The sequence below is a fragment of the Humulus lupulus genome, chromosome 4 (genome assembly GCF_963169125.1).
Source record: "Humulus lupulus chromosome 4, drHumLupu1.1, whole genome shotgun sequence".
Lineage (NCBI taxonomy): Eukaryota > Viridiplantae > Streptophyta > Magnoliopsida > Rosales > Cannabaceae > Humulus > Humulus lupulus.
Window position 1 is genome coordinate 213,096,782 of NC_084796.1, and position 72,089 is coordinate 213,168,870.

Consider the following 72,089-nt stretch of genomic DNA (forward strand, 5'->3'; position numbering starts at 1 on the left):
AGAATAAACTTGAGGAGAAGGTGGGTGGTAAGGGAGTGCAAGCTCGGGCCTCCACCAATTCTCCGATGACAACATCATCTAACAAGAAAGAAAATGGTGAGGGTCCATTGTTTAGAAAAAATAGGAAGAAAAAAATCTTGACAACTCAAGTTTGCAAGCTCGAGATAATAAGATAGAATAAATCGAGCCGAAAGACTCGAAATAGCGAGAGTGCTCAAATTCCACGAGCGAGATGTTATAAGCTCAGGGCACTAAGAGTAGGTTCACGTGAGAGTGGGATGGTTACTTCCAACTCGAGGTATCCCAGATTTCTAGGGAGAAATAGGAAGTTACCCAAAAAGGAGATGTCATTAATTTATGTGCATTAAAACCCTAATTCAAAACCCCATTCCTTGAAATATACAAAACCTATAACCCATTACCCCATAACCTAAAAAGAATGTTATTCTTGCCATATTTTTACCAAATTTTTTTGCCTAAACAGATCTTTATTCACAAAAAATGCTCACTCATACATATGAAAAACTCCCTTTTACAAAGAACATTTCAAGAACATAGCAATAACCAAAAGAGTTTTCTCATGCATAAAAACTAAGAAAAAATGTGATGTATAGGGAAAGTAAAGTTTATAGAACTTACATAGAGTCGATCTTGGGAATGAAGATACCGTAGATTGGAAAATCGGAAGCAGTAACGATTTTAGAAGTGAGGATGGAGAAGATGAATGGGAGTTTAAATGGGCCAAAAGGTGGCATTAGGGGATTAATCTAAGCCCTTGAAACAGATTAAAACGTGATCCAATGGACCACGTTTGATTTCAAAAATTGGCGGAAAAAAGGGGAATATGAAAGGACATGTGTAGAGAAAAGAGTACTTGAGTACTCTCAATATCTAATCTCTTATTGACACATGTCCACACTCGAGTGTGGTAGGTGGGCACATTTCCCGAAAGTAAAGTTCAAAAGTTTCATTCTCATAGGATTGGAACCAAAACTTTTGAGGGGGCAAAATGTTACATCCAAATTTTGAGAATGAATAAATAGCATTGAAATGTAGTATCGTAAAGAGTAAGCTCAGGACTAACAAGTGTTAGCATTATACATGTACAAATTGTCACGAAGTTCCAGAGCTCCAACATCAGCACTTGAGCATGAGTGCTAGGCTCGAAGGAATCTTTCTCCTCCAAGAGATGAGTTTGATAGACTGATCAAGCAAGGAGGTGGTGACAATTGGAATGGTGAGCTCGAGGATATGAGTGATCTTGAAAGTGCATTGAAGCAGTGTTCAAGCTCGAGGGCACATTAAACATACACACGAAAAAGCTGTTAGGAAATTCCTATCTCTTTGGGATTAGTTAAAACCGCGTATTAAATCCCTATTTTTATGGGATATTTATTTAAATATGGCATTTTACTTGCATTAATATTCAAATATTCATTTGAATTTAAAAATTGAATACATGTTGTAACTTCCCTAAACTTGTGAGAAGATATTCTTGTAACCAGGTCTATAATTAGCCTGGATCTAGTCATTTGTACTCACGCACAACTTTGTACTGAGAAACGCTCTTTGAAATTGCTCCAACCTGAAGCTTTAACGCATACAAGTTAATAAAAGTGACTTGTAGATGTAGGTAGATTTTAACTGCTGAACCACGTAAAAAATCTCTTTCTTTTCTTTTCTTCCTGATTAATTGTTTAATTGCTCTACATTATTAAGTTGACGAAAAATGGCGTCAATACTAGGATTTGTATTAGTGAATTTATTCATATTATTTATTTTTGATTTAGAAAGTATAATCAATAAATTGCCAATAGTGTTTAGTGGCTAGAGTTCTCAAAACTAAATATTTTAAGTTTGGTAAGTTCCTAGATGTGAAGGAGAACAACGAGATGTTGCATTTATGGAGAAGTGTCGTTTACCGCCACGAGGCCTTTAGGTTGGGGGTTCATTGGTGGGTGGGAACAAGGCATGCATACACTCATTTGCTAATTTGTGGCTACCTTGTATCTCTACACTTCGACCCATTACTCCCCAAGTCAACCTTTCATCGAAGTGGCGAGTCTCGAATTTCATTCTTAAGGATCCCAAATGATGGAATGTTAATTTTTTTTTCCAATTCTTTTAGAGGATCAATAGTGAACTGATACTCAACATCCCTTTTAGTGTTTGAGAGGGAAAGACATGATGTTTTGGCATTTCGATTGAAAAGAGTGTTACTTCATCTATTCAAGGTACAAACCCATTTTGGGAAATCTAAATGTCGTTTCATCATCCTCTTTGGGAATGGTTTTAGAATGGTAGAATGGTCTGTGGCGGCTCAATATATTTTTGAAAGTGATGATTTTCATGTGACATGTTTACTGTAACGACCCCAAATTCGCTAATGAGGCTTAAGGGCCTTGATTAGTGTGCCAGGTGGGCATAATTAGGTTAAATATGGTTTGCATGAGTATATTGATTTAAATGCATAATTATATGATTAAAATGCATGTATGACTATATTGATGTTAATGTAATATATATATGGTATTTGTGAGAAACACATTATTATGTGGGTAGGCTTGCAGAGCACGACTTGAGGCGATCCTAAGGCTAGATAGCAGGAAAAGTCAAAACAAGGCTTAACAGTTGACTTTGGATAAGTCAGGGGTGTTTTAGGTATTGGGTAGTTATTTAGACTATTGGGTTATGAAAATAAATATATGGAGATATATTTGAGGTTAGGAATTCTAGGCAGGAATATTGGGGAAAATTACCGTTTTGGCCTCAGGGACGTTTCCGGCACCCCGAGCCTCGAGATTGACTTAACGGGATAAGGTTAGGCTAAAGTTTAAGGAAAATAGTAGACAGAAATTAGACCGACCCTTTATTCTCAGCCTTATCTCTCTATTCTCTCTCAAGGAAAACACAAGAAGTAAACAGAGGAATTTGGAGGATTTGAGCTGGAATTCAGTGGATTGAAGGAGTGATTTAGAGGTTTAGCTCAAGAATCAATCAGGAAACTTAATTAGGACTAAGGTAAGCATTTAATTTCCTTCTTTGTGGTTAGAAATTCTGAGTTTTGGCTGGGTATTGAGGTAACTGTGATTTTGATGTTTAAGGGCAGAATTAAGGTGGAAAGCTTGGGAATTAACTTGGATTTCGCTTCGAGAAGTGGTTCAGCAGAAGAGGTAAGCTTCAATTCGTGATTTAGAGGTTTCAATCTGAGTTTGTATGGCTGGTTTTAGTGTTTGAAGTTCTTGAGTTTCAGAAATTGAAAATGGGATTCTAGTAGGTTTTTGGGCTGGATTTTTGTTGGGATGTGTTGTTAGAATCATGATAAAAGTGTTGTGATTAAAGAGTTTTAAAATGGGGAGATTTGGGATGGCTTTGGATGAGGTTTAGATGTTGGAAATGGTGGGTTTTCTAGGCACGAAGGGAAGGGTCGCGGCTTTGTTCTAGAGCGCTACGGCCCTAGGATGAAGATGAGCTAGGAGGGCTCGCCAAGGGTGAGCGTCGCGGCGCCCAGAGCAAGGGCCGCGGCGCGTGTATTCTTTCAGGCATGCCCTTGGTTCTATTTTGAGGTCAGGGCCGCGACTAGGCTTCAAGGGCCGCAGCCCTTAGATGCATACTTGAACGTTTAGGGTTTTAAAGCATGAGAATTGAGCCTAGAGTGCTCGGGATCAATTTCACCACCGTGCTTGGTGGGATTCGATTTCCCAGAACTTAGTTTGTACTCGAAAACCTATATTTGAATATTAATGGAACCCAATACCTTGGTTGTGATTAGGTGCTAAAGTGAGGGCTCGGGAAAGGATCGTGCTCGAGGGACGTCGCTCATAGCTAATAAGCGAAGAAGTTAAAGGTAAGAAAACTGCACCTGGTTGAATATTTGTAATTGGACTAAGGGTTCCCTATTGTGTATGCTTGAAAGGGGTATTGTGCCATGCAAGCTAATTAGTGAACCAACGACCTAAGGGTGCCAAGGGTTACACTAGCGCACAGGGCGCGACTTGGCCACTGGTAGCCGAGGACAGCTTAATATGCACTGAGCTCGGTTTAAGCGGGCCGGAGTCAGTGGGGTAAACAGAGGGTGCGGCCTAAGTTGTCGGCCCTGATTATTATGTGATATGAATGTTATAAGTGATTGATTACATCCTTGATTCTGAATATATGTGTTGAATGGTTAATGTGGATTATTTGATGAGAGTTCATGCTTAGTGAATTTACTATCTGTTATTATTGTTTGTGTTGCACATCATGTTTTCTTGCTGGGCCTTGGCTCACGGGTGCTACGTGGTGTAGGTAAAGGCAAGGGCAAACTTGATCAGCCTTGATTTGGAGAGATCTGCGAGCGGAATGTACATGGCCAGCTGCTCAGCCGCCACGGTTGAGGTTTAGGCAGGGACGCGAGATCTAGAAATTATTCATTTTGCCTTAATATGGCCGACAGTTGTCTGTATTTTGGGGAGTCTATAATCCAACTTTTAAACTCTGTTTCTTTTGGGATCCCATGTATATAACTGCTTAATTATATAAAGTGAAACTTTTGAGACCAAAACCTTTTTAACCCTAGCTCATACATGTTTAGTGACACGTTTTTAAATTAATGACTTGATTAGCAAGTCTTGCACCTTTATAAGTACACAGTGTAGCAGTCTTGGCTATCCAGGGCGTTACATTTACTATGATGTTTTCATATGGTGCAAGCCTTAGGGGCTGGTGGAATTTGCCTGCTAGTAGGGTACTTTCGATGTCATTGCAGAGTGGAAGTGGTGAACCATGCCTTATTTGACTCTCCTTTTTCAAAGGAGTGCTAGGTGCTTACTCCATGGAATGAGCAAGTATTTTCTTGGGTTTGTTTCTTGCCTGCTAAGGTGCTCTTTGATCTGTTTCTCAAACTGCCCAAGGAAGATATGGAGGCGTACATTTATATCATGTGGTTGCTTTGGTTCGAAAAAAATAAGGTAAGGATGGGTGAGCTTTCTTGTGACCTCAGGTTGGTGCGTGATTTAGCTGTGTAGCACCTGTATGAATTTCATGCCAGTTCCCCATGTTTTAAGGAGAAGAACACGGTGAGATGCTTAGGTGGTGCATAGGTTAATGTCAGTGAAGAGGTGTCCATGTGTGAGGTGCATGAGCCTGTTTGATGCATTAATGAGGAAAATATGGGCTCAAAAAAGATTGAGCTAGTTTGGTTGGAATGGCCCATCTTAGGTGTTTGTGCAACTCATGTGGGTGGGGTCTCAAGTGGTGGTAGGGATATCAAAGTTCAGAAACCTCCTGATATGGGTAAATTTAAACTAAATGTTAATGTTGCCTTCTGCCCAAAGCGAGGTTTGCTAGGTTTTGGGGTGGTGGTCTGAGATGATAGTGGTAAGTTCACTCAATTCCACTCAAGTGATGTCTCGTTGACCCTGTCCCCTATGACTACAGATGTTATGGCTTGTGTGGAAAGGTTAAAGTGGTGCTATATAAGGAAGGCATAAGGGTTCACTTGTTGGAAAGTGATTGTCAAAATGCTATTTGTGCCATTCAGGATCGGGGTAGCCTCTCTGTGAATGATCTGATTGTTAGTGATATCCAACATTTTATGTCTCTTTGCTTTGTTGGCTCTTGTCACGTTATTTTTTGTGAGAGGAATCAAGTGGCCCATATATTGTCAAAATTTAGTCTTTGGAAGGATTTTCAATGTTTATCTTTATATGATATTGCTAGTTTTATTACCCATTATGTTGATTATGATTTAAGGCTCTAATATATTGAAGTTAATTTAAGAAAAAAAGTAAAAATCTTGCTTTGATTTTACAATTTTTAAAATTAAGAAACATTATCGCCAAATTTCATTTAACATAGTTGTTACATCCAAATTTTGAAATCGTCATAAATGAGCCTCGAAATGTAGGCTCGAAAATGTTAAGTAAGGGCTAAACACTTGTGTAAATTAACATGTTTCCTGATTTGTTCCTATTGGCGACCGAGCACTAGTTACGAAGGTTCAAACTTAAGCATCAAACTCGAAAGGATGGTTCTTCTCCGAGGTATATGAGTGCAATTCGAACCTTCATTGCAAGGTCAAAGAGTTTGATCTCCGAAGGTTAAGCTCGATGAAATCGCTGGCTAAGGATTAGGCTAACTAGAATGACGAGCTCGTGATGTTGGTCGATCTCGAAAGTGTGTAAACTATGTGTGTAACATCCCAAAATTACCTAATAAGGCTTAGGACCTTGAATAGGGGGTCGAGATGGCAATATATGGAGTTATATATTTATTTGATATATTTGATTGTGATTATGTGAGTTATATGATAGTATAACTAGTTGTGCATGGTTAGGGGTATGAAATATGCATGTGGGCTCGTTTCTTATTAGAAGGGAAACTTTCGCAATTTGGACTGTTATGGGTATAATTGTATATATATGTGCATATATGTGATATATGGGTGAGACCACATTATTATGTGGGTTTATTTGAGTTACTCAGCACGAGACGATCCTAGGGGGCAAGTTAGCAGGAAGTGACAACGGGACCCAATACCCGACTCGGGGTGAGTTAAGGAGTATTTTGGGTATTTGGCATTTAATTAGGTTATCGGGTAATGGGAAGGAATAATTGGGGATATATTTGGAGTTAGTGAGTTTAGGAGGGAATAGCGTGATATTTGACCATTTTTCCCTCGGGGACATTTTTCGTACCCCGAACCTCGAATTTAGCTTAAGCCTTAAGGAAAACAAAAAACAGAACACACAAACACTTCTCTGGACCGACTCTTTATCTCTCTTTCTCTCTAAAGCTTCTCTAAGCTAGTCTTTGAAGAATCAAGAATGATTTTGGCTAGAAACCAAAGAATTGAAGGCTTGGGATTGAGATTTGGATAGCTTGTGGCTAGGGGAACATCATTCACAGCTAAGGTAAAAATTTAATCTCCAAGTTTAACTGATTTATGTAGGAAATTGCAGCTTTTTTGAGGTTTTCTTGAACCTTATAGCTCAAGAATTGAAATTGGTATTTTGATGAGTTTTATAACTAGATTCTTGTTGGGTTTTGCTGTTGGAAAGATGTTAGAACTGTTGTGGTGATTGAATTATGGTTTTGGGGTGAAATTGGGATAGTTTGGGTTAGATTTGGCTATTAGAAAATGAGGAAAATATGGGTTCATAGGGCCAAGTCGCGGCTCTGTTCTTGAGGGGCCACAACTCAGCTGAACCCAAGGCCCTGGGAGGCCTCTGTTTGGGAGGTGCGTTGCGACCCTCTTGGGCAGGTCGTGACCCACATCCCTTTGGCAGAGGGAGAGGGCCTTGAGTTAGAGGGGCGTGCTGCGACCTTCAAGGGCAGGTCGCGCTCGCCTGGGCAGTTTTGGCCTTGGTGGGTTTTTAATGACGGGAACCTTTTCCTTAGGGCTCGAGATTGATTCTACTACTCGGTTTAGTGGAACTCGAGGCCCCAGAGACTAGGACTCGGTCTAGAAGCTTTTATTTTGCTCGTTATTGATGGAATCCTATATTATGGTTGTGACTAGGTTATCGCTAGGAGCTCAGAACCGTGATCGTGCTCGAGGGTCATCCTTATTTTACTCTATACTTGGACCCGAGGTAAGAAAACTGCACCCAATACGTGTTATATGTGATCAGGGCTTGGCTAGACTGTTATCAATAGTTATGATTAGGGCTTGGGCCCCTAAGAACATTTATGTTTACGCTATTGTTTCACATGTTGATTGATCCTACGTGAATATTCTATACCTACTTAAGTGTTTCATGTCTGTTGCATGGATTCCGTGGTTAGGGCCTAAGGCCCCGTTAAATAGGTATGATTAGTATTATGAGTACAGTTACTCGATGGTGTTATGTGATTAATATACATGTGTGCTCGTTTTGTTGGGATATGCCTATTCATATCTATTTTTGTATTGAAGTTTTAATACCTGGATCAGGGCTTGACTTATTAGTCAAGGACGACAAAAGCACATTGCGCGCTGGTCGAAAGGCTTAGGCCTAAATCAGCACTTACTATTAAGTTGGCCGACCCTATGGCCGTTGGAAAACCAAAGGTGTTGGGCTAGCTCTATGGTTAGTTACTTAGAGCTAAAGGTGAGGGCCTCAGGTGACTCTATGGTCACATAGCTAGGGTATAGGCCTAGGATTAGCTCTATGGTCAATTGTTCAAGGCAGCGGCCCCAAATTGGTCCAATGACCATTTGTTTGTAACTGAATGATTGTATGTGTAGGTTATTACTACTAGACATGCTAGATAACCATCTGGGAAATTATATTGCTCTGTTTATGCACATGTATAGTTTTCTTGCTGAGCCTTGGCTCACAGATGTTTTGTAGTGCAGGTAAGGGGAAAGGAAAGCTTGACCAACCATGAGTTGGAGAGCTTCAGTGGCAGCATGTACATATGCGGCTACTCGACCACCATGGCTAAGGATATCTTAGAGGAACTAAAGTTGTTGCCCTATTTTTTCCGCTTAGGTTGGCAGGATGTAATTTTGATATACATACATCTTTTTAAGAATTCAGTTGTAATATTTTGGGATCCCACAAATGTATGAAAATTTTTAAATATAAGTCAACGGTTTCCTTGACCAAAAATTTTAACCCTAATCCTTGACATTAACCATAGTTACATGTTTTAAACCAAATGACTTGATTAGCAAGTCTGACACAATTTAAAGTACACAGTGTAGCAGTCCTGGATTAGGAGGACGTTACAGTATGTTCGAGGTCGGTCACTTCGTGGTTGCTGTTAGGAAATCCCTATTCCTTGGGGATTTGTTATTATTTGACATTAAATCTCAATTATCATGAGATATTATATGATTGATGTATTTAATTATTTGTATTACAAATTTGAATTGTAACTTTCTGAAATAAAGGGAAGATATTTTTTTAACTAGTCTATAAATATACTAGAGAATTTCATTTGTGTATACGCACAATTTGGTACTGAGAATATTTTACCACCACTCTATAATATTGACTCGTGGACTATGCAGATTTTAACTACTGAACCACTTAAAATCCTGATTGGTTTGATTTATTTTCTTAATTTTGTGTTTAGTGCTCTTAAGATTTAAGTTGATGAAAAATAGCGTCAATAGTTTGGTGCTTTCATTGAGAGCATTAAGCAAGTCGTTAGATTGTTTAATCAGAAACCTCCTAAATTACCAATGGCCGCCATAAACAACCCCAGCACTGGTGGGAGACCATTGTCCCAAATATCATAAGAGCAAACTCCTCGCACTGAAGATTACCTACGCCGACCTGGGAAGTAGCCCATGACTGACCACGACCCAAAGGAAGGGAGTGCATCCTCTGATTCCCAAGGACTGCCTGCTCCCACGCATGACGATGACTTTTACTATAATCTAGAGAGGTATATCCCTATTGTTGAATTGGAAAATCGCCAGCTGTGCCAACAATTGGCTGAGGCTACAAGGCGCAATGAAGAATTGGCCAGACAGGCCACTGAGGTCTAGGCACCACCCAGGAGGCCAAGAAGACGTCCCCGAGGGAGCATGGTTGCAAGGAGAGCTGAGCAAGGGGCCCAGCAAGCTCAGCCGAGGCCCAGGGAAAACCTTGAAAATGAACGCCTTGGGAGAAATACTCGAACTGATGCTATTGATAATCCGACTATGGAAGTGTCTACAGGAACATGGAATAACTGAGCTCCTCCAGTAGCTTGGAGTTCTAAGCCCGAAGTAGTCAGGAAAACCTCGGAACCTGTCCGGGCCAACTTTGGACCATCTAGGCCCAACAATGGGAGGCCACCACCATCATCTATAAGACATCCACTGTAACACCCTGGATAACCAAGACCATTACAATGTGTGTTAATAAAGGTGCAAGATTTGCTAACCAAGTCATTTAGTTGAAAATGTGTCGCTAAACCACTATTGTGTTAGGGTTAAAATATTTAGGTCATAAAAGATGAATTTTCATTTAAATAAGCATTTGATACACGGGATCCCAAAAACAGGGTTAAATAACAGTTTACAAAATTTTCAGAGGTTATAAACAACTGCAAGCCAATCTAATGACAAAATTGATACTTTAGGGTCTCCTGTCCCTGTATCATCCCTCGGCCATGGCGGCTGAACAACCGGCTATGTACATTCTACCCCCAGAGCTCTCCAAATCAAGGTTGGTCCAGCTTACCCTTGCCTTTACCTGCACCACGTAGCACCCGTGAGCCAAGGTCCATCAAGAAAACCATATAACAGAGCATAATTAATAATCAATAGCCAAATATTTCACAAACCATCAATCAAATACTTAGTAGACCACATAGTTCACATAATCAATGATATCAATCTGCAAACCAATAATCAATCATTTAGGTAATAAACATGCCATGATCATCATATTAATAACAGTAAAACATATCATTCAATATCCAGGTCGACGCCCTTAGGCCCCACCCTCTGTTTACCCCACTGACTCCGGCTCGCTTAGGCCGAGCTCAGTGATTATATAATTAACCTCAGCTACCAGTGGTCGAGCCACATCCTTGTGCGCCAATATTAATTTTGGCACTCTTAGGTCGTTTATCTCATGTCCCCATGGCATAATACCATCATATGACATTACATTCAAGTATAGGGAACTCTTAGTCCCAACATAACCACATAACCACATAACCAGGTGCAGTTTTCTTACCTTTGTTTCTGAGCGGAGAAGGTGAACTGAGTCCGAGCATGATCCCTAGCCTCGAGCCTTGGTAATAAACCTAGTCACAAGAGTTATCGATATCTATCAGCTCCCAATCAGAAATAAAATACTTAGATAGCAAAACTAGCCTCCGGGACCTCAATTTCCACTAAATCGGGCAGTAGAAATTGTCTCGAGCCCTAACAACACTAAGAACACTTCCAAGCTCAGAACCCCCAGGCGTGCCGCGACTTGGCTCAGCAAGTCGCAACTTGCCCCAAGTCAGAGAGCAAGCTCTAATGCCAAAGGGGAGGCGGGTTGCGACTTGGCCAAGCAAGTCGCAGCGCGCCCCCAAGTCAGAGAGCTCCCATGGCTAGGAGGACCACATGCGCCGCGACGCCCCCAGCCTGGGTTGCACCGCGCCCTATGAACCTAGGGAAAACCTAGTTTTCCTCCTTCTTCTTCCAATCAAGAATTCACCAATTTACCCAGAATTTTCCCCCAACTCCACACTAAACCAATTACGAACTTAGACCTCTAATCACACATATTTTCATCCTATAATTCCCAGCAACAAAAACAGGAAGCAATACCTTAATTTAGCCACAAGAATCATAGTACTAACTATTGGAATTTTCCTACTCAAAGCAACAGTCGAAATTCATCATTCAGTCCATGCTTAAAAGCTCAAGTTCAACCTAACCTACTCAGCAACAAAATCCATAAATAATCAGAGACTAAGGTCAAATTTTTACCTCAAATTATAGTCCAATTCTCAGCTGAGTTCCCTGCCTAATCAGCTTCAATTCCTTAAGTCTTCTTTTCAATTAGGCTCCCAAATACTCAGCCAAACACCCAAGTTCACAGCCCCTTTTTCCCTTAGCTTCAAGGTACCCAAATGAGAGAGAGAAAAGGGGAAATCGTGAAAGTGAGGAAGATAGGGTTTTCTATGAGTTTCTTTCTTCAGTCATTCCACAACCTTCTGCTTTAATCTTAAGATGAGCTAAATATATCCTTAGTTTAGGAAATGACCTTTTTACCCTCCCACAATAAGACTAATATATAACTTAATCTAGGGGTAAAATGGTCATTTGTTCCCGATTTCCTCTAATTCCTCAAGTGTTCTTAATATTTACTACTTAAATCCCATCATCAAATTAATCACCAATTATTTACCCAATGTCTAATAATCTCCAATATATCTCCTAAATTCCCGAAAATACCCCCAGGCTCCCCCGAGCTGGGTATAAATCCCCGCCGTGACTATTTTGCCAAACCGCTCACTAGGACCGTATCGAGCCATATGCTACAAATATATCCACATAATAATGTGGTATCAACAATTTATCACATATAATCACATTTATGTCCTCAACGGGCCAAAATTACATATATGCCCCTATAATCTAAACAGGGCCTACATGCACACTAATATTCATAATCATGCATCTCACATATCCATAAAATCATGTAAACATGCTTATCACATAATCATGCATTAAATAATTTAAATCACACATAAACCAATTTTTCCCTCCCAACACACTAATAAAGGCCCTTAAGCCTTATTAGCAATTTTGGGTCGTTACATCCACCCTTTCCAATAAGACACCCCTCACCAGTTCGAGAGGCAACATGACCAGCTCCTCAAAGGAACCAGATAGGAGAGCATGCGCCACAAAGGCCCTCTCGCAGTGGCAGTCGAGATGGGAACCATCGGGCCAGACTTGGACATGGGGGCGAGAGGGAAGCGACTCGAGAACATAGGGCTGCCCAACCGTCAGGAAGCCAAGTGTCGAGATCACAAATGACTGGGGCGAGGAGGCCAGTGAAAGATCCACTTCTTAACCACCGAGCCCCTCAGCCAGAGAGAAACGTTAGCTTCATAAGTGGGAGCTCAGACCATACTCAGTTTATAAGCATATATAATATCGAGCCTAGGAATACTAGGAATCAGGGCAATCATCCTGACCTTCGAGATCACCTGAACCATAACTGTGGGCAAGCCAATTCTAGAAACCCTGATTTGTGTGACCATTTGAATAGTCGAAAACAACCGGCATATGGTAATTAGTATAACCCTATATCGGGACAAGGAGCTGGGGTTCTTATAAACAATAACCAACTCCCCCAAGCACAAGCTCAGCCTCTAGTGGACTTGGTCCAGGAGAGAATTAACCAACTCGAAAGGACGTTCAGGCTCCTTCAGGATGAAAGGAACAAGGATAAGGCTGAAGACTTCGATGAGGAGCTTGAGCCTTTTGCCCCACATATCTCCAACATGCCATTTCCTCAGAGGTTTAGGATACCTCACATAACTCCATTTGATGGGAACTCATACCCATATAGTCATCTGAGCACATTCAATACCATCATGGGAGCCAACAATGTTGGTTATGAGCTCCGATGTATGCTGTTCCCAGCTACTCTGACAAGACCAGCAAAAAACTAGTTCAAAAAGTTTAGAAGACATTCGATCTCATCTTGGGATCAGTTAGCAAAGGTGTTTAAGAAGCATTTCAAAGCCATGGTAGGCGTTAGGCCCGAAGCCTCGACTTTGACCAATGTTAGACAACAGTAGGGAGAGTCATTGAAGAGTTACCTTGCAAGGTTTAATATAGAAGTGGATCAAGCCCATAACATCGACAATAGTGGCCACCTTATGGCTGCAAGAGCTGGTATATTACCAGGGAGTCCCCTTTGGGAGGATATGTAAAGAAAACTTATAAGGTCATTAACTGAGTTCAACAGGAGGGCCCAGAGATTTGTCAATGTAGAGGAGGCGAGGTCAGCAATAAAGCTGATCTCTCAGCCCATAACTACAACGACAAATGTTAACTCAGCCTCGGCCTCGGCTGCCCCATCGACGTTAAAACCCTCCGGAGATAACCCTTCAAAAAGAAAGAAAAATGAAGGGAATAACTCAGAGGTAGACAGGGGAAAAAAATATGAAGGGAGACAAGTGTTTCTCCATTTACACAATATATATCGAGCTAAATGAGACTTGGGAAAATATCTTCCTTGCCAATGAGAATCATGTCCCGTTTAGACAACCTGACCCAATGCGGAATCAAAAGGAGAAGAGGGACTTCAGAAGATTTCGCAGGGACGTCGGACATACAATTAATGAGTGCCGACAACTAAAGGAAGAGATCGAAGGCTTGATCTCGAGGGGATATTTCAAACAATATGTGAGACACCGGAATCCCAATCAAGCCTTGACAGGACAAAGGATAGCGTCTGTGCATGGGAGGATGATCGGCCTCCCCCGATAGATGGGGAGGAAGTGGTAACCATCTATGGGGGACCGCATCTTGCAGGATTGGGCAAAAATGCCCATAAAATACATAAACGAGTGAAAAACTGGGGGCGGTTCTGTAATGCCCCGGATTCTCTATTATGGTTAACGGCCGGGTTAGTGGGCCGGGAGGGCCATAATTGTTTAATTACGCCATTAAATGTGTGTATGCATGTTTATGAAAATTATATTATAATATAATGTTAATTGTATGCATGTCAATGACATATGTTGAGACCACATTATGATGTGGGTTTGTTCGAGCTATTCGACATGAGACGATCGTAGATTATTGATTAGCGGTTTAGTCACAACGGGATTAAGTGTCGGGACTTGGGTTGAGTCTCGGGGTGATTTTGGTGATTAGAGCGTTACTGGGAGATAAAGGGTAACGGGATGTGAATTATTGGTGTTTGAGATTATTGAGAATAGCGGGAATTGGAGAGCATTAATTATGATTAACGAGATAGGAGGGAAGTACCAAAAATGCCCTTAGGAGCCTTTAGAAAGTATTAAATGACCTAGGGGTAAAATGGACATTTCACCCCTAGGATAGATATAACCCTTGTTGGCTGAGAAAATGAAGGAAAAACAGAGTACACTTTAGAGTTCTCCCGTACCTTCTTCTCCTCACTGTTCTTTGTGGTTTTTGAACCAATTTTGAGGATTCAAGCTTAGGAAGCAAGCCTTGGGAGTTTGGGAGTGTGTTCCATCATTGAAGGCCATCATAAGCCAAGCTTTGGGTAAGTTTCTAACCATGGTTTCTCTGGTTTGCTCTGTTTTGGTTTTGTTTTGCAGCTGAGTTTCCTAGGATGAATTCATGGTATTGTTGGGAGTTTTGGCTAGGGTTCCCATGCTTGTGATGTTTGGGGTGTGTTAGGATGGTTTTTGGGTTTATTTGGCATCAAGAATAGGCTTTGGAAGCTTGGAAATCGAGTTAGAATCGAATGAGATGAAGAAGGTCGGTTCAGGGGTGTTTGGGCCTGGAGGTAGCGCTACAGCGCCCACCCTAGGGCGCTATAGTGCTCCTCAGGAGGCTTTCTAGCGCTTGGGAGGTTCTATGTAGAGTGCTGTGGTGCTACGGGTTGAGCGCTGTAGCGCTACCCTGTTCCTTCCAAACCCCGTTTTGAGTGTTTTTAAGGGTTTTTGACTTGGGGTTTCAATCCTTAAGGCCCGGGATCGAATCTACTCACCGTGTGGGCATGATTCGGGGTCCCGAGGGTGGTGCTTAGGTTAAGACCCTATTATTGTGGATTCTCATTAATGAAGGTTATAATTGGTTGTGATTAGGTAACCGCTAAGGAACTAAAAGATCGATCGTTCTCAGGGGTCGTCTTTATCATATTTCTCGCTCGAACTTGAGGTAAGAAAACAGTGTATGAATACAGTTGCACCCTGTACAGGTATATGACATGCATGGTTTGATATTGGGGCACGTTGGTTGATATATGTGAACGTGGATTGCATATTAAATGCTAATGAATGCTGATTACCTGTCTAAGACACTGACTAGTCAGGGACCGACTCTAAAGTCGATGATCACGCATTGAATGGCTCTATGGCATTAATGCGGGACCGGCCCTAAGGTCAATGAACTTATAAGCGCTTGCCTGGTCTACGACCAGAAGACTATAGCCAAGGTATATGACCCCGGTGACCGTTTGTCGAGTGGCTAAGGGACGTTGTCCATAGCTACGACTCTAGAGTCGTGAGGAAGGTTATGTTGGTGACTATTCACCTTGCACCTGTCCTAAACAAGCTTATGAAAGAAATCGCCTGTCAGTTAAGCCCTGGTGACTCTATCGTCACATGGCTAGAGGGAGCGATGCTCATTATTGTGACTTTTGGCTTATGTCACCTATTTGTCGGACTGATAGTCCTGAATGGTTATTATGATCGTTGTTGATATTATATCATGTTTTATTATGTTTTCTTGCTGGGCCTTGGCTCATGGGTGCTATGTGGTGCAGGTAAAGGAAAGGAAAAGGTTGGCCAGCCTTGAGCGGAGAGCTTGGGCGATGTGATGTACATACAGGGCCGCTTGACCGCCACGGTCAAGGAGTTCTCAGAGGGACTAGGGGTTTACCCTATTTTTGCCGCTTAGGCCGGCGGGGATTGTAAATTTGGAACTGTAGCGACTCTTTTGTATTACGAACCACTTGTAAATATTTTGAAAGGCTCATGAGCAGTTTGTTTACTTAATAAAATGCACCCTTTCCTTTTTGCTGGTTTTTCACCTTAACCTGATAATAACACTTAGATCACGTTTTTAACCAAAGGACTCGGGTAGCGGGTCAAATTTCCGGTTCACCGTTCACCGTAACTGTTCTGGGGTAACCAGGGCGTTACAGGTTCTCCCTACGAGCCTGAACCATGAGCTCCGAAGTAGCAGAGGGTTGAAACTCAACCCATCACTTTTACAGAAGAGGATGCGTCACACGTCCAGTTTCCACATAACGACCCCCTGGTCATCACACTTCAGCTCACAAACAGGAGGGTACGCAGTCCTGGTTGATAACGGAAGATCTGTTAATATCCTTTACAAAGCCACTCTAGAAAAGATGGGACTCATGCTTCGAGATTTGAATGCCTGTGCAACCATGTTGTACGAATTTTCTAGAGAAGGGATTGCTTGTACGGGATCCATTGAACTCCCTGTAACCTTGGGAGACTATCCAGTCTCGATAACCAGGATGATGGAGTTCGTGGTGGTGGATGCCCCATCGGCCTACAACGTATTCCTCGGGAGACCAGCCCTGATTGGGCTGGGGGTAGTATCGTCTATTAGGCATTTGGCCATCAAGTTCCCGACGTCTAGTGGCATCGGGACGTTGAAGGGAGACCAGCTCGCAGGAAGGGAATGCTACAACATTTTTGTGAAAGGAAAAAACCAAATAAGTGCACAGACGCTTGTGGTCATTCAAGAGATGGACGGATTCGTCTTCGAGATAGAAGAAGAAATCGACCCTAGAGTTGAAGAAATGGCCCATCTCAGCTTGAATAAGTAGAGCTCGATGAGAAAGATACCATGAGGGTGTTAAAAATAGGAAAAAATCTTTCTGAAAGTGCAAGATAGCAATTAACTTGCTTTTTGAAAGAAAACCAGGACGTATTTGCATGGTTGCACTCAGATATGGTGGGGATTATTCTGAATGTTATAAGTCATGCACTCAATATTGATAAGAGCTTCCCCCCGAAGCAACAAAAATGAAGGCTCTTGGACGACGACAGAAAGAAAGCCCTAAAAGAGGAGGTCGAGAGGTTAAAAGCAAATTGATTTATTCGGGATGCTTTTTATCCCGATTGGATAGCCAATCCTGTGCTGGTCCCGAAACCCAATGGCAAATGACGAACTTTCATCGACTATTCGGACCTCAACAAGGCATGCCCCAAGGGCTGCTTTCCCTTGCCTCGAATCAACCAGCTCGTAGATGCCACTGTAGGCCACGGCATCATGTCATTCATGGATGCTTATTATGGATATAACTGTTAGGAGTGTGTCCTAAAAGCATGTAAAAGACATTTGTTTTTCTGTGAATAAATAAATACAATGGTTTATTATTGTTGTTATATTTAGATTGTTAAATTATTGTTTGAATAATTTTGTAAATATCAGAAAAATTCCATATTCATTATTGAGGATGTGATCTTGTATTAGTACGAGAGAATTAAGATCACATGAATGAATAAAAATAGTCAACAACAACAAATTAAAGTTACGAAATTCTTTAATTGGGGTTGTAAGTGCGGTTTACTGAGTATCATAATGATACAAATAATCTAGATTCGGATTATTGATTTGGTAAGACATCTCGATAAAGGTGCTTTATATTATATGATTATATATGACATGGACATATATGAATTAAAGTCTTTATCCAAAAACCATTTAACAATAAAGACTTGTAATTCATATCATAACTGATGATCATTTATACATCAACCTAAATCCTGAATGTTCATGAACTCTTGTTCATGTTTATTAAATCTTTTGATTCATTCGTTAAGGTCTCTTCATAGAATGAGGCTAATGACTTTTGTTTTGGAGATTTAATATCATGGATGGCTGGGAACATGTATCAACAATAAGGAATCTAATCTTTCCTAACAGATCGTATATTAGTTCCCTTAAGGGTTAATTCTGGAACTAAATAATTTTGAGCTCAAATCTATAATTAGATTATAGATTAATTATTCACTAGTAAATTAATGGTACTTAAGGAATAAGAAGTAAATTAGAAAGGTAAAATGGTAATTCTTCCATTCTAATTTATGAACTAATTAATTAGAGGGTAGAACTATTGTAAGATGGTTATATCAATGGACGAGTTAAGATAAGATTTCTGTAAAAGTATATCTATAACATAAAGAGTGCAATTCTGAATTTATAGTGGAGAAATATCTGAATTAATAAATTAACTATTATAATTAAAGAGTTTAATTATTTAGTTTCAATTTATTGGAGCTTAATGTTATAAGTCCATGGTCACCGAAATGGCTCAAACAAACACTGACAAAGGTAAATACAAAAATGGAAAAATGACTTATTTGATAAGTAAAATATTTTTCTATGCATCAAACATAATTATTGTATAATTATGTGTAATTAATTAATTAATTGATTTAACAAAAATATAACTAATTTTGAATTAATTTATTTTTGGGATTTTTAGTATTTAAATAATAAGAAAAAAATTGGGAAAAATCACATGCCATCCCTGGCATGTGGTACACGTGTGGCACAGTGCACAGTCACTGTGCTACATGCATAAGAGACTCTGAGCAGTTTCTTGGTTCCACAATTTTAGTTATTTAAATATTAAATAAATAATGAGATATTGTAATATGATTAAAATATTATTATATAAACAAAATCTGATAACTGATTAGTTATTTTCAAATTGTTTAAAATAACTAATATTTTATTTTTAATATATTGTATATATTAAATATAGGATATCCATTTTTCAGAACGTAGCTATTCAGGGATAGAAAAATATCTTGAAATCTCTCTTAGAGAAAGAGAATAGTGATACATACAAAATTCACTGTTCTTCACAAAACCTAGGTCCAAACTTTATTAGATCTCATGTGTTGAGAACATCTAATAAATAGATTTTTCCTATTATTTGTATAGCGAGCCCACACTCGTTCTTTGTGTGCTGAGAACATTTTGGAAGATCTTGGTGTAAGATCTCAAGGATTTTGCCATACAAAAAGATAGCAGCAAGGAAGGACCTGAGGTATTTTTTTTCTATTCATGTATTTGATTCAATATATATATATATGCATGTGAAGAAGTAGATCTAGAAATCTTATGGGATTAAATTAACAATTTGATTGTTGTTCCGCTGCATATAATCTCTGATTTGATCAATAAAAACCAACAATAACCAGATTTCCATGCATGCACCTGACCAAGAACATATGAACTTTGTAATTGAAAAGTGACTGTACTGCTACAACGTCATGCCTTTCGAGCTCAAAAATGCTGAAGCCACATACCAAAGACTAGTAAATAGGATGTTTGCTGAGAAAATAGGGAATAACATGGAATTTTATGTGGATTATATGTTAGTCAAATCCAAACATAACAATAACCATGTAGATTATCTCGTTGAATGTTTTGTCGTACTTCGGAAATACAACACGAAACTTAACCCACAAAAATGCTCATTCAGAGTATCTTCGGGTAAGTTCCTTGGATTCATAGTAAATGCTCGGGGTATAGAGCCTAATCCCGACAAGATCAAAGCTTTAATAGACATGCCATCACCTCAAAAACATAAAGATCTCCAGAGTTTAACTGGACGAATGGCGGCCTTAAGTAGGTTTATCACAAAATCTACTAATTGATGCCTTCCATTCTTTAATCTTTTAAGAGGGGCAACAAGTTTGAGTGGTCGGATGAGTGTGAACTCGCATTTCAGAATCTTAAGAAACACCTTGCCGAACCACTGATCTTGTCTAAATCGATCACATGAGAAGTTTTGTACTTATACCTCGCCACAACCGAGCACGCTATTAGTGCAGTACTAGTACGGGAGGATAAGAACATACAAAAACCTGTATATTACGTCAGCAAAAGATTACTGGGGGCAGAATTAAGATACCCATTAATGGAGAAACTGGCTTTGTGCCTGATGCACGCATCTCGAAAGCTCCAACCCTATTTCCAAGCACATCCTATTCATGTGTTAATTGACTAGCCACTGAGGCAGGATTTATCTAAGCCTGAAGCATTTGGAAGACTATTGAATTGGGTTGTCGAGCTCGAACAGTCCAATATTACCTATCATCCTAGAACAACAGTCAAAGGACAAGCCCTGGCAGATTTCATTGTCAAATGCACAGAGCTCTCCAACGAGGAAGTCATAACCCCAGCTCGCGAGCTATGAAGACTTTATGTCGATGGATCTTCCAATGAAAATGGATCGGGGGTAGGGATCATTCTAATCACCCCAATAGGAAATCGCTTCCACTCGACACTAAGGTTTGGCTTTGAGGCATCAAACAACAAGGCTGAATACGAGGCGTTATTAGCAGGACTTCGAATAGTCATCGAGCTCAAAGCAAAGCCATACATTACTATAGCGTATCATAGCTAGTTTTTAACCAAGTCCTGGGGGAATATTAGGCTCATGGTATAAAAATGGTCGCTTACCTAGAGAAGGTAAAAGCAGCACTTGGAGGGTTTGAGTTCTACGCTATAGACAAGTCCCCCGAGAGCAAAATTCAAATGCAGACACATTGGCTAGGCTCGCCATGACTAACGAAGTCGATACACTTAACATGGTTTTGGTATAATTTCTACTGACCCCAAGTATAAATTGAAAAGATATAAATATGATCGACTCACAACCCACCTGGATGACCCCAATAGTTGACTACCTCGAAACCGAAAGTCTCCCAGCAGACCGGAACGATGCTAGAAAGCTTATGTACCAAATACCAAGATATACTATTTTGGAAGGAAAATTGTACAAAAGGGGATACTCTACGCCATTACTTCGGTGTGTAACTCCTCCTGAGGAAAAAAAATATTTTGGAAGAAATCCATGAAGGATTTTGTGGAGATCACACTGGGGGGCATAGCTTGTCAAAAAAGGTGATTAGGCAAGGGTACTCCTGGTCAACAGTTAAGGCAGACTCGTTCGAGTACGTAAAACATTGTGATAAATGTCAACGATTTTCCTCAAAACCACGAGCTCCACCCACCAAGCTTACCATGATGAGCTCCCCATGGCCATTCGCGATATGGGAAATTGACCTATTAGGCTCCTTGCCAACTGGAAAAGGTGGAATAAGGTATGCTATAGTCGCAGTGGATTATTTCAAAAAATGGACCGAAGTTAAACCCTTGGCCACCATTACCTCGAAGAAAGTCCTAGATTTCTTAGTAAAAAATATCATCTGCAGATATGGGACCCAGTTCGACAGTGATTTGTTTACACAATTCTGCGGAAAAAAAATGGGATAATAAAGAGTTTTTCCTCCATGGCCAATCCCCAGGAAAATGGCCAGGTCGAAGCAGTCAATAAAACCTTAAAGAGTTCCATGAAGAAAGGGGAGATGGCCAAAGGAACTGCCTTGAGTCTTGTGGGCTTATAGAACCATGGTAAGAACTTCAAACGGGCATACCCCCTTCTCCCTGGATAATGGATACGAGGCCATGTTGCCTATCAAGTTTGAAGTCCCAACTATGAGGCGCGATGCATATGATCAGGCCTCGAACCAATCCCAGCTTGAAGAAAGTATGGACTTCATTGAAGAAAGACGAGACGAAGCCTGGTTGAAAAATGCTACATACCAGCAACGAGCTACTAGATATTTCAACAAGAAGGTCCGACATAGGAAATTTGGATTGGGAGACTTGGTGCTAATGCGCGTGTTTTTAGCCACGTGAGACCTGTCTGCTGGGGTACTTGGTCCTAATTGGGAGGGACCCTATCAGATCGAGTCCATTATTCGACCTGGAGTATATAAGTTGGCGAGGCTAAACAGAGGATTGGTTCCGCGAGCTTGGAATGGTGAACATCTACAACGTTATTATCAGTATTGTAGGAATGATGTTTTCATTTTAACCAAGCATGTATTGGATTTTTTTCTTTTTATCAATAAAGTATTAAATTTCGTTCAAAAGTTGTATTTTTTATTGTTATACTTTTTTGCAAACCCTCAAAATTCAATAACCTAAGATCGCAATCATTGGATATTAAGGGGGCATAAGTGGTATATAATCATACCATAGGCTTGAAAAAACATAACATAAATAAAAAGTAACGCGAACTAAAAATGTCTAGATTATTAACCCGACATGAAGAAAGTAATAAGTGTATGGATCATTAACCAAACACGCGATCTAAAAATGTTTGGATTATTAACCAGATGTGAAGTAATAAGTGTATGGATCATGAACCAAACAAGTGAGCTAAACAAGTTTGGAACAAACCAGCAAAACCTAACCGACAGTAAAAAAGTTGGAATTCTAGATAAACCAACTGTAAACTGAGTCAAAAATAGGGTTGGATATTTTCGTAAACAAGTTTCGACCTCACAACCTTGAGGCCATACTCAAGGACAAGGAAAAGTAACTGGAAAAGCGAAATATAACTAGACTAATAAGACTACACACCAATTAAGTATTTTTCAAATACATGGTAAAAGTAAAGTTCGGCCTTGACAATAACGAAGTCAAATATGGATATTTTGAATAAACTGTGCATGAATGCATTGAAATTCGAGCTTAAATCCAATACATATTTGTACGAATAAACAAGTATAAAAGCAGGCCCTTAATGATAATGTGCTCGAAATATTCTGATCCAGAAATATAGTGCATAATATTAAGGCAAAAAGATAAAGGTTAAACAAAGTGCATAAAGATTTTCGAGCTAGAAAATTGAGAGCATAACAATTACTATTGATATAAAGTCGTAAGATAATTAAATAGCTCTAAATCAAGCTGTAAATTTTCACTGGCCCGAGAGCATAAAAAAACATATATAATTACAAAAATTATAATGGGTCGTAGCCCATGATATTGGCTTCAAGGGTTAGATGCCTCTCCAACTGCAGCCCCAGAAGTCTTTGCTGCCTTTTCAGCTTCGAGCATGGCCTCTTCCTCCTCGAGTCGAGCCTGCCATTTCACGAGGAATTCAGTCTCTAGATTGGCAAGGAAGCTGGTGTCGAGGTCGGGGTTGTTGACCCAAATTCGATACATCGCCATGTCAACGGTGCGATCCTTTTTGGTCTTAAACTCCTCAAGAAGACGAGCCTTCTCACCCTCAATAACTTTGAAGGTCATCTTCTTCTCCTCTTCCAGCTTGGCATTGAGTCCCCGAACCTCTTTGATTTCAGAGTTCCTGGCCTCGACCTCCTTCAAGGTCGCCTCTAGCTTTGATTCAATTTCGGGGATCTTCTAGACCTCTTTCAAAGTTGCTTCCAGGCTCGACTCGAGCTCGAAAATCCTCTTAATGGCCACATCACTTGCTGCAACCTCCAGATGAACTGCTTTGAGATCGTCCTTGAGCTTTAGCTTCCTAAGCCTCCTGCGCAAGTGCTCTGCTCACTGTAACCTCATTATTCAATAAGAAGTTATGTTGAACGAAGGATATGAATGCCTACACACAAAAATAAACATAGGTTAGCAAAGTACAACATAAGTTAGTACTAAATAAGAAGGTTAAAGAAAACTAACCGAGGAGAGAAGCTCGCCACCCTTGTCAAAAAGAGTGTTGGTATCTCGTCAGGAGGTCAGAAATTCCCATTGAGGGGCCCCGAGGTGGCTGATACTTTGACCCACGCGAGTCAAAGCATCAAAGCCTAGGTTGAATCCATGAGTTCCAGCTGCACTATCAATCAAAAACTTAGGTACATGAGTTGAGATCGATAGTACTAAGTTTGTGATCGATAGGAAGCGTTTATGCACAAGAGTCTGGACCGTTCTTGCTTGGGCTGCAGGGATTTTCTGGATCGGTTGGGCAGCAGGAGGAGGCAGAATTTTGGGAGGTGTTGCGAGCTCAGTAGCTTTATTCGGCCCGACCTTAGAAGATGCTATGAGTTCGGCAGCATGACTCAGATCCAAGGGAACCGAGGTCCGAGGGACCACCTCAGTCTTTTTAGACATTTTGTTGGGGCGACCTCCCTTCTGTGATGCTCTTTGGCGCTTGCTCGCCTTCGAGGCCATAGGCCTGTTGAGCACGTTAACCAAGTCTGAATCCATGTCACTTGAAAAACATAAAGATTGTACATGAGTAATTGAACAAGGGTTATTATAAGAAACAAGTCTCAAAGATAATAGAAACCTAACTTGTACTCTCAACCGAGCTTGAGCTCAGAGATCGAGAAATCCCCTTATCTTCAGACGACTCTAGTGGAGTCCCATCTCTATAGGGTGGATAGTCTCGAAAGATCCCTATAATCATTGGTGCCATACTTTACGGCTACCCCATTAAGACTTTGTTTAGGTTATACATAGTCTGGTATTGTCCTAACCAACTAGCGAACCTACGGACTCTAAGGTCCACATGGAGTGGTCCAACACAACTTTACCTCCATCAATCGAGCTCATTGAGGCTCGTCGTGGGCGTCGTTGCCCGAGATGGCTCGATCATGATGACGGGTGGCAGAGGCACGGAATTGCAAGCCTGAGGTCCTCCTCCTCGGGGGAAGCTTAGCCATGGGGATTGGTACATCTTCCCACCTCTGATATTTTTGAATCCCCCAGTCATCAGTGGATTAGCCTTCATCTAAAAGGCCACAAGCTTGGAGCTTGTCTTCATGGAGAAGGTAAGCCAGGGACCTTCGATCATAAGGAAGCTGGAGAATGGTTTCCTTGTGTTCCGTAATAACTTTTGTTAGAGTGGGCAGTGGTAGTTGGCTACAGGCAAGAATAGAGTGAATATTGCGAGCTTGATTACTCAATGAAAAATGGATAAAAGCATGTTGAAATACTTACGGATGCGTTGGAAGGAATAGAATTGGGAAGGAGCGAGCCCATCCGTCCAGTAGAATGCGGTCTTGAAGTTTGGAGGATGGTTTGGGATATCCTCGAATAGCCATTTCTCCTTCGGATAGCTTGATAAGTAGTGAATTCATCTCCTCTACGAGCTCGAGAAGGGTTGCTCTTGAGGCAGAAGAGATATAATATCTCTTATGCCGAAGGCCCTTTCCATTTCATCTCATGGTACAACGACTTGAGGGCTGACAAGACCCTAAAAGAGTTGGTCTGGAGCTGGAAGGGGGCGAGTCGGACGTAGTCCAAGAAATCCTTGAAGTAGGTCTTCAAGGGTAACAGAGCCCCAATCCTCATATGCTCGTGGCTCCAGGCGGCGAGTTTTATTTTACGGTTGGGATTGCCATCTCCTGAGGCATAGCAGCTCCTTTCATTTGAGGTCACTAGACGACACATCAGTGTACCAAAAATTTTAAGGCCATGGCATGCCAGTAACTCAGATATATGGCTGGTGGAATTGACCGAGCTTTAGTAGTGCTCAGCCTCAAAAAATTCCTCCTTCAAGGTGGGGACAGTGAGAATTTGGGAAGTGGATGGACGACATGATAAATGACAAGGCACTGGGTGGAAAGGGACTGTGACTTTAAGCTCGGGATCTAAGGGAATAGGTCTGATCTCGGGGTCTGGGATAGGACTAGCTGCCACTCAGAGTCTCTTCCTCTTTCTCTCTTCCACCTCGTCTATCTAACGTCGAAAATGGTCTCGTATGTCTTCTTGTTCACACCTCTCTTTGTGCTCATAGATCAGTTGCTGGTTTTGAGTGAGAGGTCACTCAGGACTAGGTGTTGATGGGTAATAAATGATAGTGAACTCGGGCCCCCACCGATTCTCAGAGTACTGCGAAATCTAACAAGGAAGAAAATGTGAGGTCCCATCATATAGAAAATCATAAGGAGATTATAATTTTGATAACTCGAGCTCAAAAGCTTGAGATAACAAGATTGCCTCAATCAAGACTGAAGGCTCAAAAGGGCGATGTCATTCTCAAACTATTGTAAAGTTCGGGCATCGAGGATGCACTCACGCGAGAGTGGGGATGTTAATACCAGTTTTAAAGACTCTCGGATTTTAAGGGGAAAAAGTTGGTAGTTACCCAAAAAGGTGATGTTTTCGGGATTCATGCGTTTAAACCCTAAACCAAAACCCTATTTCTTAAGCTACACAAAACCCCCCATTACCAGAAAAACTCCAATTTTACACATTTCTACCCTAAATTTTTCTGTCTAAACCATGGTTCTAAACATGCCAAAATTACTCAAATCAGAAAACTTGCTTAGTGCAAGAATAAGGCCTTAAAAAACTGGTAAAAACTAGTGAAGATATTCTCACGAACAGATGAAGTACACGTAAAAAGAAAAGTAAGATAATCAAGAACACAAACTTACACAAAGTTGTTCGTGGATATTAGGAGATCGTCGTATGAAGGAGCAATTGCAAGAACAATTTTATAGAACCAAAGGAGGAAAGGGAACTCTGTCTTTTGGGCTTAGAGAACATGCAAAGATAACCTTGAGTTTTTCTTTTCTCTATTTTTCTCTGGTTCGTGCTTTCTGAGGAGTAAAAATGGGAGTGATGAAGATGAAAAGGGTAATTATATACCTCAATGGGGATGTCAAGGGTCGAAATAATTGGGGCCCTTGATTTGAGTTAAATGAGGATCTGAAGGATCACATTTAAATGTATACAATGGCAGCAAAAAGGTCCTAGGAAAGGACATGTGCATAAATAGGGAGTACTTGGGTACTCTTGGTGTGCAATCCTCGAGTGACGAGTGTCCATACTCGAGTGTGGTAGGTGGCACGTTTTTTGAAAGGTGAAGTTCAAAAGTTTCCTTCGCATAGGATTCGAACCAACACTTTTGAGGGGGCAAAATGTTACACGCAAATTTCGAAATCGTCATAAATGAGCCTCGAAATGTAGGCTCGTAAAGTGTAAACTCGAAAATGTTAAGTAAGGGCTCAACACTTGTGTAAATTAACATGTTTCCTGTCTTGTTCCTATTGGCGATCGAGCATCAGTTAAGAAGGTTCGAGCTTAAGCATCAAGCTCGAAAGGATGGATCTTCTCTGAGGTATATGAGTGCAATTCGAACCTTCATTACAAGCTTGATGAGTTTAATCTCCGGATGTTAAGCTCGATGAAATCGCTGGCTAAGGATGAGGCTAACTAGAATGATGAGCTCTTGATGTTGGCCGATCTCGAAAGTGTGTAAACTGTATGTTCGAGTTCGGTAACTCAGTTTGAATGTGTTTGCTGTTAGGAAATTCCTATTCCTTGGGGATTTGTTATTATCTGATATTAAATCCCAATTATCATGGGATATTATATGATTAATGTATTTAATTATTTGTATTTGAAATTTGAATTGTAACTTCCCAAAATAAAGGGAAGATATTTTGTTAACCAGTCTATAAAAAGACTGGAGAATTTGATTTGTGGATACACACAATTTGGTACTAAGAATACTATGCTAAATTGCTTTGTAAAAGCTTTAAGAGAATACCACCACTCAATAATATTGACTCGTGGACTGGGCAGATTTTAACTACTGAACCACGTAAAATCCTGAATGTTTTTATTTATTTTCTTAATTATGTGTTTAGTGCTCTTCAGATTTAAGTTGACAAAAAACGACGTCAACAATAGTTAAAATTTATATGTATAAGAATATGTATATATATATATTTTAATTAGAGTTTTGAAAAGAAAAAAAAATTGTCCTAACAACTTTAAAAAATAAAATAAAAACCAAGTAAATAATTGATTAGAAAAGAAAAAAAGAAAATGATCTTATTTGTTAATTTTATGGGGTTTTTGCTGCAAAAATACTCAGTGTTTACCGATTGTAGCATTTAAATATGCAATTTTTTCTATGGAAAAAATACTCGAATTTTTTAAAATGTAGCATTTAGATACCTAAACTTTTTATTTTATGGAAAAATATCCAAAATTGCTAAAACATTGCACTTTTACTACATAAACAATAAAAATAATTAATATAATATATTTTAAGTTATAAAGAATCGTTAAAATTATATAATAATATAAAATAATAACCTAAATTAATTCTAAAATTAAAAATAGTTTTAATAGTTATTTACCTATTGTGTCGAATAATGGAACACAATTCGACAGTGATTTGTTCACACATTTCTGCGAAAAAAATGGGATAATTAAAAGTTTTTCTTTTGTGGCCCATCCACAGGGAAATGGCCAGGTCAAAGCAATAAACAAGACTCTAAAGAGTTCTATGAAGAAAAGGCTAGAAGAAGTTAAGGGAAGATGGTCGGAGGAACTACCTCAAGTCCTGTGGGCATACAAAACGATAGCAAAATCCTCAACGGGGCATTCCCCTTTCTCCCTGGCTTATGGATGCGAGGCCATGTTGCCTATCGAGGTCGAAATCCCAACTATAAGGCGCGATGCATACGATCAAACCTCGAACCAATCACAGCTCGAAGAAAGTTTGGATCTTATCGAAGAAAGAAGAGACGAAGCCTAGTTGAAAAATGTTGCATACCAGTAGAGGACTATGAGATATTTTAACAAAAGAGTCCAAGATTAGAAATTCGAACTATAAGGGGGAATTGGTATTGAGGCACGTGTTTCTGGCCACACGAGACCTGTGTTGGGAGGGACCCTACCAGATCGAGTCCACCATTCGACTTGGAGTTTATAAACTAGCAAGGTTAAATGGAGGATTAGTATCGCGAGCTTGGAATGGTGAACATCTACGACCTTATTATCAATAATGTAGGAATGATGTTTATTCATTTTAACCAAGCTTGTATTTAATTTTTGCTTTTTGTCAATAAAGCACTGAATTTCATTCAAATATTGTATTTGTATTATTATTTTTTTTTGCAAGCCCTCAAAATTCAATAACCTAAGATCACAATAATAGGATATTAAGGGGACATAAGTGGTATACAATTATACCATAAGCTCGAAAAAATATAACATAAATAAAAATATACTCTTATAGCAATGTATGGATTGTTAACCTAGCATGAAGAAAACAATAATTGTATGGACTATTAACCAAACACAAACTAAAGAAATCTGGAACAAACCAGCAAGACCTAATCAACACCGTCAAAAGTTGGAATTCTAGATAAACCAACAAAAAAGCATAAGTCGAGACTAGGGTTGGAAATTTTCGCAAACAAGTTTCGACCTCGTAATCTCTAGATCATACTAGAGGATTATGGAAAGTAACTAGAAAAAACAAAATATAACTAGACTAACGAGGTTACACACCATTAAGTATTTTTTAAAGATACATGGTAAAAGTAAAGTTCAATCTTGACAATAACGAAGTCGAACATGGGCATTTCAAATAAACTATGCATGAATGTATTGAAATTTGAACTTAAACCCAATGTATGTTTGTACAAATAAACAAGTATAAAAGTAGATCTTTAATAATAATATGCTCAAAATATTTCGATCCAAAAATATGATGTATAATATTAAGGCAAAAAGCTAAAGGTAGATAATGTGCAAAAAGGTTTTCAAGCTAGAAAGTTAAAAGCATAAAAACTACTATTAAAATATAGCATTCACGAGATAATCAAAATAGCTCAAACTCGAGCTGTAAATTTTCTTTGCCCCAAGGGCATAAAAGATATATAGTGTAATTACAAAAATTATAAGGGACGCAACCATATGCGAGACAACTCAGTGTTGGTCAACTGAACCAAACTCGTCCTCCTCGCCTTTGTCATCCTCGTTCCTGCCATCTTGGGTAGTGGTTGTGACCTCCTCCTAGGCAAACCGAGCCTTCCATTTGGAGATGAACTCCTCTTCTTTGTCCTGGAGGAACGAAGTTCTATGTCGGGGTTCAGATACCACATCATGTACATAGCTCGGTACGTAGCCCAATCCTTCTTAGTCTTGAACTCCTCGAGCATGCGCTTCTTCTCGTCCTCAAGAATTTCAAAGGTGGAATTCTTCTCCTCTTTCAAGCGTTCAACCTCGGCCTTGGCTTAGGCCTCCTTAGCTCTGACCTGGGTTCCCTTGCCACGTTCATAACATCTTTAACTCGGATGCGAGCCTGGTTTGTTTCATAACCCAGGGTTTCCGCCGTCGCCATCTTTGAGGAGAATACAGAACTCTGGCGAAGGAGACCAAGAAGAGCATGAAACAAATTTTTTTTAAAATTGTTAGAAAATAAACAAGTGACCAAAGAAAGTAAAAGTCATGGGGAACAGACTTAGGGTCCATTTGTTTGGACTTATTCTTGCCTCTTATCTGATTCGGTCAGATCTTTAACTATTAAGTGCATTTTTTTTAAAAATCACTTTTTATCACTTAATGGGTCTTACCGAAAAAGATCTATAATGGGCTCTTAATATTATTAATACATATACAACTCTCTCTCTCTCTCTTTCTTTTATTTCCTTTGACATATTAGGTATTCCACTTCTTCTTTAATCTCTCTGCCGCAATGAAATCAAGGTCAGATTTTTGCTTTTATATTTTTGTTTATTCTTATCTTTTTTCTTTTGTTTTTTTTTTTTTTTGCTTAATATTGGAGGAAACAAATGAACCCAGTTGGAGAGCAGAAGATGCACAGTTCATGAACAATTTGAGGAATGAACTTGCGCTAAAGCTATTGCAAAGAAGAGGAAACAATTAATACTTTAAATTCTTCAAATTGATTATGTTTTGTATTTGAATACTTGTATACTTTTTTTTTTAAATAAAATATAATATTATAAATTTATTAATAATATATAATTAAAAATTCTGATATGATATCTTATTATTCAAGTGTGCATTCAGATGTGAAAAAAACAAACAGTCTTAATATTTTTGTATTCAGATTCAAATATGATATCTTATTATTCAGATGTGCATTCAGATTCAGATGTCCGGATCTTAAAAAAAACAAATGCACCCTTACTGAAACCCTGAGCTCCATTGTTTGGTCGGTGAGGCGTGTGGAATTGTCCCCCCTCAAAAGTCGCCACACATTGGCATCGGGATTGCTGCAGGACTGGCCTGTTTAGGACAACAGGTCTGAGCAAAGGTTGGCTCTGCCACGTTCTTCAGAGGGTACTCCTGTGCGTATGATGACACCACAAACTTGCGGACCACGGTCAGGGCACCTGTAGGCTTGAGGGTCGATGGAGGCACGAATTGTTTGTCTTTGTCTCTAGTAGAGATAAGTTGGGGAGGTGGCATGGTCTCCGAAGGCTCAGTGGTGGCGACCGTTGAGGTAGTGAGAGCTGTGTCAGAAACCACGTTTGTAGAGTCCAGAGCCTAGGCCTTGGGCTTGGAAGAGGCAGGCTTCGAGGGAGAGGACTCAATGATCTTGGTCGACTTCGAGGTCGGCCCTTTCTTCGAGGTTGCATGACCTCGTTTGGTACCTCGAGGCTTGGGGGGCTGTCTCGAAAGGTTGTCTAGATCTGACTCCATGTCACCTGAAAAGCACAAGGAAGATTAATCAAGCCGAGAAAGAAAAAAGTCATACACATTTTAATAAGTGAAAAAGACTAAGTGTCAAGAACCTAACAGGAGGACTCACTGGAGCTCGAACTTGGGGACCAGGAAATTCCCCTGTCTTCTGACGAGGCCATGGGAGTCCCCTCCCTAATGGTGGGGGACATCCTCAAGAGGTCCCTATAGTCGTTTGTGCCATATTTCACTGCTACCCAATCCTAAACCTCATTTAAGCTATATATGATTTGGTATTTACCTAGCCAACTATCAAACCTATGGGCTCTAAGGTCTACTATCGACCATGCTAGGAAGTTATCCCTGGGGGTCCTCAAAGAGAATCATTACATCGGGTTCGTACTTAAATAACGACGGAGACCACATGGATGAGTCGAGCACGACTTTACCTCTTGACGATCTCGCTGAGGCCTTATCCTGTGCCTCATTTCCTGAGCCCGAGGGTTCGAATGAGTGAGGTCTATGGGCTCGAGAGTTTTGACCTGCGTGTTTTCCTCTCACGGGGAGGTTGGTGGTAGGCACGGGCACGTCCTCCCATCTCGCATATTTACGGTTGCTTGAGTCGTCAGTGGCCTCACCTTCTTCTAGAAGGATGCAAAGCAAAAGCTTGTCCTCATGGAGAAGGTAAGAGAGGGATCATCGACCATAGGGAAGCTTGACGATAGCTTCCCTATGTTCCCTCATGGTATTCGTAGGCTGGGGATGATGGCAGGTGGCTATATAAAAGGTTTGAGCAAGTCAGTTGGGCTCGCAAATTAAAGGGAAATTTAATCAGAAAACACAAGTAAGAAACTTATGAATTCTCCGAAAGGAGTATAATCGAGAGGGAGCGAGACCGTCTGTCCAGAAGAAGGCAGTCTTGAAGTTCAGAGGGTAGTTTAGAATATCCTCGAACAGTCGCTTCTCCTTGGGGTAGCTTGACAGATAATAGAACCCATCCCCCACCATGAGCTCGGGAGGGGTTGCTTTTGAGGCATAAGAGGTATATGATCCCATGTGCCATAGGCTCCTCCCATCCCATCTCTTTGTACATCGACTTTTATGCGGACAGAACCCTGTACGAGTCTGTTTGGAGTTGGAATGGAGCTATGCCTGGGTAGTCTAGAAAGCTCCAGAAGTAATCCTTCAGGGGCAGTAAAGCCCTAGTTTGTAAATACTCACGACTCTAGGCTGCGAGCTTGACTTTTCTATCTGGATCATCTTCGTCAAGAGCAAAACAACTCCTAACGTCGGAGCTGGTAGTGTGACAGACTAACTTGCCAAAGAGCTTTAACCTATGACAAGAGATGAGCTCAAAATTTTGTCGAGTCGAGGTTATGGAACTTTGGTAGTGTTCAGCCTCGAAGAAAGAACTCTCCGAGACCGAGATGGAAAGGGATTTGGGAGCTTTGGGTGGTTGGTTAGAAGGACCCTCCATAAGGCTGAATGCGAGCTCACTAGGTGGAAAGGCTATGGTAACTTTAAGTTTGGGGTCTAATGGAATAGGCTGGATCTCGGGATCTGGGTCAGGGTAGGCTGCAACTCAGAGTCTCTTCCTTTTTCTCTCTTCGACCTCATCGATCTGACGTCAAAAGTGGTCTCGTATATCCTCTTGCTCGCATTGTTATTTGTGCTCGCGGATCAGTCGCTGATTTTGGATAAAAGACGATCCAGGACTGGGAGTTTATGGGTGGTAAGGGATGGAAATCTTGGGCCCCCACCAATTCTTAGAGTACAGTGACATCTAGCAAGGAAGAAAAAGGTGAGGGCATATTATATAAAAAAAATAAAAGAAGAAGGGGTTAAAATCTTGATAACTCGAGCTCGAGGTAATGAGATCACTCTAATCGAGCCTGAATGCTGGAAAAGGCGAGATTGACTCGGATGTCTATCCCGAACTATTGTAAAGTTCGGGCATCGAGCGTGTACCCACGCGAGAGTCGAACAGTTATTACCGGTCTTAAAAGAATCCTGAATTTCTAGGGAAAAAGTTGGCAGTTACCCGAAAAGAAGATATTTTTGGGATTCGTGCATTAAAACCCTAATCCAAAACCCTATTTCTTAAGCTACACGAAACCTATGACCAAATACCCCATTACCTGAAAAACTCCGTTTTTACATGTTTCTACAATAGTTTTTTGGTCTAAACCGTGATCCTAATCATACCAAATCTACTCAAATAAAAAACTTTCCTAATGCAAGAGAGGCATCATAAAAATTTGGTAAAAACTAGAAAGGCATCCTCACGGATACAAGAAACTCGTAGAAAAGAAAAAAAAAATACATATATAACCAGGAAAGATCAGAATACTTACGTGAATTGTATCGAGGATACGATGAGATCATCGACTGAAGAAGCGGAAGCAAGAATGATTTCACGAAGTCGAATGTACTGGAATGGCTTTGCTTCTTTGGTTTTGTAAACATGCGAAGCAAAAGAAAAGCTTTGGCTCTGGTTTTCTCTGGTATGTAATTTTCTGATAGGAAAAATGCAAAAGTGAAGGAGAATGGGGAAGACGTACATATACGTTAAAAAGGAATGGCAAGGGTCGAGTGAATATGGGCCCTTGGTTTGGGTTGAAAGATGATCTGATGGATCGGGTTTAATTCTAAAAATTGGCTGCAAAAAAGGTCATATGAAAGGACATGTGCAGAAAAAAAGAGTACTTGAGTGCTCTTGGTGTGCAATCCCCAAGTGGCGCGTGTCCGCACTCGAGTGTGGTAGGTGGCACGTTTTTCTAAAAGTGGACTTCAAAAGGTTTCTTCTCAGAGGATTCAAATCAACACTTTTGAGGGGGCAAAATGTTACACCCAAATTTCAAGGATGAATAAATGAGCCGCAAAATGTAGGCTCGTAAAGCGTAAGCACGAAAATAACAAGTAGTGGCTGAACACTTGTATAAATATGCATGATTCCTAACCTGTTATTATTGGCGATCGAGCACAAGTTTAAAGGCTCGAGCTTATGTTTCAAGCTCGAAAGAAAGAATCTTCTCTAACGCATATGGGTGTTATTCGAGCATTAATTGCAGGCTCGAGAGCATTGGTCTCTGAAGATTGAGTTTGATGAAACCATTAGCTGAGGAGGAGGCTGACTGGAATAACAAGCTCGAAATTATGTTGATCTTGAAAGCGCATTAACCTTGCATTTGAGGTGAGCAACGCGTTTTGCACACAACAACCAACACGTTTTGCACACAACAACTGTTAGGAGATCCCTATTCCTTAGGGATTTGTTATTATCTAATATTAAATCCTAATTATCATGACATATTATGTATTTATTTTATATTTAAATAATTGGTTGTAATTTTCATGAATTAGAATAAGATATTCTCCTATCTAGGCTATTAAATAGCGTGGTAATTTTCAATTGTATTCACGCACAAAATGATACATTTTAACAAATTGTTTAGTGCTTTTCAAAATTAAGTTGACGAAAAACGACTTCAACAAAATGATACATTTTAACAATTTTAGTATTTTTCAGATAACGTTTTTAAAATATTTAATTACTACATTGGGTAAATATTATTTTTTTGTTTATAAATAAGAAATGTTTTTTTTTTTTGAATGAATAAAAAATGTTTTTTATTTATTGATAATTTGATATTACGGTTTTATTTTGGTATTAATTAAATAAGAAAGGACAGTCACAAAACTAAACGTGGTTGAAGTTCTGCTGTTTATCCAGGAGTACCTACCTGAAGAAGAAGAAGAAGAAGAAGAAGGCCATGTCCCGAAAAGGAGGCTCCGCCGCGTCATTGCAAAAGGACGTACCATGGAGGAACACATCAGTCAAACCCCTCCCCAAAATCCACCATTCTCCTATTCTCCGCGTCGCTAATACTCCTACTTCCAATTATGCCCTCTTCATCATGAAGGTTCCTACCTTCCCCTCTATTTTACTGCTTCATTTTTTTAGAAAATAATAGATATTGGTTTTTGTTTCATGGGTTCTGTTTGTTTATACGGAATTTTATCTGGGCAGGAATCTAATCCAGTAGGGAACGGCTTAGCTGCAGAAGCTATTGTAGAATCAGCTGGGCCTGATTGCATCGTCCCAGGACAGATTACTCCCGTCAGATTACTTGGTCTCAAGGTTATTTATTTTCTTTCACTTCTTTGCCTTCGTTATTGAATATAATTGTATTTGATGCATTTGGGGTTTTTCAAAGTTTTTTAGTTTAGTATATTTTGGCAAAATGTGTTTGTGGGAGCATTTTTATGGTTATTATGTTGAATTGAGTTGTTTTGTATATTTTTTCTATTTGTAATGTGGAAAGAACCTTGTGCCTTTAACCTAGCTGGGTAATTTGCTAAACTAACAATAAGAAAGTTTGAAACTAACAAAATAATCTCTCTAAGTTTACACTAACTATCCTGAACCCAGTGTAAATTTAGGTCACTTTAGGATCGCTTTATGTCGCTTTGTGTAATTTTGTTATCGCTTGATTGACCATGAAGGGTATTATGCTATAATTTTTTTTTTTTGAAAAGTTAGCATTTTAATAAATATTTCCCTGAAAGTCTACAAAAGACTCAATTAAGTTTGTGCTGTGCTTGTCTTTTTTAGTCTGCAGCTGTTTTTTTAAGGCTATGCTTCCTATAGAAGAACATTACAAATTGCGCCATTAACCAAGTTTGTGCTATTATATGTTCTTCTTGGTATAGCGCCTAAGAAGAAGCTCCCCTGTTTTCTACACTGAAGTATATGATTCTTTTACAATTGATTTCTTGTTATTGATAATTGATTGATACAAGTTTCCTTCAAATTGTGTTCATTATTGTCTTTTGAAGTTTTCTGTTCGATTATTCTTCATATATATTGTACAAACTTTAAGAGTATAGGTGACATTTATTATATTATTAGTATTTTTCCTTCTTGTCGGTGTAGTAACTTGTGCTCTATCTTTTTTTATCTCACCTACTTTACTTTTCAGTCTCTTTTGTTTTATTTGATCCGCTTTTTGCTTATAGGTATGGCCCATTGAGGTTAACCTGAAATTTTTGGAACCAGTTGGAAGAGAGCTTAAGTTGCTTGGAAAGGTAGAACTGCTTATACTTGAATTGTCTTTTGGTTATGAATTATAGTTGTTGAAACCATATTCGACTTCAACACCAAATGAAGAATCCAAGACTAGATGCCTGCTTGTTAAAAACGTTTATAAATTAACAAAAAGGATCTAAGATTTGTTCCAGTTTTGATTTTCTTGAGATGGGGGACAAACAGTTGGTGAATCGTGATTGAAACTAGACATGAATGAGTTCATATATGCTTGTCAAACCAAGTTCAGAGAACAAGATAAGCCTTTAACTTACCAGGATCTTGCTGTTTTGGCTCAGCTCAGTATACGATTTCGTACTCTGTTTCTGTGTATCAAAAAAGTTTGCATTAAATGTCTTTTCTAAGTTTTTAGTCACGATCATCGACATTTCTGCTTCCGCGTGTCCTGACTAATTCATTGGCTCCTAATTCTCAAATGCAGTTCATGGATGATGCTGTCAACCTTATGAATAAATCTTTCATTGATCGTTAGCACCATCAACTTCCCATCATCGATCTGCAGAACAGGTTGCTGAATGTTTTGGGCTCAAATTTTTGTTTCTTATTGTTATTCTTGCAATCAATGGAAGCCTAACCTGGAAGAGTGGCTATAGTAATCTCCCTTTATATTTTGTCCTCTCATAATATTCTCTTGCTGATTGTATAATTTTTCGTGTTTAAATACATACAACAATACTATGTTCTACGTTTCAATAAATGCTCAGGCCAATTCCTTTAGTTTTGATTTTATGGTTTTTAAGACTTGCCATTAGTGCCATCTTGTTTTACCCAAATGATCTTTAAGTTTGTGAATCTGATTCCCCGACTGTAAAGTCGTAAGCAGAACAGAAAAAATGAAGCTCTTGCCGTACAAATTTGAATCTCTCGGTAATGTAGTACATCTATATGCTGTTGTAATTGTTAGAAATTGGTTAAAATGAATAAATGTTAGATTAATTTGGTACTGTTACATAACCGGGGAAAGGAGCTCTCTGGGTGCTGCGATGCTGCTGTGACACCCAGACAGGGACGCTCTCTTCCAGCGCTGTGGCACTGCCACAGTCCAGCAACATGCACTTTGCTAGGCACTGTGGCGTGGCTGCATTGCCTTTTGCCCAGATTAGTGAAAATGTATGTTCTTTTAAAGAGAACACTCAGAGGTGCCAAAAACGTTTTTAAGGGATTGTAGAGACAAAAATGATATGATACAATCATTTTTCAATCCCAAGTTCTTTCATAGTTTTGTTCTTCATATCCAAAGTTTCGAATAGTAATTTGACCCCAAGAGGTTTGGACACTTGATAATCTGTTGTTCTTCCCTACACACCCCAATAGAGTGAAACCAAAGTATATAGGAAATTAATTGTGTTATGGTGTATGAAAGATAATTACGTTAGTCAGCAATAAATCGAAATATCATGGTTTGTGTTTTAGTGATTAGAATATAATACGCTTTGAGAGGGACTATCCAAAATATCCATTCAAAGTTAATTGAGTAGTTGTGTATGATAGTATTATGTATTCAATAACAATTATTTTCTGGTTAAAGAGGGAAATTAGATACATGTTTTTCATAAGACAAGAAAAAAGATGATCAGGAAATTAAACTACAGTGACATTACCTTGAAGAGGCCCTTAAAAAATTCCCACTTTCCGTAGGAAACGTGATCAGCGGCATATGCTAAAGTAAAGAGAGAATCTATCCCAAGATTCAAATCTTTTACCCTTTTCTGCAAAACCTACTAAAACATTATCCTGTTCCTTAAATTTTCATTTTCTATTGCTTTGCATAACTGGAAGAGACAAAAAATCCTATCCCCAAACTACAATTACTAATATAATAATTGAGTATTGTTTTGGGTCTTAAAAGGTGAAGGGCAACATTTGAAATATGAAGCCAAGAAGAAAGGTGATGCAAGGGAAGATAGAGCTACACATCCCATATCCTTAGCTCAAGGAAAGATAATTAAGAATTGGCAATTATGTATATAGTCACAGACAAATGAGAGTGACCTAAATATTAAACATCATCTTATAATATTGAATATTAGCCTAAATATTATGTAAGCCAATGGTGGGTGGAGCTCCCACAAACTACTAGTGTTGTCCACAGTGGGAGTGTTTCTGGTCACACATAGCTTTGCCTTTGGCTTCCTTTTCCCACCAAATCTTAATTTGCCTCAATTTTTTTGTGGTATAAAAAGGGACTTCACAAGTCTCATCTTTTTGTCGCAAACAAATAATATGGACTTTCAAATAGGAGCCATGCAAGGAGAGCATCAACTGCGTAAAGGGACATGGCATGAGGAGGAAGATGAAAGACTCATTTCTTTTGTAAAACTTATGGGAGAGAAGAGATGGGATGCTTTAGCCAAAGCCTCAGGTACATATGAGTGTTTTCATTTATTGAAGAAAATGTTTGTATCAAATCCATTAGCGCCTTATTGGTTTTTATTATTTGTAGGATTACGAAGGAGTGGTAAGAGTTGCAGGCTAAGGTGGCTAAACTATCTTCGTCCGAATCTAAAACATGACCAAATTAGTGGTGAAGAGGAGACTATCATCCTTAAACTTCATGAGAGATGGGGTAACAAGTAAGGTTCTTGTTGATGATGAGTTTATTAATTAGGATTTAAGCCTTCAAATGAAACATTAGTGTTAGTACTAATCTTTTGTGTATCTTTATTGTCAGATGGTCGAAAATCGCGCGAATTTTGCCTGGAAGAACTGATAATGACATAAAGAATTACTGGAGAACATATTTAAGAAAAAAATTAGCAAAAGTTGAAGAAGAAATAAAGTCCGAGTATGGATTAGAGAAAGGCAAGGAACATAGTAGTAGTACCAGTACTGCTACTGCTGATCATAAAATATGGAACTGTGACGCTGATCAATATGATGAGGATTTATGGGGAAGCAAGAGCAGTAGTTGGGATGGATGTTCTGATGGTTCTGGATTATCAGCAGATTTTGAATTAACAAGTTCACCATATGAGAATCGCTTATCAGATTACTGGATATCATTATCAGTACTTTCTAATGAGGAAGACAGTAGTGAAATGAAATGTTACGATGAATGTAATAGCATGGTAGATCCCTATTGGACTGTCCCTGATGATGATCCTTGTGACACTTGGAACAGTTCAGGTTCCCTCTGGGACATGAACTGAATGAATAACATCAATATATATCTATATATATATACATAGTATTATAATGTCTTTAATAGTTTAGAATACATACATAAAAAAAGTACTACGTACTTTTTGAGATGTCATATAAAGAAAGCTTCAAAGTCACAGCTTTATTGATCATGGTTCATGAATCCGTGTTCACTCTCTCTTGTTCCACCCTAAATCATCTGAATAAGGACATTTATTATTGTGCTTTTGACTTTAGTAATTCTAAAATTTTGGAATAAATTAAGGCAAGAGATTTTAAAAAAAAGGACAACTTTAAAAAAATATGTGAAAAAATAATTTACTTTATTTATGTGCATAAAACTTATAAAATAAAATATGATAATTCTAGTAAAAAAAAAAGTTTATAATAAGGGAATTCCACAAAATACCATAAACAAAAATACATATATTCTCTCTTACTTTCCTCTTTCTCCCCATCTCTCTTTCACTCCATTTTATCTCACAACAATGACAACCAACCATTTACTCTCATGACAATGTGAGCTCTCTCACCGGCAAATGGACTACGTACCTCCTATCACCGCTAATGCAATCTCCGATTTGTCTTCTTCTTCTTCTTCTTCTTCTTCTTCTTTTTCTTCATCTTCTTCTTCTTATTATTCTTCTTCACGTTCTTCCACGTCTTTTTTGTTGTTTCAGATTTGTTTATTTTTTCTTTTTCAGATCTATTTTTTTTTCCAAATTTGTCTAAGTAACTAGTTACTATCACGATTTTGTTTTGTTTTTAGATCTGAGTTTTTTGTGGACTTAACTGTAATCAGATACTTTCTTTAATCGACCAATTATTGTCACGATTTTGTTTTGTTTTCAGATCAGAGTTTTTTGTGGACATAGCTGTAACTAGTTACCTTATTTAATCTCCTTTTTCACGGTTGTTTTTAAATCTGATTTTATTTTTGAGATCTGGTTTTCTTTATAAAACTACCTAAGCAACCAGTTACTTTCTTCATCTTCTTCTTGGTTATTTTCCTATCTGATATTGCTTTTCAAATGTAGTTTTTTTTTTTTTTTAAGACTTAGCTAAGTAACGAGTTACCAATTAATTGTTATTTTGATAGGGGTAACTAGTTACCACCTTCTTCTTCTTCTTCTTCTTCTTCTACTTCTTATATTAATTTTTTAAAATTTTTTTTTTCTAGGTTTGGGTTAGTAACTAGTTATAAATCAGTTATTTTAATAGGGGTAACCGATTACCTTCTTCTTCTTCTTTACTGGTTATATTCTGATCTGTTTTTTTTTTCCAAATCTGACAGTAACCATTTACAATTCACTCGAGTACTTGCCATGGCAATTAAAATTGATAATGGTAACCGGTTACCGCTACATTACTAAAAAAATCCAAAATTATTTTTATAGTGGTAACCGGTTATTATTTAAAATGAAATTAAATGTCATATATACATGTCCAACAATAATCCAAAACATACATATGTATAATGAATTTAACCCAATCCAAACATCATCATCATCATCACTATAATTAGTGAAAGTCAATCTCATCACCTCATATTTGAATGTATATATAAAACCAATATAATAACAATAATAATAATATATACATATCTCTTCTATATAAAAAGTGTATAGAAAACGAAAATTGTTGGTTTTAACGGTTTTTTTTTCTGTTAATTTTAACAAAATATTCTTATATTTAATTGAATATTCTTATATTTAGCGGTGGATTGTAAATATGACTTAAACTTAAATAAAATTAAATAAAAAATAATTAAACAAATTAAAATAAGATATTTTACAATGATAATTATTTAATAATAATAAAATCATACGTTTTATAACAAACATAAACTTAAAAAAATTAATTAATTAAAATAATATATTTTAAAGATATTTTATGATAATTTAAATAATTAAATCATATTTATTTAAAAATAAAAAAGGGATACATATTATTTTTTTTATCTTATAAATTTGTGTGATAGTTTGTTTCTTATCAAGTGATTGGAGCTCTTTTTCTTCATCAAAGGACATTGCGAGAGACATTAGAAACTAAAAATAGTTCATGCATGTATACTACTATCTACACTATGAGAAAAAAATCCCATAAAAATGTAAACAAATAAATTATGGTATACAAAACTTAAGGGAAAAAAAGACATATTTATTAAAATTTTACAAAAAATCTCATGTTTCATGTAATTTCCTCTTTAAAAAATTGCATGATTCGAAGCTTTAAATTATAGAAAATATTGAAAGGTGCCTCAAATCTAAAACAAGTACACAAAGAAACTATTAGAGAATACATAGCAGGAATTGCCTATATAAAAAAGGACAAAGTTCAAAGCCCCATTTGTATATATAGGTGTTGCTTATTTTTATTTATTATCAACATACCTAAGATAGAATATGATCAAACAGATAAGATTCAATAATGGAGTTTTGAGTGTTTATATAGTCTTTATGATAATAAATTGAAATAATAGGTAGCATGTTAAGCAAATGTTGATGATCGATGAGTGATTAATATATTGTCATTAATCCACAGGAAGATTATGAACCACTTTTAATACATATATACATATTTATATTTATATTACACTATTTATGAATTAGACCAGCTAATAAATCAAAAGTGGTCGCTCGTGGCTACTTGATCTTCTGTAAAACGCTTATTTTTTGGTTTGAGCAACTAGATTAAAGCATGCAATGGCCAAAATATATAACATATATAGATGTGCACGCTTATGGCAAACATGTTTGGTCAAAGCAATATAAATATATGAATATATATATAAATATATATTTATATCAGAATGTAGAAGATAATATTATCCTTTGAGCACAACTAGATTATGATATTGATTATTAAGCAAAGCGTCAGTACAAGAACTGACCTACTCTACATATGAATAAGAAATATCATCAACAAAGCCCTTCATATACACACATGTATATATATATATATATACATTTAAATACTTAATAAGGACAAAAATATTAAACCCCATAACTCTTATTATTTTAGAAAAATAAAGAAAAAATGAAGGAGCTGAGAATTTGGCATAAAATACCTACCTGCAATAACGTCACCCTTTCTATCTATCTATACATACTATATAAGGCAAGACATAAATATTATATTAATACATTGATTATTATATATATTTGGATATAAAGTTCAAATTAATTTCAGCAAACATCCAGCTCATATATAGTGAGTTGATTAATTTGGTATATTATGAATAGACATCAACCATATGGAAACTGCCTCATCTTTAATTTATCCAAATTCATCCTTCACTTGTGGGATTTTTTTTAATAAGGGTAAATACTTATTTAGTACTCCGTGTTTTATCTAAATAGAGATCTCGTAACCTATATTTATAATAATGATAATTCAGTGTCCACTATTTGCAATTCAAACTAGTTTAGTACCCTCTGCTGCAATTTAGTCAACTCATATTTCAAATATGACCATGTTATCCCCATTTCCTACGTCACCCCGGAACGACTGTCCAGGCCCATGGTCAGGGCATTCAAAATGTGGGCCCGGCCCAAGGCCTCTTGGTACGGGAATATCCAAGGGGGCACTGGCCTAGTGCAATTTTGGGCCAGACGGGGGTCCGGTATGGTTATTCGGGACAGTCATCCGGGAGACATGCAGACAGCTCGGACCCCCCCCCCCCCCCACGGCGGTATACGTGCCTGGTCCCGGAGCCTGGTAACGGTCCGGGCCTGTGGTAAATGAAGAGGGACAAAGGTAAACGAACCCAGATCACATCGTCCCCGGTTGATGGGAAAAGCGTCTAGGACCCTGAAGCCGCCCCACTCCACATGAATGTTGTCCCTACTTTTCACCTACGGAAAAGGCCACCTTGGGATTGCACGCCGTTGTTTCAGATCTGCACTGCCAAGTACTCTGACTGGTCTTGTCCCATGAATCTGCCTCGTAACTCAAAGTGTCCAGACCAAAAGCACCGTTTTGTCGGGCGAAGTATAGTTCTTGGGCCACCTTATTGGGCCTTAATTGGTCTGGATTTTATGTATGTTTTATCTTTTATATTGGGCTTCCCCCAAAGAGGCCAAGAATATCCATATCTCTGATGGGTCTGGGCCGTACTCGGCCCAGACCCGGTGTTCTCATGAGCCTATAAATACGGGCAATAAAACACTGGAAAAAGGATCTCTCTTGGACTCGTATACAATTACTCTGTCAAAACATAGAGAGAAACTCCATTGTAAAAGACTTTCCAAGCTCGAATACAACTGACTCGTGGACTAAAGCTAATTAACGCCCAAACCACATAAAAATCCTGTGTTAATCCTCTAAATTTCATATCATTAGTCTTAGCTAATATTCATTAGTATAGTTTCCGAAAATTTCGATAAACAGACCATATTGCCTTTATTTTAAATGATTTGTTTGATTTTCTTTTTTTTTTAAAAGTTTTATAAATATTTTCTGAAATAATAAAACAAAAAAAAAATATTATTAAATCTTTGAAATAATTTAAATAAACAAAAAAATTAAATTAAATCTAGCCCCTAAACTTAAACCAAAAAATTAAAACCAATACCTGATATTTTGAATTACACATATTTATGTTTTTTATTTTAAAATTAATTTATATTATTTTTTATTTAAAAATTTACATTTAATTGATTTATTTTATAAAACAATTTTTATTTTATTAATTTAAAGAATATTTTTGAATCATTTTAAAATAACAAAAATAAAAGAAAATCAAATAAATCATTCAAAAAATAGGCAATATAGTCAAATTTGAAATATGAATTGACCACCTTCCATCAGAATACTATATAATAAAAGGAGTCGTGATTCCCTTTCCTAACAAAAACTAATAAATATATTCTATACAGACTATTATAAATTTTGCACACTAGATAAAAAAAAAACTTACTAATTAATTTGCAGAAGTATTAATAAAAGTATTTTTGAATTATATTGCAATTCAGATATTTTCTTTGTTTTTGTTTTTGTTTTTGAAAGGGATTATCTTTGTTTTAGTTTGAAAAAGAAAGTTATTCCATATTGTTTATTACATTAAAATTCAAACTCTTAAAATTGTAATGTATGTATATTTTAATTAATGAGACATCGCAATAATTCAAAGTGATTACATTTATACCAATTAAACCACATAAACGTTATTTGAATTGACTTAGTTTAGCTTTCACATCAATACAAACAACCCTACAAACCACCTACATTAGGTTTTAGGTGGTATGGAAAAACATTCATATCATGCATTTTAATTAATTATGAACAAAAAGAAAAGTAATTAATAACAAGAAAGTAAAGCCAAACCCAAAAATAGTCTTTCCTCTTACAAGGTTTTTCCTCTCTTGAACAGTTGAGTTAGATGAAGAAAATAAATTGGTAGCAAGATTGCATCATACCTTTATGCAATTCTACCAAAAACACAATTTTTTGTGCAATTTTCTTTTAATTAACTTGATGGGGAACCAGTCTGTTTTTTCTTCTTCTAATTAAGCACATGATCATTGATTATTCAAAGTTTACTGTCATAACTTGTATTTGATAGTAAAGTAGTGGGTGTCAGAAGCAGCATACCAAAATAACAAGGTTGAGAGTGATAATAACAATGAGAAGAAGAGAATAAAGGCAGATGGAGGTGATATAGGGACACTTCTACTTCCACTTCCAGACATGTCATCAGTATAGTCAGGTCCTGATCCCAAACCACTTGTTCCACCATTTGGTCCTGTGCTCCACATCCCCACATTGTTGTCCCTGTTCATTTATTCATTCACATCTTTCCATTATTAATTAATATCATCTTTAATTCTTAATTCCCCCTTTTTCTTTTAGTAAATACAAGCAATTAGTTTAACACTTCAAGTTTACAACTTGGAAAGTTAGATCACATATCTAAATTTTGTCTTTATTTAGTGATTAAACATAAATTGATACATTGAAATTGGATAAAGAATCTTAATTTATATTAATAACTATCTACATAGGATTATTTAATGAAAAAATTGGCAAGTTGGTCCTAACGATTAGGCTCATATGGTGTCCCTAGCAATGGTTTTTTTTTCTTCTATTAAGATATCTAAATACTAATTAATAGTGAAGATAATCAGTAGCAGAAGTATTATGAGACAATAGTAATAGTGATGTCACCTAAGGTGACGACAAATTATATATGTTTTGCTTTCAAGAAAGGGACTGGATACGACTAATGAGTACATATTCATATTAGTCCAAGCATATAAATTATTGGAGGATCTCATCATCAGCCAGCCTAGCATCCAACTTTTGGTTTGAAAAATTTATCTCTATATACCCTATACTACTTACTACTGTTTATATTATAGGGATATTTAAGAACGGAAAGAAAAAGGTTTATATCTTCACAGGTCTCTAATCTTTTTGAAAAGTATGATATAAGTCCTCAAATTTATTAAATATGTATCACATAGAATGTATTAGTTAAAATATAGTTTATCAGAAAGTGATATATAGTTCACCGGAAAGCGATTAAGGACCCAGTTAATTTTTTTGTAATTAATTAGATCATAAATCACTTTTTGTTGTACATTGTAAATCAATTTTTAACCGATTAGACCTATATGCTATACACATTTAATAAATTTGGAAGTTTAAGTGATACAAAATAAAATTTGGAGGTAAGGAATACTTCTTAAAAAAGATTGAACCATAATTGAAATGAAGTGGTATATACCTGCCACCAACTCCGAGTGGACCAGCATGTAAGGTGAGCATATCGATAAGCACAGCTGATTTAGGCTCCACACTATAGGCCTTCTCATACTTAACCTCAACACCTTCACCCGAGGCCACAAAGTATGCACCGTTCACCATTATATCTCCCTCCGATCTCCAATTCCAGCTCCTCCATTCTCCTTCTCCTGTCTCTACTCTCTTTGTCACCTGCCCAATTCAACCATTCAACTTAGTAATATAAATTAAAATTTTAATTAAGACATTAAAACTCATTGCAAGAAATAAAAGAATTAATATCAAATGTCAAACTACTCGTAAACAGTGACGGACTCAAAAATTTATTTGGCAAAAGGCAAAATCATCCAAAAGAAAAAAAAATATATTTAGCAGACATAAATTTACAAAAAATAATTAAAATATATAAAAATTGCCGGATCCTCCAGTAATAGTAAATTTAATATTAAGTAAAAAGTTCATTTTGAGACAGTACTATATCATAATAATTATGTTATGCCCTAAAACAATAAAAATACCATTAATTATTAGTAAATCTTCTTAATCACAACAAACTTTTGTCATTATATATGAAAAATGCAACTAAAAGTATATCCGTGACAACTTATGATATATTAATTTTTAATTAGATGAAAATTTTAATTGTGACTAAAAGAGATATTTAATTAGTCACAGTATCTATTTTTATATAGATTATTTAAAATAAAAAATTTAATTATATTTTTTCAAAGTTTTCATTTTACTTTTTAAAATTATTCTAAAAAATAATATGTATAAAATTTTTTGAGTCACTATGCATATGCTACATAATTTATCAAGTAATATATGCATTACAAATGTAGACATTTATTTAGGTAGGTTTATATATATATTTAGGAAAATTTTTCTATTGAGACTTTATTTTAAGCTTTATCGGTAGGGTTTTCAGTGTTTCTCGACTCGTGAATAGTTTTCGGCGTAATTTTTTTTTTATGATCGTATATATTAGTAGCTATTTAGAGTATTCTACAAATTTTTAGAAAATTGCGAAGAGTTTACAGTACCGAAAACTAGGTTCAAACGTGTTTTCCACGCGCATAAAAAAAATTAATCATGCGTGCAACAACATGTTAGAACTTAGTTTTCGGTACTATGCACTATTCAAAATTTTCTGAAAATTTGCACGATACTCTAAATTATAAAAAAAAAATCGCATCGAAAACTGTTAATGGATCAAAAATACTGAAAGTCCTACGGGTAGGACTTAAAGTGAACGCTGTTGGAGAATTCCATAACATTTTAAGATGACATCATATGAGGTATAAATATGAATAAAGGTCGAACCTCCTTGGCATTGCGGTCAATAGGGGCGGTGTAGCGGTTTCCCTGGCTGTTGATGGTGGGGTTGCCACTACCACCGATGGCGTACATCTCCCAACGAGTGAAGTCATTGTTAACGACGTGAATGTAGCCACGGCGACATCGGGGCATGCGCTGTACGAGCTTCTCGCCGAAGTGGTTGAAGGCAATGGTGACTTGCATGCCTGAGTCGGGAGTGTAGTCATCGCTGTGGCCGAGCAACATAACCTCGTTGTGGTGTGAGAAGTAGTTGTTGGATATGGTGATTGCAGTTGACCCCATCACTGCGTCTATCAACCCATCCTTGCAGTGTGACAGTGAGCAGTGATCTATCCATATGTCCTTCGAACCAAAGATGGAGATTCCATCACCGTCTGATTCTGTTCTGTATCCATAGTGTGATGGGCTTGACCGTACATTGGCATTCCCTATAAATTTGTTTATACACCCTTTATTACTAAGTGATATATGCTAAAACTCAGGCTAGCTCACATAGAGTTTCCTCTCCAATGGGCAGGCAATAATAGTTTGTTTTACTTTCCATGATGAGTCTTGATATTGTTTAGTGAAAAAAATAACTTGGTGACAAGCACCTAATTAAAGTAACTATTTTACTAGAGCATTTGAATATAAATTTGGACAGATGAGAATTTAATATTGACCCTGGTGTTTGGTATCAATAGTCTTGTTTTGCTTGCCATTTTTCAATTAATTTGACAAGCTATATACCTGGTCGGAAAATGGTTAAGGACGGTACGGACACATACCAATATAAATGTGTCACAATATTAAATTCTTGCAACAAGGTGGTTGGTTTGGTCAAATGACTATAGTATCCTGACCACTTAAAGTCTCTATATATTCCAAAAAGCGTAATGAAATGTACACCCCTAATTCACACACACAACATGTACATACTACATAATTAGTTGATCATTTCATATTTTTATGTGGGTACTTCATATTTTAAATTATTTTTTGTTATTATAATTTTTTTAGATCTTATGTTTTGTCTTATTACTTATTTGGATCTTGTATTTTCACAAATTACTTTTTATACCCTATATTTTATAAAATAGTTCAAATAGATTTCTAAACTCAATTTTGATCAAGTTTTTTTGAACTAAAATTACAAATAATTCAACAACTTAATAACTCAGAATATAAACACAATTATTCTGCCTAACAAATGTGTTGTTATATTCAATTTTTTATTGATCAAAATTGGGTTTAGGAGTCTATTTGAACTATTTTACAAAATATATAATCAAAAAAATAATTTTATCCAAACAAATAATTTAACAAAATAGAAAGTCCAAATAGATAATAAGAATATTACTACACTTTGACATGACATATTTAGTATAATTTAATCTCATATATTTTAATTTAACATCAAGATAGTACGTGTTTGGGCACCATTGTGTCGATTGTGTCGTGCCCTCCTATATAGCAATACTCTATAAATAATAGCACGTAATAGTGAGCATATTTTGTGTGAGAACTGATAAGTGTAAGAGTGTCTCTAGCACTACCATTCTAAAAAAAACAAAATAACCCCTAAATTCTAAACCTAATCAAGTAGAGACTGTAGAGTGTGAGGATTTTATACTAACTCGAGTTAAATAGACTAAGATTCGTGTATAGAAAGGGAGAAAAATAAAGTTCGTCAAATAATCAAACTTGTCAGAACATCTCTTTAATTATCGGGTGATTTTCATTATTAAAGCTAAACTATTTACCTAATAATTATATATGTTAATCATTCAATGTTGGGACCGGTATCTTTAAAGTGTAGCTATGTACATATCTTTTATAGCCATACAGTACACATGTACATACTTTATTCACTATGAAATTATCTAATTTCACATATAGCGGATCTAGATTATCTCTTTTCCTCGAGGCTATACTTTACAAAAGAACATTATTAAGACCAATAAAAAAGAAGCAAAACAAAAATAACCAAACTAATATTATAAAACTAAATAATAAGTTGAGATAGAATGTGTATAATATACCTGAAACATGACAATGATGAATATGAATATTGTGTATAATGACATTGCTTATATACTGCAACGTAATGCAACCACCACCCACAATGTGTACGTTAGCTCCTCTCCCATCCAAAGTTTTGTAACTGTTAAAGATGAGCTCTTGGGACAGCTTTATAAGCATGTTCTCTGGGAACACAATCCACAGCGGCTCTGTCTGAATCACGGCGTACCGGAGAGTCCCTGGCTTTGGGGTGACAGCATCATCGTCGGAGTTATCAGTGACAATGTAGTACTTGCCACCTTTGCCTCCAACGGCGTACTGCCCGAACCCGATTGCGCAGTCAGCCAGGCGCTGCCGGTTGTTGGGCCAGTCCGGGTCGCATTTCCAACAGTCATCAATAGGGTTACCGGTTAGGCATGAAGAATATGTTGAGGATTGGTCTTTCAAGGATGTTTGTAGCATTTCCCTTCTTGCTATGGATGCATTTACTTTCCTGGGAAAGAAAATAACAATGAATATTATAATGTGTCATCCTTTGGGAAGCCATGAGTAAGATCTCGCGTGGACTAGTTATGTTAAGAAATGAAACTAATAACAATGTATGTTAAAAAAAAAAGTACAATGTGGTTGTCCCTTCTTTTTTTTCCTCAAAACAAATGACAATGTGGAAAGAAAACAGGGTTACATTTAATGGAAAAGTAGAGAAAGCAACAATGTTTTGAGTCTTTTAAGCAAAATTAATGAAGAGTTGAAGAAATAGAAGAGGACTTGAAAGGGTCTTTGTTTTTAGTACCTGTGTACATCATGAACAATCTGTTCAGGAAAAGGATGCTGGCCAGGAAGAGTGAGGTTAAGATATGCAACACCAAGACATGAGAGTGAGCTCAGAAGAGAGATTATTAGAACAATGCAGGTTCTTCGAACCATCTTTCAAATTGTGTAGTAGCTAGTGAGTGAGAATAGTAGCTATATATATATATATGTATATAGTATACTACTCTCTGAAAAATTTCAGGTTTTACTAGTACATTTTCGTGCTTCTGAAAAAAATGGAGTTAAGAAAGTAACTAGCTTGGGATGAATATGAGCTTCTTCTATGAGTAGTGGTTTAATGGTGAAGATGGTAGCATTGTAGTTTGTACATTGTCACTCTAGTACTCACTACGCTCTCTTCTCTCACTACTCTTTCTCACTGTGCTCATAAGCATTATCAGTATCATTTCGAGTCTTAATTTATAATCATTATCACGGACTTTTCATATATTCACTTACGAGGTAAAAGTGTAAAGAGAGAGAATTGAGAAGTGATCCCGCCTGCTCTGACGGGAATGGTCTCTCCAATGACCCCTTTTTTGGCTTATGGTAGTCCATTAATTAGCCAAAAATATACTTAAAAATAAACCAAAGTTGTTTGTTTATGGCAGGAAAATTGATATGACCAAAATACCATCGGGAGACCCTTTATAGGACTTTATTGTAACCTCTAGTGAATGATGACATGGCAGGACCTCATTGGGCCGATTTCTACTAAGTTCTTGTAATATTGAGGCTCAGAGGGTAGGTAAAGAAGTAAAGTTGTTACCCTTGTGCTCATATAAGTTGGACTTTTTTGACTTAGCAACAGTATAAAGCTGCTTAGCTACTATAGTTTGAAGTTAACCACACTAGTGATTAATTTGCACAAATTTGTTATGCGTAATGTAGCTGAAAAATTAAAGACCTCATTGGGTTATTGGTTTTACAAGATAATAGAATCTCTTTTACTCTTTTTCTTTTGCTTTTGGTGATTATATTTAATCCAAATTGAGCCCCTTTTCATATGCTTTTGAAAGAACCTGTATATCTAACTAGTTACCTATAGATAGATGGTCCTACGTAGAATCGAGTTTCCCAAGTGCATAGAATACAGTATATATATATTTATATATATATATATATATAACAAGTAGCTCAGTAACCAATGGAAATGGCATGGAGCTGCTCTCCTATCGGCCTGAGAATCCGGGGAACAAACTGTCAGTTTTTTCATCATACATATTTCCCTACCTCCTTTTTCAACCCTAGTGCCCCACTAAGATTTTAATTTTAAAAACGTTTAAATTCCTTGAAGCACAATTTGATAAAGCTTTTAAGAAAGAAAAAAAATAATAAATTACTACTTATTCTCTTTTTAAAAAAATAAAATAAAATGAAAGCTTATAAATAACACTCACAATCCAACATCAAATTTTAGCTTATATAAATTTATAATTATTATAGGGTGAGGAATTCAATCCAAACCTCTTGATTCGTAAATATTATCTATATTTGAATGTAAATTAATATTATATTAGAGAAATTTGAGTTTGTATGGTTGATAAATGCTATTATTTAACAAAAAATGTTAAGCATATTAAATATTTTAAAATAATGTTACTTTTGGGCACTTTACTCAAAATATCTTTACCATTTTCCTCTCTTACTTTTCACTCTTCTTTCTCTTTTCCCTCTCTCTCTCTTTCTCTTTTACTCTCTCTCACCTCACGACACCACCAACACCACCACCACACTAAATATTGTATTTCGAACAGATCTAGGCATGATTTTTATGTTTTCTTTGCAATTTTTTTTTCTTCAGATCTGAAACTCTGAAATCTGCAAAAAATTGTCATTGCTCGATGGTGATTCGATGATGCTCGATGCTCGATGCCAGCTCAATTGGACCTTCAAAATCATGATTTTTCATGAAAAAATGATTTTGCTCGATGGTGGTTCGATGATGCTCTATGCAATTATTGCAAGAGACATAATTTTTCACTCGGGTATCCGTTTGGAGTGATTTTTTATTTTATTTTGGGTAGTTTTTCAAGATCTACACGTTTGACATGCTCATATGCACATTTGTGAAGTGTAACACTTGAAAAAAAAATACAAAAGTGCTAACATACCTCATGTTTAAAACATGTTTGGGTATGTTTTCAAGTTTTAAACTTCACAAATGTGCATATGAGTATGTCAAACGTGTAGATCTTGAAAAATACCCAAAATCAAATTTTTTTTTACCCAAAACGGACACCCAGGTGAAAAATTATGTATCTTGTAAGAATCGCATCGAGCACCATCGAGCCACAATTGAACCATTATCGAGCAAAGTCGTTTTTTCATGAAAATCTTGATTTTAAAGGCCCCATCGAATGGTTGTTCGATAGTGCTCGATGCTAACTTGATGGGGCCTTCAAAATCAATATTTTTTATGAAAAAATGACTTTACTCGATGGTGATTTGATGGTGGCTCGATGATGCTCGATGCGATTCTTGCAAGAGACATAATTTTTCACTCGGGTGTCTGTTTAGAGTGATTTGTTTTTTGATTTGGGTATTTTTTTCAAGATCTACATGTTTTACATACTCATATGCACATTTGAGAAGTTTAAAACTTTGAAAAAAAAATACCAAAATACCTTTTAAACATGAGGTATGTTTGCATTTTTGTCTATTTTTTTGTAAGCGTTACACTTCACAAATGGGCATATTAAAATGCAAACCGTGTAGATCTTGAAAAATTACAAAAAAAAATCACCCAAAATAGATACCCGAGTGGAAAATTATGTCTCTTGCAAGAATTGTATCGAGCACCATCAAGCCACTATCGAACCACCATCGAGCAAAGTCATTTTTTCATGAAAAATCATTATTTTGAAGGCCCTATCGAGTTGACATCGAGCACCATCGAGCAAAGACGATTTTCTGTAGATTTCAGAGTTTCAGTTCTGAAAAAAATTCATAAACAAATCCAAAAATCATGCCTGAATCTATTCGAAATGCAGTATTTAGTGTCTTAAGTGAAATAAACATCGTTATATTTGATAAACAATTAATTACCCATAAATTTCTACTCAAAGAATCATTAAAATATATGTTTCTTTGAGTATATTGTGTTTATCTCTACAAGGTGGCCAAAATTATGGCGGTTTTTCTGGTGTTGGTGGTGGAGTCGCTGCCGTGGGTGGTGGTGTCGTGAGGTGAGAGAGAATGAACAGAGAGAGAGAGGGAAGAGAGAAGAGACAAGATAGAAGTGAGAAATGAAGGGAAAATGACAAATGTATTTTAAGTAAAGTGTCAAAGAATGACATTATTTTAAAATTTTTATTATGCCTAATATTTTTTTAATTAGTATCCTTCTATGATGCATCGAATGTGAAATTTCCCTTATATAATAATATGTATTATGTGCTCTATGGTTGGTTGTACATGTTGTCTCCCTATGCCGTGGTGTATCTTGTCCTGTTTTTGTGTGTGTTGTTATCTACTTTCAGCTAAAGATGCGCCAAAATAGATGTGTTAAGCATTGAATTATAGCACTTGTATGAAGTATATTTACTTGTGGGCAGTGTTCGGCTTACATGAAGTTGGAATTCAACATAACATGTTTTTATACTCGATCGTAATATATTTGAGTATAACATGTAATAATCTTTATAAAAAAATAGATAATTATTTTATTTATTTACTATTAATTATCAATTTACATGCTATATTATATTGATCTCTCTCAAAATCAATATATTTTATTTGAATCAATTTCGTAGTTAAAAGTTCAATACATGCTTTCCTTAAATAAATAAAAATCAATACACATATGCTTTTGTTCACGCTAAATTTCATCAACGACATTTTAAAAAAAAATATTACTCTTTTATGAATTTGATAAACACTTTTTGGAAAAGAAATGAAAAAACTCAAGATCAAGCAATAATGTTTTACATGGTTCAACTGTTAATAAAACTTGCATTTAACTCTTATTATTCATGAACTTTGAAGTTAAAGAATCAATAGGCCACTTGAGATTTCTCTAAGTTTGGCAACGTTTTTATACTTATGAACTCTCATGATTGTACATGGATGACCTTTATAGATGGGTGTTGTTAAATTTGAATTCAAATACAATAAATATCACAATTAATAAATTTCTTATATTTAAGGAGATAAAATACCTACAACTATTTTATGTGCTCCTCTCGCATCAATTTTCTATCTTCATTCGACCAAATAATCATTCATTTAAGGGAAATTTGTGGCAATAAATGGATTTGTTGCACTTAAATGTTTATGTAAAAAAAATTGTAGCAATAATGTCTACCGTTATTGATTTGGTGCACTAGTTTGTCCCTGCCGTTAAGTCTCACTGAAGTTTGATTTTGAAGGTCACGTGTCAATTTCTAATTTGTTGGAAATAATTAAATATATAAAAAATAATTAATCAATTTTAAAAAACGTAAAACATATTAAGAAACAATTCAAAAAAACCACGAATTCATCTTCAACCTCAGCTCCCTCAACCCCTAGATTCCCAGCTCTCCCCGATCATTCAAATCGCATAGCTCCTCCGACCCCTTAAAACCCAGAACCACTCCCTCTCCCAAAGCCAAAACCACGCATGCAGGGCTGCACCTACACGATAAAGAACGCAACTCCATGGAATGCACGACTTCTAGGGATTGAGAGAGTGGGGGACTGTTGACGTCGTTTTTCGTCAACTTAAAAAGGAGAGCAATTAAACTAGAATATATCAAAGGAAATAAAAGAATATGAAAACATGAGGTTTTTTTTATGTGGTTCAGCAGTTAAATCTGCCTAGTCCACGAGTCTGTGTTATTAGTATTTGGGAGTTTTCTGGAAACTCTTCAGAGAATAGTTTCCCAGAGTTTTCTCTCAAAATCTCAGAATTTCGGTCCTCTACAAATGGAGTTTCCTTTTCTATTTATAGAGAAGGTTTCAGAATTCGTTCCCACATATTTCGGGAAAATATTCTGTAAATCAAATAATATAATGCTATTTACATTATTTCCTACGTACACGGAAACATCCCATAAAATGTGGGATTGGATAAAAATTTAAATAATATCCCTTAAATATTGAGATTTTACAACAATAAATACATTCATATGTAACCGATTAGCTCAGATACGAAGTCAATTACATTTCCGAGACTTTTTGTCAATCACGAGCTCGTCATCTAACTTCGCCTATGCTCAAAACACGTAACCATTGATGAAGTCATCACATTCGAGCTTACACTTCCCGAGCTTGAACCATCTCGTCTGAAGGCAAGAGATGTATCAGGGAAATATATACAAGTTTCAAACCATGGCTATTGCGAGCTCAGAACATATTCGAGGCTACACACCCTCGAGCTTTCGAGGTCGGTATTTACAGCAAAGCGATCTGACTGAAGGATCATATGACGACCATGCATATTTCGAGCTTACATCTAACGAGCCTAGATTTTGGGATCATAACTTCTCATGTTTGAAATCTGGGTGTAACATTTTGCCCCCTCAAAAGTATCAGCTCTAATCCTGTGAGAAGGAAACTTTTGAACTATCCTCCTTAGAATCTGTACCATTAAGCGTACTCGAGTGTGGACAAGCGTCAGTCAGGGATTGATTAATCAGAGTACTTGAGTGCTCTGGTACCATACCCACGTCTATTCGTCTGCTGCCATTACTTCATTTATACTTGACCGTCAGATCGGATAAGAAATATGATCAATGGTTCAGATTAGCCCGACCTTTAGTCTCCTTTTGGGATTACGTATATATAGCCTCTCATCTTCTCCTTCTTCACCTTTATCTTCAAGCTTTCAGAGAGAAAAATAAAAACTAGAACCCACACATTTCCTTGTCTTTGTATGTTCTCTAAACCGAGAAAGCAAAACAATCCTGGCGTGTTCGACTCTGTGAGCTCATTCTTGCAACCACTCCTCCGGTGGTCGATTTCATTGTATCCGCAAGCTTCAGTGTGTAAGTCTCTGTTCTTGATCCCATATGTTCATATTATATTACTTTTTTTTTCAAGTATTCTTGTATTTCTATTGAACTGTAGGCACATTTACTAGTTTAGTACTAAAATGCTTTTAGCCAATACTATGTAGATTTTAGGTTCTTCTGATACTATGGGTTTCAAACCCAGATTTTGCGTAGAGGATGCAAACATGGATTTTTCTACTGTTGTTATTTAAATTACGGGTACCGTATCGTGTAAACCAAGAAATGGGGTATGGAATTAGGTTTTTAAATTGCACGTTTCTCAAAATTATCACCCTTTTGAGTAACCGCCAACTTTTTTCCTGAAAATCCAGGATTCTCTAAAATAAATTCATCCCCCCCCCCCCCCCCCCCCCTCGCGTTAAATACACGCTCGAAGCCTGATTCTTTCAATAGCTCAAGTTTCTTCTAAGTTCGAGCCCGTTCTTTCGATCGAGCTTATTCCATGGTTTCGAGCATTCGAGCTCAAACTATCTTAAATTTTATATTTTATTTCTTGTATGCCTAGCCCTCACCCTTTTCTTTCTGCTAGATGTTGTAGAACTTTGAAAAACGGTGGGGGTCAGTACTCGCAACCCTATTCTTCGACAACTCCGAGCCCTGAATCTCCCTTCACTCGAACTCAGCGGCTAATTCGCGAGCACAAAGTGAGGTGTGAGCAAGAAGATATCCAAGCTCACTTCCAGCGTCAAATCGATGAGGTCGAGGAGAAGAAAAGGAAGAAACTTCGAGTCGCAATCTATCCAGACCCGAACCCCGAGCTTAGACCGATCCCTCTTGACCTCAAGCTTAAAGTAACGGTTGCCTTCAATCCGGGTGATCTTGCATTCTTGCTGATGGAGGAGTCATCAAGTCGTCCATCCACCTCACAACCAACCACCATTCCTACCTCAAGGGGGGAATTTTTTGAGGCCGAGCATTATTGGAGCTGTGTTTCTTTGTTAGGGAAAATCACCAACATCCTAGCTCACCACGGCCTAGGATTGTCAGGCTCGTTGAGGTTTCAAGCTCCTACCTTAAACGAACAGAGCTACTACGCTCCGGGAGACAGCCGTCCCGACAACAAGCTGAAGCTCGTGGCTTGGAGCCACGAGCATATGAAGGCAGGGGCCTTCTTGCCCTTGAAGTTCTTTTTCAAGGACTTTCTGGATTTTGTTGGGCTCGTGCCCTTCTAGCTCCAGACCAACTCATACATGGTCTTGTCAGCCCTAAGGTCACTATACCACGAACTGAAGTGGGAAGGACCTTCGCCAAGAGAGATCCTGTATCTCTTTTGTCTGAAAAGCAACCCCTCCCAAGCTCAGGGAGGAGATGGCTTCTACTATCTATCGAGCTATCCCAAGGAGAGGAAGATATTCGAGGACATGCCAACCATTTTCCTAACTTCAAGTTGGCGGTCTTTTGGACAGACGGCCTGGTTCCTTCAAATTTTTATTCATTTAGACGAATCCATAAGTATATGATTCCCTTCCTTTCATGCTCGATTTTTTCTTAGGCTCGAACTAATGAGAATGTATTCGACTCTTCAGCTAACTATCACCGTCCTACTCCTACAGATGCAATGAAGGAGCATAAAGAAGCCCTGCTCCATCTTCCATACGGTAGGCGCTCCCTGTCTTATCTTCTTCATGAATATAAGCTTCGACCGTGCGGTCTTCTATAGCAGGACCAGTCAACAGACGATACCGCCTACCGGAAGTACACCAAGTGGGAGCATGTGCCACTCCATACTGATAAGCTTCCACTGAGGTGAAGCTCGAAAGCACGACCCCCAACTCACCGTCACAAGAGTCCGTGCTCGGGGAATGACGCCAATGACGAGGCCTCGAGCTCGAGTGACAGAGGTAAGGTCATTCTCAGCTCGGCCTTGTGGTCTCCTTCCCTTCTTAGACATAGACCCGACACCCTGATCTTATTCCCAGATGATAGGGATAAATTTTATGTATGGTCTTGGGTAGATGATAGGGTCCATAGGTTCGATAGCTGGCTGGGGAAATACCAAACCATGTATAGTTTGAATGAAGTTTGGGGTGGGGTATCCGTTCAATACAGGACAAATGACTATAGGGACCTTTCGAGGTTGACTTCCACATATAGGGAAGGGACTCCCCCAGCCTCCTCTGAAGATAGGGAATTACCTAGTCGTCGAGCACAAGCTCGGGGGAGACTTCCAGTTAGTTTTCTTGTCACTTGTCTCGAGTGGGCCAAAGCTTCAGCAGTCTTAGGGCTCCTCAATGGTTGTTCTTGGTCAATGCTCGGGAATCTAATGTCCTTTATGACAAGAGTACCAAGCTCATCTCCTTGGTAATTTATCTTATTTCGTTATTTATTGTAATTTTGCTTTAGAGTATGTTCTAACTTGATTTGTTTGTGTGCTAGGCTCTCGCTGCAGTTGCTCAGCTAAATTACAAGCTGAACAACGAGGTTCATGCGAGCATGTCCTATGCCTAGGAGTCGAAGGGTCTCCAACTTAAGCTCGCTGACGAGTTCAAAGCTGCAAAGTCGAACCTGAAGGCTGAGCTCAAAGAGAAAAGCTCCAGGGTTGAGGAGCTTGAGAAGCTGAACGCCGAGCTCAGAGAGAAGAGCGCCAGGGCTGAGGAGCTTGAAAAGCTGAACGCCAAGCTTGAGAAGGATAAGAAGGCCACCTTCGAGATAATGGAGGGCGAAAAGGCTCACCTACTCGAAGAGTTTAAGCAAAGGAAGGATCGAGCAGTTGACATGGCCATGTATAGAATTTGGGCCAACAACGCCGATCTTGACACGGACTTCTTAGGCTCCTTTGAGGATGAGCTTCTGGCTTAATGGAAAGCTCGGCTGGAGGCGGAGGAAGCTGCTCAGGAGGAAGCTGAAAAGGCTAAGGAAGGGTGAAGTGTTGTCAAGGGGGATGCTCCTGCTTCCTAGACCTTGATCATGTGCGTCCCATTTAAAGAATTTTGGTAAAGTTTAGGGCCTTTCTTTTTCATGCCCTTGGGGCGAAAAAAATTTATAGCTCGTAAAAGAGCTATTTACATTTGATATTTTTAATACCATGTTCGACTTTTATTTTAATATTTTTGCTTTACATTTCTCAGATCGAAATATTTTAAGCAATTTATATTAGATTTTTGCCTTCATGTTAGTTTATTCATACAAACATATGTTGGATTTAAGCTCGAGTTTCAATGCATTCACGCATAGTTTGCTCGATATATCCATATCTGATCTCGTTATTTGTCAAGGCCGGATCTTACTTTTACCACGCACTTGGAAGTACTTAAGTGATATGTAAGCTAAGTAGTTTAGTTGTATCTTGCTTTTTAGTCACTTTTCCACTTCCTCGGACAGTTCCTTGAGGTTATGAGGTCGAAACTTTTGTTGCAAAATACTCCAGCCTCGGTACCGACTTAGCTCATAGTAGGTTTATCTTTTTCCCACTTGTGTTGATCAATTTTAGCCGGTTTGTTCCAAAACTATTTAGGTCGTGTTTGGTTCATAATCCATACACTTATATATTTTCGATCTAGTTATTTCCAGATCGCACTAGTTCGCGTATCTAGTCATATCCAGACACTTTATTTTTAATAATCTGGTTTCGTCCAAATTATCTTAGCTCGCGCATCTGGTTATATCCAGACACTTATTTTTAATAATCTGGTTTCGTCCAAATTATCTTAGCTCGCACATCTGGTTATATCTAGACACTTATTTCTAGAATACACTTTTAACTTCTATGTCGGGTTAACGGTCTAGACATTTGTTAGTTTTTGTGTATGCTATATTGGAGTTGTTTATTTTTTCAAACTTATGGTATCTATACCACTGATGCCCCCTTAATATCCTATGAGTGAGATCATAGGTTATTAAATTAAGAGAGTTTGCAAAAAATACAACATATTGAAACAAAAATGACTTTTAATCAAAATTGAACACTTTATTAACAAAAACTTTGTAAAGATAGACAAGCATGGTTACATGAGACATCATTCCTACACTATTGATAGTAAGGTCGTAGATGTTTGCCATTCCAAGCTCGTGGTACCAATTCTCCGTTTAATCTTGCCAATTTATAGACGTCAGGTCTGATAACTAACTCGATTTGGTAAGGTCCTTCCCAATTAGGCCCAAGTACGCCAGTAGCCGGGTCCCTTGTAGCTAGGAACACACGTCTTAACACTAAGTCTCCCAATCCGAACTTCCTGTCTTGAACTTTTTTATTGAAATATCGAGTAGCTCATTGTTGATACAATGCATTCCTCAATTGAGCTTCATCTCTCCTTTCTTCAATAAGGTCCAGACTTACTTTGAGCTGGGATTGGTTCGAGGCTTGATCATAAGCATGACTTCGAATAGTGGGTATTTCGACCTCAATTGGTAGCATGGCCTCGCATCCATATGCCAGGGAAAAATGGGTATGTCCTATTGAAGTGCAAGCTGTAGTTCGATATGCCCACAAAACTTGGGGTAACTCCTCGGGCCATTTTGTTATATTATTTTATAATATAATGTAAAATTATATTATATTATAATATAATGTTTTAGATTAAATAAATGTGACAAAGTGTGTCACATATTGTAACATATAATAGAGAGTTACAATATTTAGATATATGAGATATATCCAAATAATGTAACATATTTGGTGTTACAAATTTGCAACTTCCAAATATTACCCTTTATTGTGTAAAATTGTTGTTACACAATATTGAGATGAATTTCATAAAGCCATATGTGATATGGCTGTTAGAGATATGATTTTAACCCCAATAATGTGTTTTGGGAGTTACAAAATCATTTGGGAGGGTTTGGAACTGTTTGGAAAAACAACACAATTTTTTGTGCTGAAATTGGTCAGTGGCCGCGGCCACCATTGTCTCTGGCTGCGGCCACAGGCCAAAAAACTGACCAATTTCCAGTTTTTTCAATATTTGTTGAACGGCTCAAAAATCCCAAATAACTCTCAAATATCTTTTTTAATTCCATATTAATCCAATTAAACATTGGTAACAGCCATGGGGGTTGGTGGAATTTGAAATTCAAAGGGTGTCTCTAAACTCTATAAATAGGAGCCTATAGCTCACTTGTAAGACACAACATTTTCTATCCACTAGAGCACTTGGCTAGAAACACCTTGAGGCTTGATAATTCCAGAAAGCTTTTCCAATATCTGAGAGAGATCCCTTAGTGCTTGAGTTAGGGGGAAATAAGCTTTTGGACAAAGGTTTTAAACCTTGTTCAAGTTGGTGATCCCCAATCCTCTTCACTTAGGTTGTGTAAGTGAGAGTTTGATTGTGCTTTTGTTCTTCTTTTTATTCTATTGCTTTTCTTCTTATTCTCTTGTTCTATTTACTTGTATATTTTTTTTAAGAGTTGTAATCTTTTCTTTTGGTCTAAACACTTTATTTTACTTGTAATCTTTTGCTTAGAGTTGTATTCTCACTATTCTCTTCTTCATCATCATCTTCTTCCTTTCTTTAGTTTATTTGTATTTTCAGTTATAGAGTTGTAACCTTATTTAATCAATCTATATTTACTTGTAATATTATTGCATAGAGTTATAATATTATAATCATTTCCATTGAGGCAAAACAATATTTTCCTAACACATTTTCCCTTAGCTTCTTCCAACTTCTTTTTCATAGAACTCTTGAGAGTCTTATTTACCGCTTCGACTTGGCCATTTGCTTGGGGATGGGCAACAGAGGAGAAGCTTTTTATTATTCCATTTTTTCACAAAAATGGGTGAATAATTCAAAGTCGAATTGAGTACCGTTATTTGATACTATTTTCCTTGGCATTCCATATCGGCAGATGATGTTCTTTACCACAAAGTCCAGGACTTTTTTCGATGTAATTGTTGCTAGAGGTTCGACCTCGGCCCATTTTGTAAAGTAATCGATCGCGACCACTACATACTTCACTCCACTTTTGTCGGTTGGCAACGAACCTATGAGATAGATTCCCCACACCGTAAATGGCCATGGGGAGGTAATCATGGTTAGCTCGGATGGAGGAGCTCGCAGAATCGTAGCGAAACGCTGGCATTTATCACATATCTTTACATACTCGAACGCATCTTCTTTGATAGTGGGCAAAAGTATCCTTGTCTTATAATTTTCTTTGATAGGCTATGCCCCCAGTGTGGTCTCCACAAAATCCTTCATGAATTTCTTCTAGGATTTTCTTTGCCTCGGGTGGAGTCACACATCGAAGTAATGGCATAGAATATCCTCACCGATATAACCTTCCTTCCATAATAGTGTATCTTGGAATCTGATAAATCAATTTTCAAGCCTTGTTCTGTTCTGCTGGGAGAATGTCGGTTTCGAGGTAATCTACTATTGGGGTCATCCAGGTTGGTTAAGAGTCAATCATAAATACATCTTCCTCCTCAGTCTCGCTGATACTGGGAGTCGACAGGTGCTCTATTGTTACTACGTTTAGCTTTTCAACTTCGCTGGACGTGGCAAGCTTGGCTAGAGCGTCTGCATTTGAATTATGCTTTCGGGGAACCTGCTCTTTGGAATAGAATTCAAAATATTCGAGCGCCGCTTTAACTTTTTCTAAATATGCGACCATCCTTGTGCAACAAGCCTGATATTCCCCTAGGATTTTGTTGACTACCAATTGCGAATCACTATAACAATGTATTTCTTTGGCTTTGAGTTCCTTGGCTATCCGGAGTCTTTCCAATAAAGCTCCGTACTCAGCTTCATTATTTGATGCTTTGAAGCCAAACCTCAAGGCGGAGTGCAATCGCTTCCCAGTTGGAGTGACTAATATGATTCCTTCCCCCGATCCATTTTCATTGGAAGATCCGTTGACGTAAAGCTTCCACAGCTCGCGGACTTAGGTTATAACCTCGTCATCGGATACTCCTGTACACTCCACAATAAAGTCTGCCAGAGCCTGCCCTTTTATAGTTGTTCTCGGATGATAAGTGATCTCAAACTGTCCGAGTTCAACAACCTATTTCAACAATCTGCCCGAGGCCTCTGGTTTAGACAAGACTTGTTGCAGTGGTTGGTCAGTCAGCACATGGATGGGGTGTGCTTGGAAGTAAGGCCGGAGCTTTCAAGATGAGTGGATCAGGCTAAGAGCCAGTTTTTCCATTATTGGGTATCTCGATTCTTCCCCCAGTAACCTCTTGCTGACATAGTACATTTGTTTTTGCACCTTCTGGTCTTCTCCGACGAGCATAGAACTGATGGCGTGCTCGGTCGTAGCGAGATAGGTTTTGACAAGATCGGAGGTTTCGCAAGGTGTTTCTTTAGGTCCTGGAATGCGAGCTCGCATTCCTTTGTCCATTCAAACTTTTTGCCTCCTCTCAAAAGGTTGAAAAATGGAAGACATCAATCTGTAGATTTAGAGACAAATCTACTTAACGCCGCCATCCGTCCAGTTAAGTTTTGGACATCTTTATGCTTTCGAGGTGAGGGCATGTCAATTAACGCCTGGATCTTGTCAGGATTAACCTCTATTCCTTGCACGTTCACTATGAAGCCCAGAAACTTCCCCTACGATACTCCAAAAGAGCATTTTTGGGGGTTGAGTTTCATGTTGTATTTCCGTTGCATGACAAAGCATTCTTCGAGGTTGTCGGCATGGTTATCGTTATGTTTAGATTTGACTAACATATCATCAACATACACTTCCATGTTATTACCTATCTGCTCGGAGAACATCCTATTCACAAGTCTTTGGTATGTTGCTCCAGCATTTTTTAGCCCGAAGGGCATAACATTGTAACAGTATAACCCTTTATCAATTACAAAGCTCGTATGTTCTTGGTCGGGTGCATGCATGGCGATCTGGATATATCCAGAATAAGCATCCATGAATGACATAAGTCCGTGCCCAGCTGTGGCATCTACGAGCTGATCAATCCAAGGTAGGGGAAAGCAATCTTTTGGGCATGCCTTGTTGAGGTCGAAGTAATCGATGCAAGTTCGCCACATTCCATTAGGTTTCGGAACCAATATCGGATTGGCAATCCAATCAGGATAGAAGGCATCTCGTATGAACCGATTTTCCTTTAACCTGTTAACCTCTTCCTTCAAGGCTTTCTTTCTATCATTGTCGAGGAGCCTTCGTTTTTGTTGCTTCGGGAGAAGCTTTTGTCGATATTGAGCACGTGGCTCATTATATTCGGGTTTATCCCTACCATGTACAAATGTGACCAAGCGAAAACATCTTGGTCTCCCCTTAGGATGCAAATTAATTGCTATTTTACTTTTTCAGGAAGGTTTCTTCCCACCATCACAGTCTTTGGAGGGTCAGCTTTTCTGAGCTTAACCTCTTCGAGCTCTTCCAATGGCTCGAGGTCAGCCTTCTCCTATACTCTAGGGTCAATTTCTTCGTCTATTTCGAAGATTGTCCCATCCTTATTCTGAATCACAACAAGTGCTTATGCACTTACTTGCTTTTTCCCTCTAACGGAAATGTTGTAGCATTCCCTCCCTGTGAGCTAGTCCCATTTTAGAGTCCCAATGCCATTAGAAGTCGCGAACTTGATGGCCAGATGCCTAACAGATGAAACTGCCCCCAGCCCTTCAAGGGCGGGTCTCCCGAGCAGTACGTTATAGGCCAATGGGAGATCCAACATGACGAATTCAATCATCTTGGTTACAGAGACTGGGTAGTCTCCCAAGATTACAAGGAGTTCGATGGATCCCATGCAGGCAATCCATTCTCCTGAAAAGCCGTACAACGTAGTTGCACAGGCTTTTAGGTCGCGAAGCGCGAGTCCCATCTTTTCTAAAGTAGCCTTATAGAGGATATTCACTGAGCTTCCGTTGTCAATTAGGACTCGGTGCACCCTCTTGTTTGCGAGTTGAAGGGTGATGACCAGAGGGTCATTATGAGGGAATTATACGTGAGAGATGTCATCTTTAGTGAAAGTTATGGGTTGAGTTTCAGCTCGTTGTTGCTTTAGAGCTCTGGGTTCGGGTTCGTAGGGAGATCCGTCCCCAGTTTTTAACTCATTCACATACCTTTTCTGGGCGTTCCTGCCCGATCCTGCGATATGCCCCCCCCCCCCCCCCCCCCCGAGATGGTTACAAAATCTTCTCCATCAATCGGAGGGGGTCGATCATCCTCCCGAGCTTGGGAGTTATTGTTTGAGGCTGTTAGTGCAGCGACTGCCCTCTGGCTGGTGGAAGCCTGAGTGGTTGGTTCCTTATGTATTGTCCGAAATACCCCCTCGAGATCAATCCTTCGGTCCTGATATCCCTGTGGAATCTACAATACTTGCTAGAATCTATTTTTTCCTTTTGGTTCCTCATGGGGTCAGGTCATCTGAAAGGGACCTGGTTTTCATTAGCCAGGTAGATATTCTCCCGAGACTCATTGAGCTCGGTATACACCTTGTATACAGAGAAGTATCTTTCCCCTTTCTTCTTCTTTCCCCCATCCGCCTTGGGGTTATTCCCTTCATTTTTCTTTCTCTTGGAAGGGTTGTCCCTGGGGGGTTTGGAAATTGTAGAATCTGTCGAGGTTGAGGCAGAGTTAGCGTTCGTTGTTGTAGTTGCGGGATGAGAGGTCATATTCAATGCTGACCTCACCTCCTCTACATTAACAAACCTCTAAGCTCTTCGATTGAACTCGGTTAAGGATCTTACAGGATTTCTTTGCAAGTCTTCCCAGAGAGGACTTCCAGGCATTACTCCAGCTCGAACGGTTATTAAATGGCCACTGTCGTCGACATCATGAGCTCCGGTGACTTCCAAGTTAAACCTTGTAAGATAACCTTTCAGTGACTCATTTGGCTGCTGCTGGACATTGGTCAAGGCTGAAGCCTTGAGCCTGATGCCGACCATGGCTTTGAATTGTTTCTTGAAATCTTTCGACAATTGATCCCAGGAGGCAATCAAATGCCTCTTGTATTTTTCAAACCAGGTTTTTGCTGGTCCCGTGAGAGAGGCTTGGAACAGCATACACCTGAGCTCGTAGCCTACATTGCTAGCTCGCATAATTGTGTTGAACGTGCTTAAGTGGCTGTACAGATCTGAATTTCCATAGAATGGCAGGACATGAGGAATTCTAAATCCTTGAGGAAATGGGGTGCTAGAGATATGTAGAGCAAAGGGCTTGAGTTCCTCATCGAACTCTTCGTCCCATTCCCGACTACGTTCGTTCTGCAAGAGCCTGAATGCTCTCTCCAACTGCTCAATCCTTTCTTGGTTCCGGGTTCATGGGTGATCTCCTCGATTTTCGGCGTTCTTGGGTTCCGGGTTATATATACTCACGGACCTAGTGTCACCCGAGCTTTCGTTGATATGGCTCATTGCATGATTATTACGAGATGAGTTTCTTGCTAGTCTCCTTGTCTCAATAGTTTTGGATCGAGACATTCAGCTCCTCGTGGGATGGGGACCCCTACGCTCCCTAGCAGTTTCTTCATTCCCATGACTTCACCCAGCTCGCCTTTCCCTATCACGATGGGCCGGTTGTGCATCCCTCTGAATTGGTGAGGGGTGCCTTATTGGCGATGGTGGGTGCCTTATTGGAGAGGGTGGCTGTCGTCCATTATGGGGCTTAGAAGGCCTTGAATTTGCTCGGTCAGGCTCTGGTACATTCTGCGTGGCACTAGGATTTTGGGTCCAAGCCTCTGAGGGGGCTCGGTTATTCCCTATTCCTACTGGTGCCTCTGCAGTTGAGTTGGCAGCACCATCAGCCTGGTTACCTCTCCGGGTCTCGGTGGGACAGGCTGCTCTACTGGTGGCGGACATTGCTCCACTCTTATGGTGGCTGTGTTTTTACACGGCCGCCCTCGAGGCCTACGAGGTGGGGCCTGAACGTCGCGCAGAGGTGAAGCCTGGGCATTTTGTGATGGTGGGGCCTGAGCCGTCTGCGCTTCAGTAGCTAGTCTGGCTAGCTCTTCGTTGCGTTTTTTAGCTTCTGCCAACTGTTTACATAGCTGGCGATTCTCGAGTTCCACGATTGGGACATATCTCTCGGGATTGTAGTACATATCCTCATCGATCTTGGGGGCAAGTGGACCCCGAGAGTCGGATGAATCACTCCTATCGCTGGGATCATAATTCGCCATTGGCTGCTTTCTAGGGCGCCAGGGGTACTCATTTTCATCTAAAATTTGCTCCTCAGGAATATTGGGATCATTTGCAACCATTGCTAATTCGAGAGGCTTTCTGACTAAACAGATTCATGCACGCACTATTTAATGGCTCTCAATGAAAGCACCAAACTATTGACACCATTTTTTGTCAACTTAAAAAGGAGAGCAATTAAACTAGAATATATCAGAGGAAATAAAAGAAGATGAAAACATGAGGTTTTTTACGTAGTTCAGTAGTTAAATCTGCCTAGTTCACGAGTGTGTGTTAATAGTATTTGGGAGTTTTTTGGAAACTCTTCAGAGAATAGTTGCCCAGAGTTTTCTCTCAAAATCTCAGAATTTCGGTCATCTACAAATGGAGTTTCCTTCTATATATTTATAAAGAAGGTTCAGAATTCATTCCCACATATTTCGGGAAAATATTCTGTAAATCAAATAATATAATGTTATTTAATGCATTATTTCCTACGTACACGGAAGCATCCCATAAAATGTGGGATTGGATAACAATTTAAATAATATCCCTTAAATATTTGGATTTTACAATAATAAATACATTCATATGTAGCCGATTAGCTCAGGTACAAAGTCAATTACATTTCTGAGACTTTTTGTCAATCACGAGCTCGTCATCTAACTTCGCCTATGCTCAGAACACGTAACCATTGACGAAGTCATCACATTCGAGCTTACGCTTGCCGAGCTCGAACCATCTCGTCTGAAGGCAAAAGATGTATCAGGTAAATATATACAAAGGTCAAACCACTACAAGAAAAAATAGTATTCATAACACTTAAAAACTGCTAACCGGGACTATTGATAACACTTCTGAAAATGCTAACATAGCCCCTGTTATTAAAAGTCCAATCTTTTCTATAACAGTTTTTGAATGTTATGTTCGGTGTTATCTTAAACTATTCAATAACACATTTTTAGGTGCTATAATATTCAAATAATAACATTTAGATAGAGTTTTTGGTTATAAATTTGAAGTTTAATCTTGTACTTTTTTCATAACACTTTTCAACTGTTACATTTTATTATTTTGATAATATTTTTAGTTTGTTATATTATATAAACCATAACGATTTTTTACGCTTATAATATGTTTTTAAATCATAACATATAGTAATAAAATTTTAAATTTTATTTTGATAAGTATACTTATATGGTTTTTTTTTAATTGAAAGATTTTCATTATTGTATTTTGATAAAAAAAAATCAAAATTAATCATAAAATGTAATTCTCAATAGATTGATAAACCATAAGTATTACATTAAACAATAACTAATTCAAACCATGAATGTGTCTACTTCATGAGATCTTAGTTCTAACTTAAGTTTGAAAGCATAACATAATAAAGTTTTATAATCTTGAACAATTTTTACTTCAAAAATGAAAAATAGAAACATTACAAGATACACAAAAGTAAACCATGCGTGAAACTTGCTCCATCCTTCAATTCATCATCCTTTGTGCACTTGCTCCATATCTCTCTTCAACAACCTTATCCATTTCCAAATTTAGTCTAAAGCTCTTCCTCTTTTCATTGAGGAGTTTAACTAATTTTCCTGTAGGTATGTGTTTTGGCCTCTTTCCTTTTGTAGATGGAGGTGACATATCTTGTACTTGGCAAACTCTTTGACTAGTTTCTGATCAACTGTTTCTATAATTAGTATGAATTTTGATGAGTTACAAAAATCATATATAACAACATATTATCAATTATCACAAAAAAAAACTTATAATAAAAGTCAGAAAGAAAGAAATAAACAGTCATTCTTGGCATCAAAGAAATAAAAATTCAAAGTGTCAAACTAATAGTAAAAGAGCGGATAAGCATCTCTTGGTCCATTTTTGCCACTTTTATCCTCATATTATTTTATATTTACTTTTTCCACTCCATAAAAATGTAGAATTTTTACATTACATACGACTGTTTTAGTAGCCACTGCTAGCAAAAAATAAATAAATAAAAGACATATGTTGACTAAGAGAATATTCTTAGTGCCAGCACTTAGTCTACTTAGTGACTAAGAGAATATATATATGTGAGGTAGCTTTACATATCCTATTTAGTTCTTTGTAGAATTTTTGGTTCCTATAAGTGTATATCTGACAAGTATAGAATGCCAAATTGCTATACTCCTCTTGAAGAGTTTCTTTATACTTTTGGAGGACCCTGGCATTTCTCAGTTTCTTTAGTGTAATGGTTTGATTTGAACCCATAAGTAGATCACTAGTATTACATCACAATAGCTGTCATAGAAAACTCTTGCTTGGAGAACCTAGAAGCAACATGATTTTTCACTGTACAATATTTGCATATTCAGGTGAGGGTTAAGGTAGAAATAGAAGAAAGACTTGGATTTTGGGACGATTGTGAAATTGAGGAAGTACTTTTAAAGGACAAATTTAAATTCTAAGATTTTAGCTGTTTACTTTCTACATGAATGGAACTCACTATGTCTATTGGAAAGGATCATTCTGCTCTGTCTCAGAGCTGGTGTTTTGCATAAAACCAGCAATGAGACAGTCAATCATTTATTTATTCATTGCCTTTTTCTGAAAGATTGTGGATAAATGTAAAACTATTTATAGTTGGAGGCTTTTTGGATTACTTTACAATACTCTGTAAATTTGTTAAGTTTCAATTTTTAGGAGTGGGTAACGAAAATAGAAAGTAGCTGTGGGATTCTGCTGTGATGGCTATTTGTTGGTCATTGTGCTTAGAAAGGGACAAGATAAATTTTTTAATATTGAAAAAGAGATTGATATTATTTGGGCTAAAGTAGGCATCTCAGTGATTTGTTTAAAAAGAATTCAGGAATTGTATTTTTGGTTTTTCAAGAGATTGAGCATTTTTTGTTATTTGGATTTTAGTGGACTTTTCATCTCCTTTATATTTTGTCTTTGACAATAGTAGGGTCTAGTTCTTATTAAACAAAATAAAATAATGTATAAATAATATGTTTTCTAAAGTCTATGGTTTAGCTCATTTCATTTTGTCAAACTTTCTGATTATGTTCATTGTGTTTCTCTCACACATAGATTATGATGAGAAGGCTGAAGATGTTGTTGATTATGAAGACTTTGATGAGCAGTATGAAGGACCAGAGGTTCAAGCGACCACTGAGGAGGACTATCTTTTGCCCAAAAAGGCATACATTTCTAATTCACTGGCTACTTTGAAGCCTACTGCATCTGTATTTGACGATGAAAATTATGATGAAGAAATTGAAGAGGAACAAGAGGTGGTTGATAATGATTCAAAGGTTCAGAACACTCTTTTGGGTAGGCTTGGTTAAGACTTTTATTTTGGCAACTCTTCTGTTAACTGTTCAATATTTTATAGAAGCGTATCATTTCTTTATTTGGTTGCTATCATGCATGTATAATTTTGTTTTGTTTTTGAATGTTTGTTTTCATACACATTCCAGCTTAAACTGTTTTCAAATGACTGCACCTTTTAGGCCTTCTTGCTTGGTAACATAATTATTTTTTTGCACCCTGAAAGTCTGGAACAGACATGATTTTGGTTTAAAAAAATAGAAACATGCCTGGATACTTTAAATTGCAGCTTATAAGAAAGGCAAAAACTATGTTTGGGAGCCTTCCAAAAATAAGAAAAAAAAAACTCCATTGCTATGGATAGAAGATATTGTTTTCAACTTCCCAAAAGATAGAGAGAAACAGTAATAAATGTTATATCAAACACCTTTAGGAATGTGCTATAAATGTAAAGTATTTGTATTTGTGGGTATATGTTTTCAACACAAAGTCCATATATGCATGTATCCAGCAATATGTATTTGAGGAATGAACATGCCTACCTAGGACACAAACACAGCATTTATTGATCAACGAAATAGTTGTAGAATGAGGGAGATCATACATTGCTTTTACGAAAAATAGAGAAGAATATGTACCAGCAGTTTAAGCTTGAGGGCTTTGGCAGTTTTGATGTCTACTGCTAATTGGTCAGCTAATTCTTGCAAGTTTAGGTGTTTGTGTTGAGAAATGATCTAGAATTTATCGCTGAATTAAATTCAATCGTTTTTGTTGATTTATGGTACTATTCTTTTTTTTGTTATTTGGCTGCTATGATGTTGAGTGTATGCTGTTAGGTATTTATTAAGATTTATTTTTTATTATAAGAAACCAGATTGTATTACAAAGAGATGATGGGAAATCATCCGTATTACAGTCTAGCCACTGCCAGCAAAAACTAAGTAAATAAATAAAAGACATGTTTTCAAGAGTTCTTCGCTAAAAATACACAAATAAGAAACAACCAATTAATGAGCTGAAGTATAAACTGGAATTTCCATTGATTACAACTTTAAATGTCAAGTGCAACATCTTCTACAATTTACAAAAAACACAACAATAATCAAACTAATATACCCTCACAATCATCTCTAACATATTGCTCATCTTCCACTACATTATATAACCTAGATTCAGTAACTTCAGACATTATAGGCATGAATTCTTGCTCATCATAATTTTCCATGTCATAAAAACCTCTAGGGGGTGCCCTA

The 72,089-nt window shown here is 37.8% G+C and overlaps 4 protein-coding genes across 4 annotated transcripts in view; 2 read left to right on the forward strand and 2 right to left on the reverse strand.

Moving 5' to 3' along the window:
- Positions 1-35,053: 35,053 nt before the first annotated feature.
- On the forward strand, positions 35,054-37,175 carry LOC133831181 (uncharacterized). Its single transcript, XM_062261385.1, has 4 exons — positions 35,054-35,274; positions 35,382-35,492; positions 36,371-36,439; positions 36,880-37,175. The coding sequence occupies exons 1-4, from the start codon at positions 35,125-35,127 to the stop codon at positions 36,928-36,930; spliced, it is 381 nt and encodes a 126-aa protein (XP_062117369.1). The 5' UTR covers positions 35,054-35,124; the 3' UTR covers positions 36,931-37,175.
- A 1,160-nt stretch (positions 37,176-38,335) lies between these two features.
- On the forward strand, positions 38,336-39,776 carry LOC133829390 (transcription factor MYB27). Its single transcript, XM_062259153.1, has 3 exons — positions 38,336-38,820; positions 38,902-39,031; positions 39,130-39,776. Exons 1-3 carry the CDS (start codon positions 38,682-38,684, stop codon positions 39,605-39,607), a joined length of 747 nt encoding a protein of 248 aa, XP_062115137.1. The 5' UTR covers positions 38,336-38,681; the 3' UTR covers positions 39,608-39,776.
- Positions 39,777-44,723: 4,947 nt separating this feature from the next.
- LOC133831182 (probable pectate lyase 12) lies at positions 44,724-50,980 on the reverse strand. The gene is made up of 5 exons (XM_062261386.1): positions 50,479-50,980; positions 49,706-50,178; positions 47,670-48,112; positions 46,330-46,538; positions 44,724-45,374 (listed from the first exon to the last, which is right to left on the reverse strand). The coding sequence occupies exons 1-5, from the start codon at positions 50,610-50,612 to the stop codon at positions 45,146-45,148; spliced, it is 1,488 nt and encodes a 495-aa protein (XP_062117370.1). The 5' UTR covers positions 50,613-50,980; the 3' UTR covers positions 44,724-45,145.
- A 20,907-nt stretch (positions 50,981-71,887) lies between these two features.
- Positions 71,888-72,089, reverse strand: part of LOC133832865 (serine/threonine-protein kinase BSK5-like) — a 5,565-nt gene continuing 5,363 nt past the window's right edge. Inside the window, exon 8 of the mRNA XM_062263147.1 lies at positions 71,888-71,910. Coding sequence (XP_062119131.1) covers positions 71,888-71,910 — 23 coding nt within the window. The remainder of the gene's footprint in view (positions 71,911-72,089) is intronic.

Excerpts from the sequence above, each read along its gene's own strand:
- LOC133829390 (XM_062259153.1), top strand. The coding sequence starts at position 38,682 with ATGGACTTTCAAATAGGAGCCATGCAAGGAGAGCATCAACTGCGTAAA. Across the intron at positions 38,821-38,901 it reads TGCTTTAGCCAAAGCCTCAG|GATTACGAAGGAGTGGTAAG; the intron begins GTACATATGAGT and ends TATTATTTGTAG. Across the intron at positions 39,032-39,129 it reads CATGAGAGATGGGGTAACAA|ATGGTCGAAAATCGCGCGAA; the intron begins GTAAGGTTCTTG and ends CTTTATTGTCAG.
- LOC133831181 (XM_062261385.1), top strand. The coding sequence starts at position 35,125 with ATGTCCCGAAAAGGAGGCTCCGCCGCGTCATTGCAAAAGGACGTACCA. Across the intron at positions 35,275-35,381 it reads ATGCCCTCTTCATCATGAAG|GAATCTAATCCAGTAGGGAA; the intron begins GTTCCTACCTTC and ends TTATCTGGGCAG. Across the intron at positions 35,493-36,370 it reads TCAGATTACTTGGTCTCAAG|GTATGGCCCATTGAGGTTAA; the intron begins GTTATTTATTTT and ends TTTTGCTTATAG.
- LOC133831182 (XM_062261386.1), bottom strand. The coding sequence starts at position 50,612 with ATGGTTCGAAGAACCTGCATTGTTCTAATAATCTCTCTTCTGAGCTCA. Across the intron at positions 50,179-50,478 it reads ATTGTTCATGATGTACACAG|GAAAGTAAATGCATCCATAG; the intron begins GTACTAAAAACA and ends TTTCTTTCCCAG. Across the intron at positions 45,375-46,329 it reads CCACTCGGAGTTGGTGGCAG|GGACAACAATGTGGGGATGT; the intron begins GTATATACCACT and ends ATAAATGAACAG.